The 60,948-nt window shown below is 41.5% G+C and overlaps 5 protein-coding genes, 1 long non-coding RNA gene and 1 other non-coding gene across 8 annotated transcripts; 4 read left to right on the forward strand and 3 right to left on the reverse strand.

Moving 5' to 3' along the window:
- Positions 1–22,862: 22,862 nt before the first annotated feature.
- LOC115747980 (RING-H2 finger protein ATL22-like) lies at positions 22,863–25,184 on the reverse strand. Its single transcript, XM_030684332.2, has 2 exons — positions 24,479–25,184; positions 22,863–23,287 (listed from the first exon to the last, which is right to left on the reverse strand). Exons 1-2 carry the CDS (start codon positions 25,182–25,184, stop codon positions 22,863–22,865), a joined length of 1,131 nt encoding a protein of 376 aa, XP_030540192.2.
- A 1,647-nt stretch (positions 25,185–26,831) lies between these two features.
- On the reverse strand, positions 26,832–29,704 carry LOC115748036 (putative RING-H2 finger protein ATL21B). 2 transcript variants are annotated; one of them, XM_030684404.2, is made up of 2 exons: positions 28,980–29,704; positions 26,832–27,540 (listed from the first exon to the last, which is right to left on the reverse strand). In XM_030684404.2, exons 1-2 carry the CDS (start codon positions 29,677–29,679, stop codon positions 27,059–27,061), a joined length of 1,182 nt encoding a protein of 393 aa, XP_030540264.2. In that variant the 5' UTR covers positions 29,680–29,704; the 3' UTR covers positions 26,832–27,058. The 2 variants fall into 2 exon arrangements, with proteins under 2 accessions (XP_030540264.2, XP_048132756.1); XM_048276799.1 differs by having other exon boundaries at positions 28,974–29,704.
- Positions 29,705–37,306: 7,602 nt separating this feature from the next.
- Positions 37,307–39,380, forward strand: LOC125314477. Its single transcript, XR_007197954.1, has 2 exons — positions 37,307–38,236; positions 39,169–39,380. It is a non-coding gene; the product is annotated as an uncharacterized LOC125314477 (long non-coding RNA).
- Positions 39,381–39,523: 143 nt separating this feature from the next.
- Positions 39,524–40,479, reverse strand: LOC115747953 (NAD(P)H-quinone oxidoreductase subunit S, chloroplastic). Its single transcript, XM_030684286.2, has one exon. It carries the CDS (start codon positions 40,373–40,375, stop codon positions 39,635–39,637), a length of 741 nt encoding a protein of 246 aa, XP_030540146.1. The 5' UTR covers positions 40,376–40,479; the 3' UTR covers positions 39,524–39,634.
- Positions 40,480–42,533: 2,054 nt separating this feature from the next.
- Positions 42,534–51,833, forward strand: LOC115747954 (nucleoside diphosphate kinase III, chloroplastic/mitochondrial). The gene is made up of 15 exons (XM_030684287.2): positions 42,534–42,797; positions 44,271–44,437; positions 44,541–44,652; positions 44,732–44,814; positions 45,047–45,110; positions 45,213–45,330; positions 45,887–46,038; positions 46,665–46,708; positions 48,880–48,956; positions 49,788–49,925; positions 50,475–50,512; positions 50,618–50,668; positions 50,961–51,128; positions 51,212–51,324; positions 51,492–51,833. Exons 2-15 carry the CDS (start codon positions 44,313–44,315, stop codon positions 51,613–51,615), a joined length of 1,407 nt encoding a protein of 468 aa, XP_030540147.1. The 5' UTR covers positions 42,534–42,797; positions 44,271–44,312; the 3' UTR covers positions 51,616–51,833.
- Positions 51,834–52,315: 482 nt separating this feature from the next.
- Positions 52,316–52,388, forward strand: TRNAA-CGC. The gene has a single exon. It is a non-coding gene; the product is annotated as a tRNA-Ala (tRNA).
- A 1,641-nt stretch (positions 52,389–54,029) lies between these two features.
- LOC115747951 (UDP-glucose 4-epimerase GEPI48-like) lies at positions 54,030–59,383 on the forward strand. The gene is made up of 9 exons (XM_030684285.2): positions 54,030–54,301; positions 54,666–54,715; positions 54,966–55,101; positions 55,584–55,685; positions 57,169–57,396; positions 57,730–57,808; positions 58,188–58,270; positions 58,495–58,586; positions 59,038–59,383. Exons 1-9 carry the CDS (start codon positions 54,119–54,121, stop codon positions 59,129–59,131), a joined length of 1,047 nt encoding a protein of 348 aa, XP_030540145.1. The 5' UTR covers positions 54,030–54,118; the 3' UTR covers positions 59,132–59,383.
- Positions 59,384–60,948: the final 1,565 nt, after the last annotated feature.

A 60,948-nucleotide genomic window follows, 5' to 3' on the forward strand; every position in this document is an offset into this window, starting at 1 on the left:
AAAAGGAAGGAAATCCACGTACAACTGGAAATTCGGTCAACCCAAGTATTGGAATTTAGTGGAAGTCAATTCATCTAGTTTTTCTGGGGTAAGGGTCAATTCATCTAGTTCATGTCCAAAAAAGAACAAATTTCTCTAGTTTCCTCGTTTTCTTAGGAGTAAAATTTCGTTTTCTTAATTTATCACCAAAAGTCAATCTCCTAAATTCGACAACATCCTTCGACCAAAAAAAATAAAATTTGACAACACCCAAGTCTAATATGAGCTTTCCAAATTAAGGATTAATTCCACATCCACGAAAAACATGACTAAGCTATCCGCACGCACTTTTAGACTAGACTGGTTCCCGGAGACATATTTTAACAGTTCACACGCGGAGAATACTTGTCGAAACAATGGGTAAATCTTTTCATGAGAAGAAAATCCCATAAATCTTTCGAAGAATTTGAATGTGAAATAGATAAATTTTCCCTAGTGTTATATTGACAACATCAACAATCAAACTCAATTTTTGAAATGATTCGTATCTTCAAAGTCACATTTTTCACATGTTTAATCTTTTCCCGATTTGACCCAAAAAAAAAAAATCTTTTCCCGAACTTTATTGCGCATTGCATATGAGTGCTGTAATTTGTTAGTCCAATGTGATTATATGAGTATGGGATAGATTCTACTCATTATGTCATTCCAGCCCATGACCGGTAGGGCCGCCGCTTTTCCTATTTGACAAGTACTGAGTCTTTAACCATTGGGAGTCGTCCTAGTGGCCACCTTTCCGACTAGGGAAGAGGGAGCTGGCGAGCTCGATTCCCCATCTTCTCAGAGAAGTTAGGGGTGATGACGCGTGAGCGAGGGAACCTTAGACATTATAACTCTACACAGCCTGTTGTAAAGCAAATCAATCGAGAATTTTCAACCTAAATCAAAACTTATGCCCGAAAATTGTTTTGTTGCTCTTGCCTTCTATTCCCATCGTAAGGGGTTCTATCGAGACCAAATTGTCAAATGGATCTCATGCGTCGTGGACCATGGCTCAATCGGGTAGTTATGCGCCGTTCGAACGCGGATGCGGTATTTAAAGTGTTGAAATATAACGCGCGGAAACTAACCCAGATCTTGCAAATAAATCAATGCGAAAAGCCTAGAGAAATAACGACGAACAATAAAGGACACCAGAGATTACGTGATTCGGTCCGAATATCGGTACCTACATCTACGGGAGAGCCAGCAAGAACAATCCACTATAATCGGAGAATCAGAATTACAATCGCTCAATACGCTCGTGTTTCCCACACTTAAATTATACCCAAATCCTAAGTGTTCACAAATAAATAATTCAGATGTAAACTCACGAAGCACAAAATCACCGTGTTTTCGGAATTCGTTCGTGCGAACTTCTCTTTGCGGCTTCAAGACTCAACGTGGTTTTGGCGATGTCAGAGTCTTCCTTCTCGTGCGCCGCTCGAGTCACCCTGTGCAACTTCTGCAGAAAAGAATTAAAGCACAAAACCCTTCTTTTGTTTTATTCATGGACAAAGACGTTTCTGTCCTCAAATGGGCATAAAATATTGTGCTCTCCTCCTTTTTCGTCCTTTTGTGGCAAATAAAAACTCTTTTTTTTATTTGTTCTTTCTGCCCCATAACTGATTTGCGGGCGCACAAGATATACTCCCAAAAACAGAATATACGTGTGACTTCTTTTATTCGGCCAGAGGAGTCCATGAAGCTAATCTGATCAAATCTTGCATATTTCAAAAAAAAATTTCATCTCCGTATAAATTCAAACACGAGACACAAAATAACATAAAGTCGTAGACCGTCGAACCTTTGGGCCCGCACCTGCCACCACTCCCCTAGCACCACTCGCTTCGCGAGGTGACTGTCCGGATTCTTGAGTGAAACGTATGGTTCAAGTCGGGCGACCGGAGGATCTCTTGGCTTCGGTTGTTGCGCTAGAGATGGAATCCAGGATAGCCGCAATGTTCACCTTGGATGTCCCTAATCGGAAAATACGCACAAAAGCGGACATTTTGGTTTCTTGAGAGATTGCCGGGACATACTGAAGAGATCAGTGACTGGTTGAGGGAAGGTTAATTTCTTGTTCTATGAAGTACTTTTAAATTACCATGAGAATATACACAAAAGCGAGAAATTTACAAAAGTAATACCGTGAATCCATCGTAGACTTGAATTTTAAATCTCCCTCATCTTAAGATGTAAGGTGATGATTAGAGACTAGATGCCTTGTGATTACGGCATATAGGGCAAGAAGCATTTTCCTTGAGCCACCTGTCTATGCAATGAGCATGAAAGTAGTGTGCACATGCGGGGATGGTCTTGAGTATCTCCTTGGGCTGGTATTCCGACAAGCAAATCGTGCAGATGTTGTCGTCGGGCCGGGGCACCTGTCCCGAAGCATCGATTTGAGCCTTTGGATACGATTCCAACGTGGCCAAGTCGATGCCTACATTCATGTTGTCATTACCATTGAGGCTTTGATGACGAGGTCTGTTGCGTCGAGTGGTGACGTAGCAGGCGCATGCCCAGATACAGAATAGCAAGGGTGCTGCGACGATCCACGCTATCACGAACCTTATGCCTTTCGAAAACTCTATATATATGTTGAGGTTGATGTCTTGTATTCTGTTATTCAAGAGATTATGAGGCGGTTCCGAAAGGCCCCCTGCGACCGGACAGCACGGGGGTCCCGCTCCCCGGTGAGCGGGCGGGGGTCCGAGGGGGCCGCCCCGGCAGGGGTCGCGGGGGCAGCGCCCCCGAGCCGCGAGAGGCGTTTTATATTCAGTTATAGAATGATTTCTATGGAAAAATTGAATATTTTAGGCTATGTGGGCAATTTTGTAATTTGTGCCATGTAGGGTTTCGCTATATATATGTTTAGGGCGAAACAGGTCTCTAAGATAGAGAGGGTGTGAGAAAGAGCGGCTGTACACTTTTCTACGTTATTAGTGAAACAGATCTCATCTCCCCGTGGACGTAGGTAGGCGGAACATCTCCGCTACCGAACCACGTAAATTCTTGTGTTGTGCGAATTTCCATTACTTTCTTGCATCGTTGATAGGATCGAATTTAGATATTCGACAATATAATCACAGATCATGAAATCTATCAATCAAACTTGAAGCATTAGAAAAACGTCGGCGATCGACGATCAATAGTCGGTAACTATTTCGAAAATGTATCGCAAGCACAACGTGTTCGTAGGGTTAGTGTTTAGGATCATGACGGATGGGTTTAGAAAATTGATTTACAAAATACGGTGACTAGGGAATACTCAAGCAAATGAGTCCTAGAATACATATAAGCTTGATAATCAATAGATTGCGTCTATTACAAGTAGCATACCTTGATAGTGGGCGCATCGAACTTCCAATAACGCGTCGTCCCTCTCGACCCCACATCTCCCACCCGTCGCTTCACAACGTCTACAGTCGGGCTGATCCCATTTCAACCGAACACTCTCGGTTATGTTCTCCCTCAAGCTCAGCGTCTCCGGAGCTAACATCGTCCAGGTGTAGCACCCATTATCGGAGAACAACGATTTGGCAAGAAGATCCTCCGTGGGCGCAACCACCACCACTCGGTCTGCCCCATCGAGACAATCGACGCGTGTGATCAAAGTTCCCGGCAGGTCCGTGGGCAAGTTCCACGTGCAATTGGCGAGCGTGAAGCTCTCCTGCGCCTCGGCTAAGAAGGGAGATGACCCGGAGATCAAGTCGGAGATGAAGCTCCGGGTCGCCAGTAGGCGCTTCAGAAGGCAACCTCCGGGGTCCCCGAGCGAAATCGATTGGTTCGCATAATCAATTGACCTCACGACAAGGTCGCCGGAGTGAGGTAAGTGGATGATTGCTCGGCGTTGGTCATCGCACGAGATGTCAAATCCTGGATAGCCGCAACCTTCATCCTGAAGGCACTTGATTCGGAACGAGAAGCGGATTCAGGGTCCGTTGGGATCGCAATAGATCGTCGGGCAGGGAGCGCGAGGTTTATCCGAGGCGACGAGGACTAGAAGGACGAGGAAGGAAGACGATAAGAGTGAGAAGATTTCGGAGGACGCCATGTGAAGGGAGGTGACATGGTGGAGAGTACAAGGGATTGTAAAATAGGGAAGGCGGGCTTTGTTTACTTCTCCAATTGAAGGATGCTTGGTTACATGGATGCTCTTACAAAAACAAACGTTAAAATGCGGAGACCACGGCGACATGTGGATGGTGCAAGACTTTTGGTTTTCTTCTATCGAGACTTGTCAACGAGGTCAATGAGCAAACAAAAGAACAATTATCCAAAAAGTCCCGAATCAATTGTAATTTAGACAATTCAGTTCTAAATCTTTCAACTTTGTCAATTAAGTCGTAAATCTTCTCGCATTTTGCCAATTGAGTCAATCCAATAAATTTTGGCTGGAATTTGCTAACGTGGATGCCGGTCATCCTACTTAGCACAGCCGGTACTAACATGGATAATTTTTAATATTTTAATATTTTTTTTCTTCTTTTCTTTTCCTTTCCTCTTCCTTTTGCCACCGGCCACCAACAGGTGGGCTGGCCTTGCCTGGGCATGGGTCATTGTCGCCCTCCACAGACGATGGCTCCCCTCGCAAGATCTAGCCTTGCGAGGCTAAACCTCGTCGGGGCCTGCCCTCACCTGCCTTGCCCTCACTTGTGGCACACAAGGGTGACTCTCGCCCAAGCAAGGCTAGCCCATCCGATCGGCCCACCGGCAAAAGGCGTAAGAAAGGGAAAAAAAAAGGAAAAAAGAAAAGATCATAAAAATAATAAAAAAATTCAAAAATATTATAACATTTTGTTGATTATTTCCCTTACCCTTAAAACTGTAAGGACTAAGCTATCCAAAGTTGGCCGAATGGACTCAATTGACAAAGTGTAAAAATGTTTATGACTCAATTGGAAATTTGAAAGATTTAGGACTGACTTGGTAAAAATACAATAGATGTATGACTTTTTTTTGTAAAATTTTCCCTGCAAAAAAGAGTCGCATCCTGTAAAAAGGATTCAAACTTTTATTAAATTCGAAGTTTTCTCGTTTACATTCTATTTACATTAATAAATTGACTTAATAATGTAATGTAAGTATACAATTACTAAAAAAATTGGTTAGAATTAAGAAGAATATTGTCTTAGTTTCATTTTGGAATCGTTCCTCCTTTGCATATAGCCTAATGTCGTTACATTTGGAAATTGCCGCTCCACCACCTCCGGGACGTGCACCGACCAAGTATCGATTTGGGAAATCATCCGCGAAATTGAACACGATCGTGTGTCGTTCCCCGCTGAGACAGCCCCCGCGCGTGTTCCCCAAACTCATGTGGAGAAGTCGTACGAGTGATCGGCGAACGCGAAGCTCTCGTATTGTGGCACCACGAGGAGCGACCTAGAGAACGTCGAGTTCCCGAGCGAAACGTGCTGTTACTTGTAGTTGTCGTCGATGTCATTGGCAACGATGTACCTGGAGTTGGGCAATCGGAGGACAGCTTGGCTTCGGCTGTTGCAGGAGAGATCGAATGATTCGAATCCACGATAGCCGCGAGGTTCATCTCGGACGTCTCTGATCTGAAAAGGGGAGTAGATCGGAGGTCCGCGAAGTCGACAATATTTTTATCGGGTAACCCTTTTTAGGGATAATTGCCAAAAGAGTCTTAAATCTATTGTAATTGTGCCAACTCAGTCTTAAATTTTTTTTTTGGCCAATTCAGTCTTAAACATTTTGTATTTATGCCAATTAAGTCCTTTCGGCCAATTTTGGCCAAAAATCGCTGACGTGACAAAGTCGATGTTCATGTGGAAATTTTTAATGATATTTTATATTTATTTTCAAATATTAACCATACTCTGGACATCCCATGTGGCGAGGACGACCCTCACCGGACCATGCACGAGCTGCCCTTGCCTAAGGCCAGCGACCTCCGCTAGCCATGGACAAGGCCTATAGAGGGCCGCCGAGCCTTGCTAGTCACAGTAAAAAAAAAAAAAGCAAAAGAGAAGAGGAGAAAAAAGAAAAAAAATTAATGAAAAATTGAGATAATAATAAATTTAAAAAATTGTCTAGGTCAATGTCGACCAACGTCCACGAGCAACGATTTCTCATCAAAATTGGCTGGATGGTCTCAATTGACAAGACACAAAATTGGTTTAGGACTCAATTGGTAGAAATTCAATAGGTTTAGGTCTTTTTGAACAATATTCTCCATCGACTTTTGCTCAAACTATTAAGTCAATGGGATATTGGCCAACTAAAATATATTTACTACTCCGTCCCACAACAATTCTCTTTTTTTTTTTTTGGGGGGGGGGGGGGTCAAACATAACAATTCTCTATTATGGAATGTCTTCCTAGCACAACTCGCACGTCCATCTAAATACGATGGTTTGCCCGTAACAATGAAACTTTCATATTTTGTTAGGTTAATGGAGTGCTTCATAAGCTGAAATATATCTATTTTAGGACCCCCAAAAAAAATGGCCCGTCAAAATTTGCCTAAAAGAATGACCAATGGAAGTACCATGTGCCATGGAGGTGAAGCTGAAGCATAATTTTAGAGAGACAAGCAAGTACGTAAAAGACACTAATTAAGAATGATTACATGGGGCATTCTTTCAAATCACCACCTTTCGAGGACAAAAATCTTGTTGTTACTAATATTAGCAGAGTAGTACTAATGGAACTAGAGAATGCCTCGTAACTTATAAGCTGATTGTGATGATTGTGTGATTTTATCCAGCTATGTTCATGTAATTTCATGCAATATTTACCAAATGAAAGCCATATTTTTTAAAGGATCCGGTTTAATTCTGGGATTAGGACCCTTGTCAAGGAACTGACATCTACAATTTGCTTTCTCTAGAGAGATTGCCACGACATATTGGAGAGATCCAATGATTCACATTGATGGAAGATAATTTCTTTTTCTACGAAGTCCTTACGACTTACCGTGAAAATACTCACAAAAGCAGAAAAAAGACAAAATAATACCATAATTCCGACGTACAATTTCAATTTAAATCTCCATCATCATATGCCGTGTAGATGTAGATGAAAGATTAGGAATAGACACTATGATTCCTTATGATTGCGGCATAGAGGGCAAGAAGCATTTCTCTTGAGCCACTGGTCTATGCAATGAGCATGGAAGTAGTGTGCACACTCCGGGATAGTCCTGAGCGTCTCCTTGGGCTGGTATTCTGACAAGCAAATCGCACAAACGTCATCGTTCGGCCTAGGCGCTCGTCCAAGATCATCAATTTGAGCCTTCGGATACGATTCTAACGTGGCCAAGTCTATGCCCATGGCACCATCAACGGCATGTTGAGTACCTCCCGCGGCATCGGAATGAGGTGGATACATGTTGTTGTTGCCGTCGTGGCTCCGATGACGAGGTCCGTTGGCTCGAGTGCTGAGGTAACAGATGCTTCCAAAGACACAAAAGAACAAGGGGGATAGGGCGATCGTCATTATCACCAAATTTACGGCTTTCGAAAGCCCTGTATAGAGTCACATATTGCGAATCAATCATTCGAATTTGAAATGTCAGAAAAAACATCAATTAACAATGCTCACTAAGCTAAAGAATGGGCCTACGTAAGTTGATTAAGGCTTAGGCAAAGTACATTTTACTTGTTAAGAGATTTGTCTTTTCTACCCCCAACATAAGCTAGCCAATGGGCCTTTTGGGCAAACTTTGTTGGCTTATCAATGTTCCCTCTTCCTCCGATCATGCTTCTCATTGACTAATTGCAAATTTTGAACATCACACATAGAAACTGAATTACATGTGATGTCCATATTTGCAAATTTTTTTTTTTTTTGGTCGAACATATTTACAATTCACTAGTCAGAAAGAGGCGCGGTTGGAGAAAGCCTTCCTCCTCCAATCGTCCGATCAAGGATGGAGGAAAACATAGATCATATTAAGGCTTTGTCTGTTTCGCGAAAAATGTAATATTCCTTAAAAATGTTTTATAGGAAATTATTTTCCAAGAAAATAACAATAATTCTCTAGTATTTGGCTGAAATCTGAGATGAATTAAAAAATATTTTCCACCGTTTGATATGAAAAATTGGATTTGATTTTCCTCCCTGCATTACCTTTAATATTTTTATTTTTTATTTTAACTTTTCTATTTTTTAAAAATTAGATTTTTATTTTATTTTACTCGTATCTTTTTCTTCTTTCTTACCTTTTGTTTTTCCTCCTTCCTCTACCGGGATCGGCCGGCGACGGCCAAAGGGAGCCTCAAGCTCACCGGGCCGCTTTTGAGGCTAGTTGTCGCCGAGACGCGGCAACCAGCGAAGGAAGAAAAAAGAGTAAAAGAAAGAAAAGAAGAATAAAATAAAATAATTAAAATATTAAATAAAAACTAATAAAGTATAAAAAAAAAATAGTTGCTTTTAGATAGAGAGAAAAGAGGGGAGAGATATTAGTCTCCATAGAAAATGATTTCCTCTTTTCAAAAAGAGGTAATCATTTTTCCTACTATTGAAGGTGTTTTTTCCATTAATGGAAATTGTTTTCTTTGACTCATTTGTTTTCCATGAACTAAACGCCGAAAATTCGGAAAACATTTTCCTAAAGTTGTTTTTCGCTAAACGAGCAAAGCCTAAATGCTCAACATATTGTTATGATAATTTCATTCATTAGAATAAATAAGCTTGATAATCAATAATTTTCCTTTATCTAAAGTAGCACATACCTCGTTTGTGGGCACATTGAACTTCCGATGATCCATTGTCACTCTTGAGTCCACATCTCCCACCGGTCGCTTCACAACCTCTACAATCCGGCCAATCCCATTTCAACCAAACGCCCTCGGTTACGTTCTCCGTTAAGGTCGGCCTCACGGGAACTAACATCATCCGGGTATCGCACTCCCCGGAATTGGACAATAACATTCTAGCAAGGTAATCTTCCGTGGGCGCGACCACAACCTTGTGGTCCGCCCCGTCGAGGCAGGCGACGTGTGCTATCCCAATTCCCGATAGGTCCGTGGGAAAATCCCATGTGCAATTGGCAAGTGTGAAGTTCCCGTGCGCCTCGGCTAAGAAGGGAGACGACCCGGAGGCCAGGTCGGAGCTGAAGCTCCGGGTCGCCAATAGGCGCTTCAGGAGGCAACCTTTGGGGTCCCCGAGCGAAACCAATTGTTCCACGTAATCGATCGACGTCACCACGAGGTCGCCTGAGTGAGGCAAATGGAGGATTGCTCGGCCCTGGTCGTCACATGAGATTTCGAATCCTGGATAGCCACAGCGTTCGTCCTGAAGGCCTATGATCCGGAATGGGAAGCGGATCGGGGGTCCCTTCGGATCGCAATACGACTTCCGACAGAGAGCGCCGGGTTTATCAGCGGCGACATGGAGGAGGAGGACAAGGAAGGCAGACGAGAAGAGTAAGAAGATTTCGGAGGACGCCATGCGAAGGGAGGTGACATGGCGGAGAGTACAAGGGATCGTGAAATAGGGAAGGCGGGCTTGGTTCACTTCAATTGCTGGATGGATGAGGACATGGAGGTTCTTACAAGCACACCTGTTAAAATTTGGAGACCCTGGTGATATGTACAAGACATTTTGGCTTTGCTTTAGAGAAAAGATACACACGTCGTTTTAGTACTTTAATTAACCTTAACGTCACATGGGACTCTATATAGATGAGAGAAAATAATAAGAGGGATAATGATTTTCTCTAGATTAAGCCAAATTTAACGGACTTAACATATGGACTTAATCGCATCAATTTGACAAGTTTTATGAATTAATTGTACTTTTTGAAAGTTTTAGGACTCAATTGCACTTTCATGACAAGCTTTAAAACTGCTATTATGCACTTATCCCTAGATTATTTATAAGTTTGAAGTGAATTTATTTCTTAGACAATTAAATTCATGAAATTTAATTTGTGAGATACATATGCATTATTTTAACTTATTATTTCTATTTTTTTCTATTTTCACTATCGGTATCTCATTTACTAAATTTCACGATTTTTAGCATTATTGTAGTTGCAAAAGTTACATGTCTTTGTATAAGTAGACACCTCATTTAAGCTGCTCGAGATCGACTCGATTTTTTCCGAGGTCGAGTGGCTTGTCGAGCCAAGTTCGAGCCTAAAGATATTTGGCTCGATCGACATGTTAGCCTCATTTTTCCATTACGGATATCTTTGGAGACAATGTCAGAGATAATATTACTATTGATGTGTTATTACCCTTTCACCCTCTTCAAGTACAAACGAAAAGGGTGAGTACAATTATTTCGAGCTGAGTCGAGCTCAATCAAGCTGAAAAAAATCGGGTATGTTGAATTTTATCCCGTTAATATTGATTAATTTGATGGTCTGCCAGTAACAATAAAAGTTTAATCTTTTATATGATTAAGATAGTGTTTCACAAGCTGATTGTAATTATTGGGATTTTATCTAGCCATATTTTTGTAATTTCATGCATTATCTACTAAAAGAAAATCAATGCGAATGGTCCTCTTAGAATTGTACTTCCGGGATTTGGAGAGATCCAATGATTGACATCGAGGGGAATTAATTTCTTTTTCTGTGAAGTACTTACAACGTACCATGAAAAATTACACAAAAAGCAGAAAAATTGCCAAGGTAATACCATGAATCCATCGTACATTTTAACCTTAAATCTTCCTCATCTCGTATCTTGTAGTTATAGATATGACACGATGATTGGAGACTATATGCCCTCATGCTTGCGGCATAGAGGGCATGAAGCATTTCTCTTGAGCCACTCGTCTATGCAATGAACATGAAAGTAGTGCGCACACTCCGGGATGGTCCTGAGTGCCTCCTTGGGCCGGTATTCCGACAAGCAAATCGTGCATACGTCGTCGTTCGGCCTAGGCACGTGCCCTAGATTATCAATCTGAGCCTTTGGATACGATTCTAACGTGGTCAAGTGGATGCCCATGGCACCATCGACAGCATGTTGAGTAACTCCCGTGTCATCGGAATGAAATGGATTCGTGTTGTTGTCACCGTCGTATATCTGATGTCGGGATCCGTTGGCTAAAATGCCGAGGTAACAAGCAATTCTGAAGATACTATGGAGCAAGGGCGACATGGCGAACGAGACTATCACGAACTTTGCGAGTTTTGAATTAGCGATATCGTTTCTAACGGTACATGTGCTGAGTCAGGCTTTCAATTACTTGTGCCCTCAATTTTAGTGTACCTGCGCAACCAAAGAGGAGCAAAGCAAGTACATGAACAATTGAGATCTCATTTTCTTTACTTGAAATCGAGCTGCTTGATGGACTCGATCGGAAGTTATTCTACACCGATCATAAAAGGAGAAAATAATGAGAGTAGAATTATTATTCTTACCGATGTTATGATGACAAGAACTAATCGTAATTTCAAAATTTTCAGTATCTTTTGTTGAATACCCCATTATAGGTATTCATTATAGTCATAAAAATTACCAAAAGAGTTTTAAACCTATTGCGCTTTTGTCAATTCAGTTTTAAATCTTTTAATTATTTCAAATGAGTCCTAAACCTTTCGCGTTTTGTCAATTGAGTCCTTCCGACCAATTTTGACCAGAAATCGCTAATGTAGACGCCGGCCGTCTTACATGGCACACCGGTGCTAACGTGAACATTTTGTAATATTAATTTATGGTTTTTTTTTCTTTTTAACCCTATTCCTTACTTCTTCTTCCTTTTTGTTTTTGAGTGAGGGTGCCAAGCCCTCGCCTGGCCGGAATCTGGTCATGGCTCATGCGCCCTTGCTCAGAGCTGGTGAGGGTCGCCGGTCCTCATCCAAAAACCTAAAAAAAAAAGTAAGGAAAAGGGAAAAAAAAAGGAAAAAAAATAAAAGAATGCATAAAATATTAAAATATTAATACAAAATATCCACGTCGGCATCAGCCGTGCCACATAGGACAGCGGAGATTCACGTCAAAGATTCATGCAGGCCACATTTGGCCTGATAAAATCAATTGGTAGAACGTGAAAAGGTTTAAAACTTAATTGACACAAGTAAAAGATTTAGGACTGAATTGATAAAAGTATAATAGGTTTAGGATTTTTTTGGTGATTTTATCAATTCAGTCCCTCCAAAAGGGGAAAAAAAAAGGTTACAGGGAACGGGGCCGTCGCCTCGAGTGAATGCACTTAGGGATGGCTTATGCACCATCCCTTGTAAGTTGATGCGCTAACGTTTCATAATGCACTTGATCATTTAGACTAATCAATCTCTTGAGTGGTACATTTGAGCCTCTATATCAAAATCCGAATGAAGAAAATGATGACAAAGATAAGAGGATTACAGATTACCCTTTGAAATTGCGGCATAACGGGCAAGAAGCATTCTTCCGGAGCCATCGGTCAATGCAATAAGCATGGAAGTAATGTTCGCACTCGGGAATAGTCCGGATCATCTCCTTCCGCTCATATTTTGACAAGCAAATCGCGCAAACATCGTTGTTAGGCCGAGGCAATTGTTCCAGGTCGTCGATTTGAGTCTTCGGATAAGATTCAATGGTGGGTGAGTCGATGCCCGTCATGCCAACGGCATTGCGCCGGGCCACTTCGATGCCTTCGCCATTGACATCGTTGGATGGAGCTGAACCCGGGATGCCGTTGGAGCTAACTTGATCGAGACCCCGACCAACGAAGACCCGAGCCTTTAAGAACCATACGAATCCAAAGATGCACGTCAACCATGGTAACAAGAAGAGCGAAGCCATGGCGAACCGGGCAGCCATCCATAAGCCTGAGAAAATAGGAGTTGCCATTAAATGTTAGCGAAAACTCCACAAATGAGAAGAAACCACGTATGATCAGTCTTTTTGAAGCTCAAGCTGTGTCCACGGTTCTTTCCGGTCTGAAAATAGCGTGCACCTCTGTAAAAATGATAAATTATCCGTACGATTAGTCTAATTGAAGTCTGGTTTCCATTTACTGTAATAAAAAAAAAATCAGGGGTCAGCACATGGATGGTCCCTGAATTTTTCTTTATAATTTAATATGACTCATGAACTTTGTTTTTTGGGTTCAATCCAATTCCGATATTTTTAAAAATCCACTCAATGTAGTTCTTTTGTTCTCTTTGGCCAAAAATAATGAGAGGGAGAATGTGGAAGTCACGTGTAAGTGACACGGACCGTATGTTCCGTGTCCCCATCTATGCATGCGTACGATGCGACGGACCGGAAACCACTTGCCCCAACTCCTCCTACTCTCATGTATCCTTGGGAGTGAAGTTTGATGGTGTCGTCATGAGGAGCGAGCGATGTAGCGGGAAAGAAGCAACTTGTCTGTGGAAGTAGCGTCAGGAAAGTTTGTGCTAAAAGTTACATGATAAAAGGATTACAGCTCTAAGGAGCTCTGAAGGCAGGTTGGCACTCATGTACAAACTGATCGGGAGTTGATGCCATCCCCCGATGGGGCTATGGCAGACCAAAATCAGTTGTTGTGCCTAAAGTGTTCTACTCGTCACGCTCAATGCACAGGACGCCCAAGCTAAGCTATTCATCGTACTATTCTAAGGCGTAACATCATACAGAAAGCTAGCCTAGCGTGTTCTCGGCTTGCTTAGTGTCATACGGGCTGATTCCTCGGTTGAAATCTGCTAACCCAGGATAAAATGGTATCGGAGCAAAAATCTCTCTAGTAAGTAAGTGAGTCGGAAGAAAATCTGTCGTTCACCCGGTCCTGTGAGGGCAGAGAGTGACCTACTAGGCAGCAGCTGCTCTTTATCAGCTACCAAGATAAAGATAGGGTCCGATGGTCCACCCGTTCCTACGACGGCGGAGAGTGAATAGCCGGGGCAGCCATGTTTGGATAAAGCGCTACTCTCAACGAGCTTCTGGGATGCCAATGGGGGCACGGCAAGAAATCGATTCCTCATTGAAATGGGATAACGTCCCTGGATCAAGGCGGTGAATCTCTAGATGAGTCCATTATCAGGTTTTCAGCAAGGAGAGAAACCTCCATTGATCGGCTGGATGTAAGGAGTACTTAATAGGCGAAAGAGGCCAGCAAGCGCAGCTGGCCCTAGTGCCACACTCGTCAAGAATGCAAGTGACCGAAGGAGCCTAAACAGCCATTGATCTAAAAGAGGCTACTAATGGAGAGGAGTTCATCCGTGGGGTGAGCATTTGTCAACCATGTAAGACCCCACAGATGTGTTGATGGTGCAGTGGAGCAGTGAAGCGATAGAACAGCCCATAACGGGGAGGTTGCGAATTGAGGGGGAGAGAATGACACGAACCGAATGCTTCGTGTCTCCATCCGTGCACCCATACGATGCGACGGATCGGAAACCCATGCCCCAACTCCTCCTACTCTCATGTACCATTGGGAGCAAAGCTTGATGGTGTCATCAGGAGTGAGCGATATAGCGGGGGAATAAATAACTAGTCCATGGGAGTGGCATCAAGACGTTTGTGCTATGAGTTCCAAGATAGAAGGATTATATCTCTAGGGAGCTTTAAAGGTGGAATTGGCCTCCCAGTGTACAAATTGATCGGAAGCTGATGCCGCTCTCCCGATAAGGCCATGGCAGGGCGAAATCAATTATTGTGCTTAAAGTGTTCTGCTTGTCTCACTCAATGCACAGGATGCCCGAGCTAAGCTGAGTGTGATACGACCCGATATGTGGACGCTATTCATTGTACTATTCTAAGGGGCAACGCCATACAGCAAGCTGGCCTAGCGTGTTCTCAGCCCACCAGGCACCGCACGGGCTGATTCCTCGGCTAAAATCTGTCGACCCATGATATAAGCCTAGTGAATGCTAGCATGGTAAATCTAACATCAAGCTACCAGAAATGATAGTCACATCACCTCTGCATTTTAGAATTCTTAACAAATTTAGAGAATTTGGAAAGTTTAAGCATTAGATTGAACAAGAAAAAAAATTCATGGACCATATTGAATAATGATGAAAAGTTCAACAGCCACTATGGGGAAAATTACCCAACAAATCATACACCTATTGTAATTGTGTCGTTTTAGTCTTGAACCTTTTTTTGGCCAATTGAATCATAAACCTTTTGCACTTATGTCAATTCAGTCCATTTGGTAGGTTGACACTGACGTGGATATTTTTGTATAGTATTTAAATATTTTTGAATTTTGTATTTTTCTTTGTTATCGTTTCTTTCTCTTTCTTTTTGGGTTTTACTTCCCACTGGCAAGCAAGTTGTGGCCAACGAGGGTCGCCAAAGCTCCCGGCTACTAGGCGAGACCATCGTGGCCGCGAGCAAGGCGACCGCGCCCGTGACTGGATGGACATGGCTTCCTTCTCCGGCAGCCAGCGAGGTCATGGCAAGGCCAGGTGAATGTTTGGGAAGGGAAAAAAAGAGAAAAAAATAGAAAAAATAAAAAACACATTTAAATGTTATAAAAAATTATCTTCATCGACGCTGATAGGCCAAATGAACTGAATTAACATAAATGCAAAAGGTTTATGATTCCGTTTTTTCATGAAAAATATTTTCCTACAAATAATCGCTTGTATAACTTGAAATGATTAGCAATGAAACGCATTTTCATTACCGATAATTATTTATGTCTAAAAATTTTTGTGACCAATAAAAAATTTTCTCATTTACTTATTTTAAAAGTGATTTAAGCGATCAATTTTAGAAAAATATTTTTCAAATTATTTATTTTTCCCAAAATAAACAGTACTTGAAAGTGTCGTATAAATTTGCTAAATCCTTCTAGCAGTCTTGCTGAGCGTCTTTTTAAAATTGGAAAGCACCATGTCTAGGAAGAATCTATTGTACCATCTACCAATTCATGATGCTACTGGTTTTTAAAAAAAAAATTTATCATTTGTGATGACACTAGCCACGTAAGCAACTACTGTACAATTTTCCAACACTAAAACGTGGTCGTTTCTACCACCCACCCGGGTGGCGCCGCTGGTTTGTGCACTTTTCCTCTCGCAAAAGGTCGAGTGTTCGAATCTCAGGGGCGTCGCAGGGTGACTTACCCGATGGCACGTGTGTGGTGGCTAGCACGTGTTGCCCCCGGGGTTTACCCCCCGGCTGCCGGCCGTACGGGGTTCCCCGAGTCATATAAAAAAAACGTGGTCGTTTCTGATTCCTTTTAATTGGTTTAAACATCACCTTGACCCATGTCATGTGCCGAATTTACTTGCAACAATTATTATGTGGTTAGGACTGGCTTGCAAGTTAGATTACCAAGATTAGACTTTAACAGATAAATAAAGGTAGAGATATAATACATTCCATATAAAATTACCGGGTTTCCGTACGCATATAAGCTCGGAGCCTGACTTATAATCCTTGAGTCCGCATCTCCTCTTGGCCGCTTCGCACGATGTGCAATTGGGTTGAAGCCATCTCAACCAAATGCTTTCGCTTATGTTCGTCGGATGTTGCCACCGCCAAGGGCTCGACATCGTCCACAGGGAGCACTGCTGCTCCAACATCCACGGCCCGGCCAAGTCATCGTCCGTGACCACGACCACCACCATGTTCGGCGCCAGGCTGAGGCACTCGAGCTGCGCAACGCCGCTTTCCGGCCCTATCGTGGAGGAATTCGCGGACGAGCAGTTCGCGACCCCAAAGTACTCGTAGTCCGGGGCTACGAAGGGCGAGGACGAGCCCGTGAACTGGTCCTCCAGAAGCCGTTTTGGGAGGCAATCGTTCGGGTCCTTCAGTAGAATGTATTGGTCGAAGTACTCGATGGTGTCCACGACGAAGTCCCCTGCTTCCGACAAATGGAGGATCGTTCGGCTTCGGTCGTCACACCAGACTTCGAACCCCTCGTACCCACAGCGTTCGCCATGGACTTCCCTAATTCGGAACGGGAAGCGAATATCGGGCCCGCTAGGCGAACATCTTCTGATCGGACAGACCTTAGCGCTAGTGGTCTTGCTGGTTATTACTTGGAGGATGAGAAGGAAAAATGAGGACATGGAAGAGAAGATTGGAGAGGAAGCCATGTGAGATCATTGGAGAAGATCACATCGTGATTAAGTGGAGAACACAAAGGTTTTAGTGGCGAGGTCTAGTGAGCGGTATGCTTAGTTTTCTTCCCCAGAGAAAGACGAATGGGGAAGATGGAGCTTCCTAGGAAAAGTGTATGCACCCAATGCTAAAGCTAAAGGTCAAATTTGGGCATGTGTGACGGGGACGCATTTCGTTTGGTCACCCAAAATAGAATATGTTCAGGACAATGAATAGAAGGATGTGCCGAGAAAATATCGAGATCTCCTTAATTGAGGAAAAGCAAGTTGGTTGGATATCAATTCTCTCGAGATCAAGATATAACACCCGTTCGTAAATCGTCTCATTTGTCTCGTTATCTATCAAAGTTATTTGTAACTATCTCGAAGTCTAACATTTGAGAGATATAGACATACTAGGAATGAAGTTTTAAAAAAACATCTGGAATATGTTATAAAATTCCGAATTTTATGTTCAATATAGTCATGTCACAATGATCGTTTTATTACAAAATCAACTCTCTTACGAGACCACTGGTCAGACAAGGACTCGTATTACTAGTTTACTACGTTTAAGGTGAAAAACATTAGCATCTTTTTCTTATGCAGCTGATAAATATAATCACTTTCCCAAAGAAACATTTACTCACAAATAGACGGTTTTCTTTACTTTTTCTTTTTCCTCAAAAGTTGTAGGTCCAGACAAAAAAAAAAACATATAAAAGATTTGCAATTGCAAGTCAAGCCAGCGTAAATTTTGACAAGTGTCGGTAAAAGTTCACAAAACTCTTGATAAGAAAATATCCGTTTAACCAAAATAAATTGTTAATTCACACGGAGAAAAGTTGGTAAGTTACTTAAACAAATTTTGGTAATTTACAAAATAGTTGGTAAGTTTAAGATGTAGATAGGTAAATAAAAGTTCTTAAAAATAAATGAGATTTTTGTACGAAAGGTAAAGAAATGGGTAATTTAAAAAGAGCGTAACAAACATCTAAAACTTCTTCAAATAAGAGCCAGAAATGCAAAATTAGGTAGTAAATTAGCTGAATAAAAGTTGGACTTTGCTTTAATTGAGTTGGGCAATTTCTAAAAACAGTTCATAAACTTCGCGGATTGATGAACCTTGTAAATAGAAATTGGTAACTCAATACCAAAGTTGGCAAATTTGGAAAAGAATTCAAATGAAAGTTGGTAAGAAAATGAAATGAGAATTAATAACCTAATTAGGGAAAAGTTGATGAGACACACAAATAAATGCTGGCAATTCCTATAGGAATCGGGTCGGATCGATGCAAACAATATACATATAGTCATGAACATGAATACACTCTATATAACATGAAAAAACAAAAATGATTTCTTTTTTGTGGTACGACATACATTGTCTTTGAATTTACTTAACAGGATGATGGATGCTTAAAGGATGCCGAGAAAACAATCATATCAGATTACAAAGGAGAATTAGTCGATTAAATTGTTTTCAATTTCAATATATGCAGTAAATAAATAGGTCAATCGCTACGGCAATTTGAACCTCGCACATGTTAGTATTCGGCGCACAAACCACAAACGAAGTAAGCCTAAAAAAAATAAGAAAAAAATCAAGACATAAGGTTTTGCTTCGCACAATGTCTTTGAAACCAGGGGTACATCGCCAACAAGTCGGTTCAAAGATACTATGGGAAGCGTAGGTCGGCTACGCACAAGTCGAAGCCTCTAATGATTCACTCCGGGCGTAAGACGCCGCTACACGACATACTCGGCAGTAACCATTCGAAGATGATGTGGAGTGTACCTTCCTTGTCATCACCCCCCTAAGTTGAGAGAAAATATTTTTCTTCCATTCATCCTAGGGAATACCCCCAAATTTTACGTCCCAAAATTCAGACGAAACAGTTTAAGGACTTTACTCAGGTCCAACAATCATATCAAATTACAAAGGAGAATTAGCTGATTAAATTTTTTCAATTTAAATATATGCAGTAAATAAATAGGTCGATCCTTATGGCGATTTGAACCTTGCACCTGTTAGGATTCGGCGCACAAACCACGAAATAAGCGTAAAAAAAAAAAGGAAAAAACTAATCGAGACACAAGATTCTGTTGACGTGCTCGGGCCGCGACGGTGTCGTTTATGAAGGTTGAGGCTAGTACGACGTGGTTTTGGAGTTGAGGATGAAGGTCGAGCGATGTCATTTTGGGCACTGGGCTAGCACAGGTCGTTTTGGGTCCGGGTCCGCAGTGTGAAACATCGTCGTCTCGGGCCTGTACACGAAGCAAGCGAACGACGTCGTTTTTAGGATTAAAGACCACGACGTCGTTCCTGCCTTTGCAATCGAGCGACCGAGCAGCATCGTTTTTTCAGTGGACAAGGTGGCGTCATTTTGGTGAAGGCGCTCGGGCACGGCAAGTGAAAACGTCGTTGTTTTGGGCTTCGCGGAGTGGGGAGCAAAGCGACGCCATTTTTGCTAAATTTTTGGGATTTTTTTGCGAGCCCTGCTGCGACTCCGTTTTGGGTTCTGCACAGTGAACCCGAAATGAAGCCGTTTTATATTTTATTTTTTCAAAAATTAAAAATAAAATTGTTTTAAAAATGCAAAAAAAAATTCTAAAAAAATCCTAAAAATTGAAGAAAATTTCAAAAAAATTATAAAAATGATTTTATTGCATACTTGGCCTAATTTGAATTTTTAGGCTCCCGTTTGATGATGATGATGATAGACCGATATTCAATCCGATCTGAATCTTATGTACCTGATCGTGTATTGGAGTTGTTGTTTTGAATTATTGCCAACATTGATGTGGATTACATTCCAATCCAATATTTGGCTATCTTTCCATGATTTAGTGTTAACTACAAGATCGTATTTTGATAAATTGCTTGCTAATCACTTTCCCGGACATTAGGTTAAGGGTTAAATAGGTAATTATACAAAAAAGGTAAAATCATTATGCATGATTATCTAGCACCGTCTAGATGCCTAGTAGACTTTGAATAATAAGCAGATTGTGTAATCGGTTTATGATATATTGACCGGCTAGGTATCGAAAGGGCATTAACTAGCTAATTAGAGTAAACAAGTCCCTAAACCTGGATTCTTTGGTTGCATAAGAATCGAGACTACACTCCCTATCTCAATTGGTTTCTAACAAACCTCGATGGGCTAGTGGCAACTCCTAGTAACTTTTTATATAGTTAATCAGTAACCACTAAAGCGAAATCCAACTTCACGTGAAGTAGGACTTGGGAGAGTCTGCGCCATTGACCGATGGTAATACCTCAAAACTTGCTGGATCTTTGAGAAATAGAAAAGCAAGTCGTGACAGGTTTTATCATGATTCATCCTTAAATTAGGACTATATCCAGTAGAGGATTTCATTATAATTAGCACCTTGTACCTCTCATTATATCCCTCAATTACAAGAGATATTATATAATGGCAACTATTCATGGACCCAAGACTAAACTACCAATGAAAAAGCATTGGCTCAAACTATAAATGTCCTTTAGCGTCCAAGAGATGCTGCTCCCTTGAGGCCCCAGCTGGAGTGACTCTCCCAGACCCCCGCTTGCTCATAGGGAAGCGAGATCTCTATGCTTTCCTGTGAATGAGGAATATAAGCCACACCTTAATAGCACCGAAACATCTTTAAACCACTTGGGAGCAAGTCTTGAACTAATCACTACCGCGATTCTTAAACTGAGCTTACACATCCCCAATGCCATGTATTCTATAAAAGATTTATCAAACTCTAGAAAGACTAGAAGACAGACGACCCATTCTCATTTGACGGCCTTTCTTTTTGCTTTCAGTCAGAATTGTGAATATAAATGGATCATAAAAAATTTATATGCGAATTCACAGGGCTATATTGGCAATTATGAAAGTTTCAATTTCCCCAAAAATGATGGCTTATATTACTTGAAATAATTAGTCAATAAAATTAAAAAAAAATTATGTCTCGATATTTCATGGACGATGGAAATTTTTTTGTTTATTCATTTCTTGGAGCGATATAAGCATTCATCTTTAAGAAAATATTTTCCAAATCATTCAATTTTCGCAAAATAAAGGTAGCCTAAATAAAATGTAGAAAGTGAAAATCAATTCATAATTATCAAAAGGCAAAGACCGATCCACGTACTTGTCAATTCACCTCTCTAATTTTGGTTCGCGTGCTGCTATTCGCCAAATAATCTCAATAGACATCCGATTTCACAGGTGTATATATACAAGTACAATGGAGAACTATCCAATAAATCGTAAACCTATCGTGTGGATGTCATTTCAGTCCTAAACATTGCAAATTTTGCTAATTTAGTCATAAACATTTTCATGCAAATGCAGGCTTTCTAGTCAATTTTCACCGGAAATTATTAACGTGGCGATTCGGTCATTGCCCGCAGTCCTACAGCAATTTCCTTCCAAAATCAGATGAAAGAACGCCATTGAAATTTGGCACAAAGGCTTATGGCTAAATTGGCAAAATTACAAAGTTTAGGATTGAATAGAATTGACACATGTACAATAGATTTAGAATTGGTTGGACAATTTCCGCCAAGTGTAACACATATGCTTGCTGGAAGAAAACTTTTGTTTGCGTTTTTGGCCCTTCCATTTTTCCTTTTTCTCCTGTTCAGTCCACCCTTTTCTTGTTGCCACCTTTTTTTATCCCCCTTGACCGCTTATAAATACGTCGGCCGGGTTAAAGCTCTGCAAATTGAAGTGTGCCAATTACATGCACGCCCTTGAGTGATGAAATCTTCTTCTGAAGCCGCAAGAATTAGCGATGCCACTTCTAACAATTCTTGTACGTGCTAATCGCAGGCTTTCAATTACTTGTGCCCTTGGTGTTAGTATACCTGCGCAACCAAAGAGGAACAAAGCATGTGCGTGGACGATTGAGATCTCATCTTATTTACTTGAAATCGATCTGCTTGACGGACTATATCGGAAGTTAATCTACACTGATCATAAACAAGAAAATACGGGAAGTAGAATCAGTTCATCGATGCTATGATGAAAAGAATAATTTCAGTCCCTCCCAAAGGGGGAAAAAGGTCATCGAGGACGGAGCAGCCGCCTAGTGCGAATGCATTCAGGGGACAGTTTAAGTAACGTGAGAAAACTACCCAAAAAATCCTAAATTTAGTACACTTCTGCCGATTCAGTCCTAAACATAATTGTGCTAATTGAGCCATAAACTTTTTGATTATCCGCCAATGAAATTCACCTGGTCAATGTTGCCCGGGAAATTACTAACATAGACTTCGGCCATCTTACGTGGCAAGAGCGGCATTGACGAGAATAATTTTTACAATTTTCTAGCACTTTTTTTTTATGAATTTCTTATTATTCTTTACTTTCTTTTTTCGTTCTTTTCTTTCTTTCTTTCTTTTTTTAACTCCGGGCTGGCAAGGTCGCCGACCGACCATCACCATCCCTAGGAAAGGGCCAGGAACCATCATTCGGACCGGGCAAGGGCGTCATAGCCCTCGCTGGCCAATAGGTGAGACTTGCGACCCCGTCCTAGATATCGGCGAGGGTGCGAAGGCCCATGGAGACCTCATCTATGGCCGGAGAGGGTCGGTCGGTGATTTTCCTTCAAAGTTAGATGGATAGACTATATTGGCAAGTCGTCAAGAGATTTATGATTCAACTAGCATAATTGAAAGTTTTAGATCTGAATTAGCACGAGTACAATATGTTTATGACATTTTTGGTAATTTTCTCACTGTGTCGTCCCTCATAAGTTGATGCGCTGACATTTTATGTTGTACTTGATCATCTAGACTAATCACTCTTTGTTTGAATGGTACTTCTGAGCCTTAAATATCAAAACCTTATTGACGAAAAGATGACAAAGTTGAGAGAATCATAGATTACACTTTGTAATTGCGGCACAAGGGGCAAGAAGCATTCTTCCGAAGCCACCGGTCGATGCAGTACGCGTGGAAGTAATGTTCGCAATCGGGAATAGTTCGGATCGTCTCGTTCTGCTCATATTTTGACAAGCAAATCGTACAAATATCATCGCTAGGCCGAGGCAATTGTCCTAGGTCGTCGATTTGAGCCTTCGGATAAGATTTGATGGTGGCTGAGTCGATGCCCATCACACCAATGGCATTGCGCCGGGCCACTTCCGCAGCTTCCTCGTTGACGTCATTTGGTGGAGCGAAGCTAATTTGATCAAGACCCCGACGAACGAAGACCCGAACCTTTAAGAACCATATGAATCCAAAGACGCACATGAACCATGGTAACAAGAAGAGCGAAGCCATGGCGTACCGGGCAACCATCCATAAGCCTAAGAAATAGGAGATGCCATTAAATGTTAGCAAAAACTTCACAAATGAGAAGAAATCACGAATAATCAGTCTTTTTGAGGCTCAAGCTGCTTCCACAGTTATTTCAGGTCTGAAAATGGCGTGCACCTCTGTAAGAATGATAAATTATCCGTACGATTAGTCTAATTGAAAGTTTGGTAGCATTTATTATAAACAGAAAATTCAAGGTGCATGGTACAAGTGGGCGGTTCGGTGAACAACCAGAAACGCCACCGTGAGTTGATAGGAGTTAAGAGTTGAGGGCGTGCATCGATGGGAGTCGAGGCCATGAGTCGAAAGGCGGAGACGGAGAAACCAAGGTGATGAGAGTGAGAGTTTGAGATGAGATGAGATGAGCGAATTTCAAATTAGGGATTTAAGATTTTTCATTTTTTAAAAAAATTATGAGTTAAATAATATATAATATATTATCGGTCCGGTCTGGGTGGGCGGGGCCAATCCGAATTTCAAATTAGGGATTTAAGATTTTTCATTTTTTTAAAAAATTATGAGTTAAATAATATATAATATATTATCGGTCCGGTCTGGGTGGGCGGGTCCAATCCGGGTGATTCTCGGTTCCTTTGCACACCCCTAGTCACATCACCTCTATGTTTTGGAATTTTTAACAAACTGAGAGAATTTGGAAAGTTTAACGATGAGATTGAACTAGAAAATATTTATGTTGAATAATGAATAAAAGTTCAAGAGCTACTGTGTCATTATCCCAAAAAATCTGTATAAATTGGTTGCATTTCAAACACTCGTCCTTGAAATTAATGTATCTGCTATCGAGAAGTTCCACGAAAGAAAATCTTTATTACTACTTATTGTTGCGTAATTGGGATCTCGAGGTCCTTGAATCGTCACAAGGAAAGGAAAAACTTACAATGCAGTATAAAAGTGTCATGTACTTGGAAAATCTTTCTAGAAGAATTGCATAGCTTCTTTTTTAATTTAGAAAATATTTTTATTATCGACAATAATTCTATGTCTAAACATTGAAAATATGTTTCGTTCATTTATTTTTGTAAACGATATAAGTAGTCGTTTTTTGAAAAACGTTTTTCAAATCGCTCATTTTCTGCGAAACAAACCGAGTCTTGGATTACCAAAATTAGACTCTAACGGAAAAAGAAATGAGAGAAATAATGCGCTACATATAACATTACCGGGTTTGCGTATGCATGTAAGCTCCGAGCCTGACGTAGAATCCTTGAGCCGGCATCTCCCCTTGGCCGCTTCGCACGACCGGCAATCGGGTTGAAGCCATCTCAACCAAATGCTTTCGTTTATGTTCGTCGGATGTTGCCCCCGCCAAGGGCTCGAGATATTCCACATGTGGCATTGCTGCTGCAACATCCACGGCCTGGTGAAGAAATAATCTGAGAGCACGACGACCGTGACGTTGTAAGCCAGGCTGAGGCAGTCGAGTCGCATGATGCTGCTCTCCAGCCCGATCACGGAGGAATTCTCGGATGAGCAGTTCGTGAGCACGAAGTACTTGTAGTCCAAGGCTACGAAGGGCGAGGACGAGATCTTGAACTGGTCCTTAAGAAGCCGCTTCGGGAGGCAATCGTTCGGGTCCTTCAGCAGGATGTATTGGCCAGCGTAATCAATGTTGTCCACAACGAAGTCCCCCGCTTTGGACAAACGGAGTATCGTCCGGTTTCGGTCGTCGCACGAGACTTCAAACCCCTCGTACCCGCAGCATTCGCCCTGGACTTCCCTAATTCGGAACGGGAAGCGAATGTCGGGTCCGCTCAGCGAACATCTTCCGATCGGACAGACGTTAGTGCTAGTGGTTTGGCTGGTCATTACTTGGAGGACGAGGAGGGAAAATAAGGACATGGAAGAGAAGATTGGTGAGGAAGCCATGGGAGACCATATGAGAAGATCACAAAGTAAGTGGAGAACACAAGGTTTTAGTACCGAGGACCAGGGAGCAGTATGCTTAGTTTTCTTCTCCAGCGCAAGATGGATGGGGACGATGGAGCTTCCAAGGAAAAGCGTATGCAGCCAATGCCAAGGCAGAAGCTCAAACCTGGGCCTGTGTTACGGTGACACATTTTGTTTGGTCCCCCCAAAAATAGAATATACCAAAGGCAATCGATCGGCAACAATACATTTCGATGGGCCGAGAAAACATCAAGAAAAGCAAGTTAGGTTCAATCAATTCTTTCAAAATTACAATACATTCCCTTTTCGAAGTGATTTCTAACCGTACCGGAGTCCAAATCGAATCAGATATTTGGTTGATATCAGTTCCTCGGGGGCAAAAAATAAGAGGAAAATTTCTTATACGTCGCAAAATTCCGAAGTTTATGAAAATATGTTCATGTCGCAAATTCTATAGTTTGATCATGTTATTACAGAATCTACTCTCCGTCTCTCTCAGGAGACAAGACGACCAGTCAAACATCAAGGATCGGTATTTACTACCTTCAAGGTGAGAAAAACATCAGCGCCTTTTGCTGATTTAAAAAAAAGGAAGCTATTGGTAAAGATATAACCGGTGACTTTGATCATGGTAACTTGTTGGTATCTTAGCGATATTTATGATAAAATTACCCACTTTTTTTTTGTAGTAATTTGCAACTTACCAATTTTTATACTAACTCTTTAACAGTTATTCTCATAATTTACTAAATTTTGAAATTAATTCTCTCATGTGAAATTGCCAACTCAGCCAAAAAAAAAAAATCGAATTAAATTACCAACTAGTTTTGGATTCTCAACTCTCACTTGAGTTACTTGCTGTTACTTAATTATTTTGATATTCAGCCACTTTTATGTGCCTTATTTTGCGATCCTTTGCATTTACTAACTCTTTTGAGAGATTATCAACCTGAATTTATGTAACTCACAAACATTTCTCCCACAACTTAAGTCGCTTTGAAATATTTATTCGGTTTCTGCTGTAGACCAGTTTATCTTATTGGGTTATTTGACTTGGAAAAAAAAGTTCGTCACTAACTCAATAAAATTTGTATAATTTCATATAACAGTTAGTAGATTTAAGGTATTGGTAAGAAAGGTAAATAAAAGTCGGTTGAATTTTCTCCTCTTTTATTTGTTAGAATTAAGAAATTTGGGTGATATTTAAAAAAAAACAAATAAACATCATTAACTGACTTAAATAAGAATTAATAATGCAATACTAGTTCGTAATAGGATTATGAAAATGGTTGGTGAGCAAGAAAGGCATGTAAAAGTTGGTAAGGAAAAGTTGCTAAACTAAAAAAGGTCAAATAAACATGGGTAAGTAAGTGATTAAATTGGCAACCCAAAATTAGCTGGTAGTTAGTCGAAAAAATTAATAAGCACTCAAATTAAAATTGGTGAGTTCATGTAATAGTCGGCAAGTTTAAGAAAGTGATAAGAAAGACAAACAAAATTTGATAAGAAGGTTTAAAAAAAAAAAGTTGGCAATTGGCAACGGTCGCAAAGAGTTGGGAATTTCATAAAAATATCAATAAGTTATCAACAAGTTATCGAAAAATCAAATAATTGATAATCTTTTCACATCATGTGGGCATTCTTTCGGGAACTTGGACATGCGAATCGGGTCGGATGAATGCAAACGATGTCGATACCATACACAGATCGAGAACAAGATCTATGTTCTAAGACGATTCCAAAATGAAAATCACACCAAAATCGGAAACGCGAGAGCACAATGATTGGAAGAACATGAGAACCCCCAAGCCATAGTGATGTGAAAATGAACAGACGACAGGCTCCATCGCATCCTAAGCTGATGTCGAAGACGGCGACAGCGAAGATTGCAACAGGGCTGAAGGTGTGACCGAAGTGGACCCCTCCGGCGTATTTCGGCACAATGGGCATGTGGAATGCATCGTGAGCCACTCGTCGACGCAGTCGGCATGGAAATAGTGATCGCACTTGGGTATGGTCCGTAAAGCCTCCTGAGGCTGGTACTCGCACAAGCATATCGGGCAAGTGTTGTCGGCGGGCTTAGGCAAGCGGCGGCTCGCGCCGAGCAGCGTCTTCGGGTAGGACTCGATGGTTGGTCTGTCGAGTCCCATCACGACAAACGACCGTGGGACAATCACGGTGGTGAAGTCTGTGTTAGTTTCTTCCCGTGGGTGTCGCCGCTGCCGGCCGTAAGCACTGATCAGGCCGCATACGTAGCTGCAGAGCCCGATCAGGCACAGGATGGCCGGGATGCCGAGGCCTAGGATTATGCCGTACTTGGCACTCCTTGGAAGACCTGAAAAATCCCATATGATAGTATGAAATCCTTTTGAGTTTTCTATGATGCAAGTTCAATTCGGATCATCATTTGCCTTGACTTGTTGGCTCAAAATAATCAGATTCGAAGGTGACGATGGCTACTCGCGTGGGAAGAAGTCAAACTAAGTTGAAAATGTCGAACCCATTTATAAGGAAATGTTCATTTTACGATCGCACCTTGACTTTAGAGATTAAGTACAAAAACATAGAAAAAAAATTCAAATAAAAACCCAAAATGTTCTCGTTTTCCAATCAAGAGCCTGAAATGTAGATCTTATTTCAAGTAAGGATTCAAAATAATCATAACTGTTTGATATAAGCGTCCGACCTCGCCACCCGATTAAGGGCATTTTCATCCAAAGATAATTTTAACCTGAATTTTAATCCAATTAGATTAAGGGGCATCAGCGATGGCCGGCGGGGTTGGCAATGGCCCTTGCTTGTGGCTTTCGAGGGTGGCCCCTCCCGGCCCTCTCCGAGCATCGCTGGTGGCCAACCATCGCACAAGACCGGCCATCGCGAAAAAGAAAGGCAAAACAAAACTAGAAAAGAATAAAAAAAAATAAATGACAAAAAGGATCATGAGGTCAAGTTTCACTTCATATCATTATTTGAAGTAAAGTTCAAATCATGCTCTTATTTGAAATAATCTTATTTAAAAAAAATTGGTAGCATTTGGGATCTTCATTTGAAATTTTCCCAAAACTTAAGGAATTTTCACTTTGAGGACTTGAAAATAATTATTTTGGCATCCCAGCCCCGGAAGTCTCAGTTCAAAATCGCTCACCAAGCCACAAAATCCAATTGCCACGAAAGCGCTGCGCGACGCGCATGCAAGCCGGATGGCACGGTTCGTGACAATCCCGACCTCATTTTCAAATGTTCATTTTCTCACCTTATTTTAAAACAAAACAAAACAAAAAAGGGCGTCATCCTTTGACCTCGTACTGTCCCGGCCAGCTATTTCCTTCTTCCTTCCTCATTGAATGAAGAATTCCTGTGAACATTTGACTTGAATAACAGTGATTGAATTCAGGTGAAAATTCATAAGAATGGATAAATTACGTTGATTTTTCAGATTATTAAAAAGTTTGTGGGGGGTGGACGAGAATTTGAGTAATTTAAGCACCGCTTTGATTGCGACAAGCTCTATGATGTGTTACCAACTAGAAGGAACTCTAAGAAAAATACACCCAAAGTGGTACATATGAAAAATTCGATTCTGGTGGATTCTTCCCCCAACTAACGGAATCGATTTCATTAATTTTACTCCATGCAGTGCTTAATAATTAGTCTTTTATGATCCTTACGTCAAGATTAATTTTTGTTAAATTTCGAAGATATTCGCATAAATTCAAATGACTTTAGGAGTCAAGACTAGGGAGAATGTTATCACCCCAAGATCGTCACACTTACCGGTGGTCCGGACATTTGTGCAGGCTATCTCCGAATCGGAGCCCTTCCTCAAGCCGCACGTCCCGCCGCGCGCCAAGCACGACTTGCAGGCCGGCTGTCCCCACGCGAGCCTCACGTCCTCGTGCAGATCCGACACCGACTGCCACGCCACTGGCACGGTGACAGTCCCGATCTCGTCACACGCGTGCGACCCGGGGCCGCCGTAGAACCGGCTCTCCACCGACATCACCATGTAGTCCCCGCTGCTCATGCACTGGACCTCCAGCAGCGTCGGCATCGCTGCCCTCGCCGCCAGCGTGGCGTCGCCAGAGCAGTTCACCAGGGTGAAGTTCCTGGGCAGCGGGGCCCTGAACGGCGAGCCGTCGAGGGTGAAGTTCAGGAGCCGGCTCGGGAGGCAGCTGCCGGCGTCGTTGAGCCAGACGGTCTGTGCCGCGTAGTCGATGTTCTGGACGATGAAGCCGCCGGAGAGGGGGAGGGTGAGGATGGTCTGGCGCTGGCTGTTGCAGGAGAGGTCGAACCTGGGGTAGCCGCAGCCGCTCCGGTTGAGCCGGAACGGGAACTGCACGGAGAGTTCACTCCCGCCGCACGAGGAAGGGCAGGGATCGACGGCCGTTGTCTTCTGAGCCAAACCGAACGCCAGAACAAAGACTAAGAACAAGAGTCCCGAAGCGTACATCGTGTTGCGCTTTCCGGGTATCATGATGCGAATATTATGAAACGAGGCCCAAAGCGGTGTTTGTGTACTGGAATTTGGGTTGTGATGAATGTTGATTAATAATCATAATTAGGGTGGGTGTTGGTGACGCGGCGGGTTTTGATTAAAGAGGGTGAAGAAATGATGAGGCGGGACTCGGAACACTGGATCAACGCTGAATGAATGTGCTTAAAAAGGGGCGACGGGTCTAGAAAAATTTGTTCAGTCCATGGCGCACAGGAGAGAGATTGGACAATGTCCACGGCTTAATTGCACCGTCGCTTCTAGGACGGGAAATGGGAAACGCCACGAGCAATGAATGCAGCAAGTAGGTCAAATGTCGTAAGATGAGGAGGGTGTTGGCCCGCTTGGCCGATCATTGATAGTTTTGTACTGGACCCGTGAGACAGGTGGATCATTGACCAGCTTATTATAATGCAAATCTCCTGAACATGTCCGATCCGATTCACATTACTAAAACAATCTCATATTTAAATCCAAACAACGAAAACTCGTGTCCAAACTGAAGTGAGAGTACGGCGGGAGTAGTTTCTAAAAAAGTCTTAAACCTATTGCGGTCGTGTCAATTCAGTTATAATTTTTTTTTTGTCAATTCAATCTTAAGCCTTTTGCAGTTATGTCCATTCATTCTACTTTATTGGCCGGCGGTAACGTAAACAATTTTAATATTTTACTTTTTTTTCATTTTTTTTTCTTTATACTTCTACCGTAGCCGGCGAGTTCAAGCAACCCTCGCCGACCATTGAGTGAGGTAGCCTCGCACGCAACCACGATGGCCCGGCTCAACGGCCAACGAGCTCCAGCGACCCTCGCCGGCCACAGTAGGAGTAGGAAAGAAAAAAAAAAAGAAAGAGAAAAAAATATTAAAATATTATTAAAAATTGTTTACGTAAGTGCCAGTAACGCCTCGTCGGCGTCTGGCGACAAAATGAACCGAATTCACACAATTACAAAAGGCTTGGGGCTCAAATACAAAAAAAAAAAAGTTTAAAACTAAATTAGCACACTACAATTGGTTTAAGACCTTTTTTGCTAATTTTCTCGAGTGCGGAGTGACTAAGCACGATATCGAGTGAGGGCGAGAGAAAATGAAAAGAAAATTGTAGTGGTGAGTAGCGTGGGGCTTGTAAGGGCGGGAATAGTCCTCCCACCATAACTATTTTTTTTTTAATCCGATTCTATCCTATCTTATTCAATTATACAACTCACATTGTGTACGCTATAAATTGACTATTTTATCCCAAAAAGGGAACCAAAAAAAGAAATGAAAGGTGGTACCATTTCCGGCCAGGAAAAAGTCGTGGCATGAATAATCTACTCTTGCAAGATTAAGATAATTCAGGGCTAGAAAGAAAGTCTATGAAATCTCGAAGCTTATAATATAATTCGTGCCTTTCTTCTAACAGTTCGTACGTTTAGAAAAAGAAGGAAGAAGAAGAAGATCGCCTACCCAACTTTGACAATTGTAAGTAGATGGATGAGCTTTGACACGAGCACGAAAATCCTTCGGACACGACTTATAGAGTCACAAGAACATTTTTCTTGGGTTTGATAAGCTAAACAATTCTAAGAAATTACAGGAAAGAGGTTTGTCTAACTCAACCTCCAGATAATGTGAAAGCCGTCGGGCAAAAAATACCAAAAAATCCTAATTCTATTTCATTGTACTAATTCATTCCTAAATCTTTTAATTGGGTCAATTTAGTCTTAAATATTTTTGCATTTGTCCAAATTCAGTTCATCCGGCTAATTTTGACCAAAAATCGCTGACATTGACGTCGATCGTCCTACATGGCACGACCGGCACCGACGTGGATATTTTTTAATATTTTTTCTAAATAATTTTTTTTGTTGTTTTTTTCTTTCTTTTCTTTCTGTGTTTTCCCCTTTCATTGCAGGCGAGGGTCACCTTGCGAGAGGTTGGCAAGGCCGCAAAAGCCTAGGGGGAGCGCCTTCGCGGCCACGAGTGAGGCAGCCCTCCCCAACGGCCCGAGAGGGTTGCTAGTGACCCTCGCCGACCAATGTGAAAGGAACAAAAAAAAGAATGGAAAAAATTAAAAAATATTTTGTAAAAACTATAAAGATTTAAATTTTAGAAAAGATATTTAAACATATGAGCGCCCGCGCCAGCCGCGCCACATAAGATGGACGACATTCTCATTAGCGATTTTCAGTCAAAATTGACTGAATGGACTGAATTGGGGCTAATACAAAAATGCTTAGGACTAAATTGATCCAATTAAAAGGTTTACGGCTTTTTAAAAAAATTGAGAAGCACTTATTGAATTGAGGATTTACCTAAGATGAAACTCCATTTTCATCGAATCCATGTTGCAAATGCCAAGATAAAGATCTTCTATTCTCTTACCGTTTCTTCATTGGTGTCGTTATAATCTCAATTCTGGAAAAGTGAAATCCAAGACTATATCGAGATAAATCGAGCAAGAAGAAAAAAAATTTCTAATTAAGGCAACTGATTGACACCAATCCCATAAAAAACTACCCTGGCACTATCGGACAACATTCTTTACGTATCACTTTCTAACCTTTGAATCACATTGAGATACATCACATGTAAATTCTTGGTCTATAGCCATTCTCTTACGTTAAATTAACTTTACTATATAAGAAATAGGCAACAGTCCAAAAAGATTGCTACTTGTGCCGGGTCTAGTCTAAAATTAGAAACGACAAACTTATTCTCGTGACAAGTCCATCTGTATAGGGTTAAACACAGTTTTTACCGAACAAATAATTACGAAAACAGGCTAAAACAGAAAGATTCACCATGGCTGTCACGCACCGTCGCCTCTATTGCGCGTGTAGGTGCATGAAGCCATCTTCGGCAACCGTGTGAGGCATCCGACCAGTCAAAATTCTCGTATCGACGAGACTTATCCGTCTATGTGATCAAAAAGAATTTTCACCGAACAAAAAACTCAAAAAAGGCCAAATCTGAAAAGTTCAGTTCTTGGCTGTGGCCGCTCCGATACCAAATATAAGACACGAAAATGGTACACCCCGGGAACTCCATAACCAAAATTCGAAACGCATTATGATAGAAGGAAAGGGATATGCACACCTAATTTAGAATCTATCGATCTTCATGCAGAACGGTGACGATTCGGAACTCAAACGCTTCCCCTCTATTTTCCTAACACTTGCCCAAATAAGAATACCGCTCACGAACAAGTGCGCTCTTCCTTATGTGAGATAATTTGTGCATCAGAGGGTCGGAGAATGGACTTGAGCACTATTTATAGAGTTTTCAGCCACAGACCCTCTCATCACGGGCCAATCCCAAGTCAATCCACACTAGCCAACGCCACAGTATACTAATTAAGAATCTATATATCTTACTTTAATAGATTAACCTCGTTAAACAGTAAATATCAATTTCAATTAATTTAACCAACATCAGAAAAATTCTTACGGTATCTTGCCAAAGGGCCTTAAATGTTGACACAATGGCTGAGTCAAGGCCACTGTCGCGTGGTGCTTGTAAGAGCGGGAATAGTCCTGCCACTTCATTTTTTTTTTCTTTCACCACAACTAGTTTGGAGTGCAATAAATTTGACTAACTTATCCGAAAAAAGGGAAAAATGATAATAGAAGGTGCTATCATTTTCAGCGAAATTCAGAGTCGCGGCATGAATAATCTAATCTTGCAAGATTAAGATTGATTCAGCACGAGAAAGTAAGTCCAGGAATTTTGAAGTTCGAAATATAATTTGTGCATTTCTTCCAACAGTTTATACTTTCCCAAAAAGAAAACCGCGAGGCGCGCGCCCAACTTTGACATTTATAATTAGATGACCTTCGATACGAGCACGAAAAAAGCTTCGGACACGACTTTATATTGTCACAAGAACATTTTCTGTGGCTTTGATAAGCTACACAATTCTAAGATGTTACAGAACATAAAGTTCGTCTAAGTCAACCTCCGAAAAAGTGGAGGCTCCTGGGAGGTGAGGCAGTAAAAAATTCGAGGCTTGTTTCAAAATAAAGAGCCGACATGCTACTAACTCATGAATTTTTTTTGCTATGCTAATCGCATTAGATAGGTTTAATCATCAAATATGTGAGCGCGGATTAGGCGCAAAACACGTGTTCGATTCTTCCCCACCACACATGAAGTGCAGGCCATTCCTTGTTTAACGCTAATCAACTCGGGACTTTGCGTCACATGTCATTTGTTCCACGAGAAACACTTGTTGAACCGAGGATTCACCAGAGACAAAACTCCGTTTTCGTCGAATCCATCTTGCAAATGCCAGGACAAAGATCCTCTATTCTCCTTACATTTTCTTCATTGATGCCGTTATAATCTCAGTTTTCAAAAAGTAAGACAGATTATGTCGAGATAGTTCGAGCAAGTTGACATTTTCTTCTAATTGAGGTAATCCATTGACGACGTTCTCATGAAAAACCACCCTGGCACTATTGGATAACATTCTTTATCTCACCTTTGAATTACATTTAGATACATCAGATCTAAATTCTTGGTCTTATAGCCATTCTCTTACGTTAAATTAACTTTACTATGTAAGGAAAAAGGTAACAATCCAAAAAGATTGCTACTTGTCCCGGGTCTAGTCTAAAGTTAGAAACGACATATTTATTCTCAAAAACATTAACGTAAGATGCACGTTAATCGTTACAATGTAAGACGAAGAAACTAGATATGCCCAAGAAACACCACCCAGAAAATTCCTTGGCATGGGTGACGAAATTTCTATTTATAATATAGCAATTAAAAAGAATTCAGAGAATTTGAATAAAAAATTACAAGATTTGTCTATCTCAGCTCTGGTCATGTCATGTAAGATGGCCGGCGTCCACATCATAGATTTCTGACATATTTGGCCGAAATGACTAAATTAGCAAATTATCAAAAAAATTTAGGACCAAATTGGTCACATTGAAAAGTTGACATGGAATTGGCCGTCTTACAATAAATTTAAAGTTCTTTGGATAATTCTCTAAAAATATGTATAAAAATATATGATTCTTTACACACAATAGAGATGACTTTTGATCAAAGCTTTTCAGTGTTGTCTCTCCGAGCCCTACTTAGAATTTATGCTCCATAAGTGTTGTCATGCGCGCCCTAAGCTTCTGGTCCACCAAGACCGCGCTTGTTCTCATCAGCCTCCGCTCCCCTTCATATCCATTGGAGGTTCCGACTTGAATAACCTATCGCGGACGGACTTTGCGACGACAGCAACGGCGGTGATTGAGCCGAGCAAATCGCAGGCTCACAAAACGGTTCGTGGACTGGACGAGACAATAATATAATAGTTGAATTTCATCGATCGAGTGATAACCATATCTTTCATATTGAATCAAAGTTCACATTCATTCCACGAACTTTTCCCGTCGCATCTTTTCGACAGTCTTGTACTGATGACCTTTCTTTCGGATAGACCGAGGATCGACATGGACATAGTCCGAGGAATGCGCAGCTTCTCCTGCTGAACACTGATTTGTCTGATTCTTGGTGTAGATAGAACAAGAAAAACGGCCAACTCAAGAAAATAAAAATCGTGGGGCTTGTCATCTCGTTATCATATGCACTCTTTGAATCATATAAAATCAAGAATTGGTCAATAAAAGAAAAAAATTAAACAATAATAAAAGAACGAAAACAAAATCCGTCAACATCGCTATTATTCAATAGTGGATGGCGTGCATGTACCGTTATTCAAAGTTCAAATGGGATAATCTTGTTTTTTTCCAATGGTCCAAAGACAAAATATTTCATATTTATTCGTGTGACATGCATAAATTTGCGTTCATGGGATCGGTTTTGTTTAGCCGACATCGCATGGAAAGCCAATGCGTCCCTTGTCAAAATTACCCAATCGGACATCGAGTCATGTTCATGCCCCGACTCCACCTAGACCCGACGATTGAGGGGTCCTTAGGAGGGGTCGGGCCTAGCCCGAAATTTTACACGTTGAGTGCTTCGGCCGTAAGTCGCCGGCATGGTCGAGCATCCAGGCTCGCAGATCCAAAAGTACGGGCAAGCTAAGCCCGGACACCCGGACCGCATGTAAATTATGCGACTTCAATTGTCATTCCTGAAAAGTGAGAATTCAATATCTGAAAATTAGTTGCGTAGAAACTATTAAAATAAAAATGGTTCTGAAAAATAAATTGACGAATTAAACTATACAAAAAGGGCCAAAGGGGTTTGGAAATTTTGTAAATGTTTGCTTATATAAATTTACAGGTGGGCGGGCTGGAAGTTCTGCCCAAGCCCCAAGTACGGGCCCGAAACAGAACCCAACAGATCTGCCCATTGACGTACAAGAGTTTCGGGCCGAGCCCTCTCGGCCCGTAACGATCACGTCCATTCCTTCCGTCCCCGTCGTGGGAGTTCCCGAAAGGCACGAATTTTCAGAGCGACCGAGAGAGATAGAGAGCGATGACCGGAGGCCAAGTGATGAAGCGGATCCCCAGGATCAAGTTCCCTCAGCGGCGTCCAAATCCCTCCTCCGGTAATCTCGAAATCCTCCCTTCGACTTCGTTCGGCGCGTTTTGCTTTTCTTTTGGCTTCTTCAATCCGGTTGCTTCGTGCCCGTTACTGGCTAGCGTGGCGATTTTGTTTGGTCTGCGGATTGATTCGATGAAGATAACGCGCGCGTGGATTGTGGAATTCTGTGTATAAGTATGTGACGGTAGGTGATTGATTAGATTTCCCCGACTTTGATTGGTGATGTGTGTGAGAGCATCGACTGTGGAAGCTGTGATATAGGTGGTGGAAATTAGGTTGGTCTGAGAAGCGGTAGATGCTTGATTTAAGTAGACGAGCTCCGTCATTGCTCAAATATGGTCAAACTGCTTGAGATCAGATGCAGCTGCGGTTTCCTTGATGAAATGTTTAGCTCGAAGAGTGAACCGGAAATGCTTGGATTGCCCGGGCACAAATTTAGGAACTTGTTGGAGTATGGAGAATTGCAGCTGTCTTAGGTTCTCTGATGCCGGAGGCAAGTCATTTGTTTCGTGAATAGGGGTGCTACTGAAAGTTGGGTTGTGTGGCCAACTGGTTTTTACATGGCTAGATCTTGTTGGTTCTTAGGAGGCAGCCTCTGTGTGCAAAATCTTAATTGGACAGTCACCTTTGGATACTGCCTCTCCCATAATGCCTGAGCGCTAGCCTTTTGCTCCTGAGAACGCCAAAGTTTTTTAACCTGCATGGGTCTTTCGTAAGCTGTTGTGCTTTGAGTGTATATTGCACATAAGTATTGGTCACTCCAGCATATTATGTGATATGACAATCTGGCTTGCGTCTTTACACGAAGTAATTTTTACCTAAGGGTAATAAATCACACGCTCCTGCATGTTTTTGTTTATTTACTGTGTCACTTTTTGCTGGGATAGTTTTTCTTTGATAAATTGTTCGTTGTGTCTTTTGCTTGGTCGGTATGTTCTAGTAAGTCCAGATACATGCTCCCTATCTACTACCCTTTCCAATGCTTCTTCAATCTCCCTTCTATTTTCTTGTTGGAAGCACCATGTTGACATATTTTCATCAATATTAATGCTGCCACTTGCAGCTCAATTGCTGTTGGCATTTGGCCGCTTCAATAGTCTGTAAAAATTTTCTAATCAAGTTCCTGTACTTTTAACTTGTCTAATCATGCCATGCTACTTACACGGATTTTCTAATCGAGTCCATCCTTCATCATATTGGACCAAATTCAGCTGAGGCGGCTGTAGGACGACGTGAAAGTATAACACTGATAGAATATGCATGACACGTTGTGGATAAACTTCAGCCAATATGGACCCCTATGTGGACCCACATTGGAAAACTTTTGTCCACGTCACACTATGATGTCGTCCAACAATCATGTCAGCTGAATTTGGCAATAATAAGTGTCAAAGGGACTTGATTAGTTAAATAGTGAAAGTAGAAGAACTTTGATTAGACAAATTAAAAGTGCAGAAACTTGATTAGAAAAGACTTGAAAGCATTGCTACAAAAATAGATTTTTCCTACTCCTGACGATAGTGCATCAAACTTATCAAACATTAACACGTCGGAGTTACATATCAATGTGCAACACTCCCATCTCCACCTTCAGTTCAGTCTCAGTTTCAGTTGTGTAAAGTTTATGGCTGATTTTATGGCTCAAGATGTGTTATTCCTGCATGTATAGCCTCTTATGGGGATGCTTTTAGTTTGTTTTATGACGTGGTTACGCCGTGACATCACACTTCAAATATTCCAGTCTGAATCCTTGCTGTAGCTGCCCTGCTTACCTGTGTCTTGTACATCAACAGACTTTTGGTTTCTTTTTCAATTGTAAATAATCTTAAGCATTATTCTTGGATAATGACTATAACATTATTTAATTGACCTCTAGGATTCTAATAAATTGCAGGTACTGAATCCCAGCCTAAGTCTACATCTGCTTCTCCCCCTGTTCAAACATTCTTTTCAAATTCAAAGGTTTCGGCATCTACAGGAGGAAAGGCCTCACTTCAGCCCAAACGAACAGCTGTCTCCCAGGAGGAGATCGAGGCTATTTTGGTCAGTCAAATTCTTTTTCTCGTCAGAACCTGACATTTTCGTTGCCTTTCAAGCTATCTAGCTCATCTTTAAATGCATCCATCAACATAAATGGAAAGAAACAATGACACGTTAGTTATTTGTCTTCTCTTGTGGAATCAATTCAAAATCGTAGTCAGGTACAAATTGCGGCTGATGGAAATGTTCTTCAGGTGATTGATTGTGAAAATGTACTACTAGTTCCTTTGCTGTAATCGATGAAGGGAGAAAGAAAAGTACGTACTTTTCTTTTGTAGAAGCATTTAGGAAATAGCAAAGCCTCTTGGGAAAGCCGTGTTAACATGGTGATGCTTTATACATAAAAGTTCAGTGAACGTGCTGCTTAGATGCTAAAGAAGAGAGCACATTTTGGGATGCGTTATTTATTGGTCAATCACTCATTGGTCAAATGTGAATAGTAGGATGTGTTCCATCTTCATGCTGCGACAGTGGATTGCTCTGTTTGAAGTATTTCAAATCATAATTTCTCAAGTTGAAAAATGTGTTCTTAAATTTCATAGCATCTTGTCCGCTGAGATCTGCATATAGCTATTAGTAGCTGCTCTAACAATAAAGTGGTGCCTGAAAATGACTCCCATGTTACAGTCAGAAGTTCTCGTTGACAACCTTACCAAGCCAAACAGAGTAAGCATACCCCAAAAAGAGCAAATAAAGACATTGTGTTCTCTGGATTTAAAAGAGAAGCTAACTGATTGAATTTTTGCCCTTTCGAATTTGTCATGTTAAATGCAACTCCTGTTCTCTGGTCCAACAGGAAGTGCGTTACAGTTTTCCATCATCTGCAGACCAGATTTCTCAGATCCATTTAAGAAGCAACATAATGTGATTGCTCAATTTTTTTTATCTATGATTAGATGGTTGGTAAGATGTTTGTTGGAATGCCCTTTTGGCAGTTGGGTGGCTGCCTCTGATCGCAAAACGGAGCTGCTAGAGAGCTGCTGATGTTGCTGGAATTTCATTCTTGACGATTTATGCCTTATCTTGTACTTTATATTGGTTGGTGATGTATCTTGTACTTGCATCTTCTGTTGTTTTTTTATATCTAGAACACCCACTGGCAATTCTGAATGAGGACGCAGTATAGATCACTTGAAAATTCATCTTATTTGCATCGAAATTTAGATTCGCGCATCATGCATAATGTTTGTCCTGGTCCATACAATTGGGTTCCTCCACAATCCAGGGATGTACTCGTCTGCTCATTCATGAGGTTCCTTAAAAACCATTTCTCTAAGTCTAGGCATGATGTTTGGGAACACTCGGAGACAGATATATTTCCAATTTGGAACCGCGAAGAACTACATGATATTGTCAGTAATATACAGACATAATCAAGCAGAGATGTTGAAGAACTGAAATTCAAGGTTCCTTCTGAAGTAGAGTCTCAATGATCACAGACTTAGGGTTCTTCATGGGAGGTCCTTTCTCTCTCCTCTCTAGCTCGTCCAAATTGAAAGTTATCAACCGATCCCAATTCCCTCCTTCAAACAACACTCCAGCTTTTCCATCAGTGATCCTCTGCACGATCCCGCAGTACATGTAATACGGATTGTTCGGGTTCTTCACGAGTGCAATCATTCCGGGCATCAGAAGCGGCAGCTCCGGTGCGTTCGGCTTCTTCAAGCTTGGCACTGCCGCCGCGCTTGCCTTCTCAGGAGATTTCTTCGGTGGCGGCGGATTCTTTTCGATGAAAGACTGCAGTCCCTTCTCGCCACCGGGGAATCCTCCAGTCAACCCCATGAGTTCCTTCTCGAAAGCATCTTCAGGGACGCTCTCCACCACTGATGCCGCACCTCCGGCGGGCTTTCTACCACCTGAAGACATGGACGGCTCTTCGACTCCCGCGGGCTTTTCGACGTCAGACGATGGGGTCGGTTCTCCGAGGGTTCGCTTGAGCTCTTGCTCAATGCCCTTCTCGCCATTGCAGATGCCTCGCCCGCCAAGTATCTCGGAGAGGTCGAACTTAGCGCACGGTCTCGATTGAATCGTCGACAGGCTGTGCGTCGGAAATGCGACCGATGGCTTGTTGAGGCGGGCGGCACGGCCGAGGAATCCAGACTTGAGGGAAGGAGGGTGGAGGTTGGGGAGAGTGGACGCCATTGTTGATGGCTGAGCAAGAGGCAGATGAAACAGGACAGAGATAGGCGAAAGCTTGCCTTTAAATCCTGGCCACAAGAGCGTCGCTGCGTGATTGGATGATTTTTTTTTTTTTTTGGTAGTGTATCAGAAAGCCCACCGGTACAAGAGCCCTACGAGTACAAAAGAGAAGGGTTACGTTGGATTGCGGGCCTCTTGTGCTGGTGTTTTTTGACCCGCTTCTGTTCTGTGTTGGCCCATAGGTTGGCCCAAGTGTTGACCCGCTTGTGTTGGTTAAAACGACACAATTATATTTTTTAACCACAATATTAATCAACTAAAATTAAACATTAAAAAAGGTATGTAAAATACACGTAAAAGAAATAAAAAATCAGAGGCAAGTGCGGCAGGCCCTTGCCACCGCCGCCCTGTTACCGGAAAGGGCCGGCGGTTTCTACGAGTGCCGTCCTTGCCTAGTTCCCACATATTATTTCTTTTTGCTTTTTCATGAATACCTTTTTTAATATTTTAATGTGTGTTTTATTAACATTTTCGGTTTAAAAAATTAAAATATTGGCCATGTTTTATGTTTTATCCATGTCATCGCCGCACAGGCGAAAGAAACTATTAAAAAAGTTATCTCGGCATTTTTCGATTGCGCCAATTCGACAAATTTTAAGACTTAATTGCACTTCCATGACATGCATTTCTGTTATAAGTTTTAGGAATTTCAGTGCACATATTTCAAAAATTTCTTATTGGGGTTGATTGAATTGGGCCAAATGCTTTCTAGGAAAGAAATTGGTTTTGTAGTTTGAAATGGGACTCGGTGGAGATAATTTCTAATTCGCTAACCTCCCACGTCAGCCAGAGAAATCCTTATTTCCAATAATCTTAGGTTGCGATCCGCGTGATTGTTTTTCCGTGAACTTTTTGAATTTCTGTTCTTTCTCACGATCCAAAATTTGAATTTTGTCGACCTCTGAAACCTTTCAAATCAACCATAATCATCTAAGCTAGAAATGGCCCGTGCATTGCTGAGGAGAAATTCAATTTTCTGTTTTATTTTTCAATGAATCTAGAAGCTAATATAAAATAAATTAATTGGTAAAAAAAATTTAATTTTTTTTATCGACAAGTTAATCCATTGTTTTGCTGAAGCTCTTTTATCAAACTAATTCTTTTTTTTTTGTTTATTTTTATAAAAAACGAACCAATTAGACAGGAAAAATAAAACTGATTTCTACAAAAATATGAACCTTATGTTCATATTTAGACAAAACAACAATAAAACAAAAATATTGACTAAAACTTTGTAGCGGCCCCTTCATATTGATTAGGATAAAAGATTCCTTATATCAGTTATATTATACGATGGTATTGAAGTGTGCATTTTTTCGACCAAAAAGAAAAGCGTGCGTTTTTATTATCCTAACATTTGATTTTTTGCATGATAAATAGATTCGAAAAGAACACGTGGCAAATTGCGGTGGTTGCCCCGGGCTTTCCGTTATAGGATACCGCATCGGTGTCCTCAAAACGATAAATAGATATTTGTTATTGTGCTCTTGAAAAGATTTTCCTTATCATTTCGAATCAATGTTGAAATTATCTGATAAGAAATATTTCGACTATTAAAAGTCGATCACAAAAAACCTAATATTTTCATATATTTAGTATCTGTATGTTCTGAAGAAAATCAATAATCCAAAAAATATATATTTTTCAATTTTGCTTGCTCATATGATTTTAATAAATATGTGAATATATATTATAGTGGATAATCATGGTTGGAAAATCGTTATCCCCGATGCACGGAATCCTCGGCTCCTCCGAATCTAAAACCGGAACGGAAAACGACGTGTCGTCTCGGTTTTTGGATGGGGAGGAGAAACACCCGACCAGGACCAGGGGCATGCCGGTCATTTCGCACGGGCAGGAAAGGAAGCCAAGTAAACTACCTCTGTACCGAACAGTCCATGATGTCCATCCCCGCCGCGGCTTTCATCGCATTCTCGCGTGTTAGTCAATCCACTTTCCCGGAAAATCAAACTCGCTTTCTCTCTCTCTCTCTTCGCTTTCTTTCAGCTCGCCTTTCGCTGCTGCGAAAAGGGTCTCTTTGAGCTCGTACGGCATTCCTTTTACCTCTCTCTCTCTCTCTCTAAGTTTTTTTTTTCTTTCTTTATTTCAGTTGAATTTGCTGCTTTGCGTGAAAACACTGGCTTTCGTTTCGTCCGGCTCAAAGTCTTTCTTACGGATCACGTTCTCGAGAATCGGATGATTTCGGCTCTGTTCATGTCGGCAAAGTGGTATCTTTTGATGTTTCTGTCGATCTAGGGAGTTTCGAGGTGTACTGCGATTCGATCCCGGTTGAGGAGATTGTGTGTTGGTACTGATTGATCTTGTGGGTAGTTGTGAAATTAGGGGGGGATCTGCTGATGCTCCTGTGAGTTTGTGGATCGCTCTTCTTTCGGTATCCGTTTTTCCGTCGCGATTTGCGCTTTACCTTTGTCAAGCTGTGCACTTTTTCTCATGAGCTCTGTTTGGTCTGTTAGTTGAGTTCGAGTTCCCTTTGAAGTTCATCTTTAATTACTGGCGTATTAGTTTGGTGTGTTTAACTTCGTTGAAGCGATTCGACGGATTTGGCATAGAGCGTACCTCGGTTCTGAGAACGAGGATTTCATGCTTTTCTCATTGCTCGGTTCATGAAACTCTACTCTGGTGATATGGTATTGCGTGGAATTTGCTTCGTTGTCATGCCTTGCTTAATTGTCCGATGGGAGATGACAATGTAGGATTGTGGGTCATAAAAGCAAAAGCTTGATATGGTAGATGCATGGACTGCAAAGTTCTGGTGTTTTCGATGATTTAAAAGAATTAGGTTGAATCGGCGGATGTAGAAACTCATATTGCAGATCGGGGGAGGGAGGTTAAAACTTTAGGATATCTTCATGCTTTTCTTCCCTTTTTCCCTAGCTTTCGTGGCTAGTTGAGAGGAGGAGGGGTGGGTTTGAAGCAGAGAAATAGTGCCTGACAATTTTGTGAATTGTAGAACCTAGTACTACAGGTGCGACAGCCCTGCCAGCTGCCCTTTGGATCCATCAATGAACATGATTGGTGTGATTATCTGCGAACCACACTGGATAACTTTATTAGAAAGAATTCTACATTGGAACTATCAGTGAATGTCGCTGAAGTTGCATTATAATCCGTATTGAGTCTAAGCAGATTAATCCTCAAGCTTGACTCTAGGCGATTATGCAATGCTGAATACTCGTGCTCGATCTAGCTTGATTTCTCATGCGGCTCATTTTGACTCATTTACGTACTAGGAGGGGAATGGGTGATTTTCAAAATGGTAGAACTTATAATGTGCAGAAGTCTGGTGTAATAATGTCTAACCGGTAAAAAACAGGCGCCAGTCCACAACACGTAACAGACTGGGTGTTTAAACTTAAAATGGTGTAAAAGCTTTCAAAGCTGCCAGTTTTCCAAATAGTTCTCGAGGTTTGACACAGTGAAGAACTTTGAATTGATGGGATGCGTAGATGACAGGGTTAACTTTGATAACTTCTGGTTTTCTGAGAATGTAAGTTTTAGGACATAAGTTTCTGAAGGAAGATCCTAAAGTGAGGTAATTTGCCGAGAGGTTCACGGAAATGAGACTACCTTACTAAACCTCGGGGATAAAATCTAGTTTTTGGGTACAACATGGTGCCACACATTCCAATACCTCAGTCTCTTGGAATCTGCTTTTCTGGATTCCCCATTCATCACATCCACCTTAGTGTTTTTGCTCAAGTGAAGAGTCAACAATGCGGTTTTAGTTTTTGCTATTGGCTGTGTAAAGCAAAGGAGGACGTAGCTCATGCCCTGTTAAAGGACGTCTCTCATTTTTGCATGTTATCTTCTGGTTCAGGTACTCTGGATTTTACCTTATTGTGGAAATATCTGATGCTTGATGGATGATGATATTGGGAAAATAAAAGTTATCCCAAATTATTTCCAGCCGTCAACAAGTGAAGACTCTTCTCCTCCAAACAACCCTTCAGTCAAATCACCACCAAGGACGGAAAATTGTTTGAGGTACATCTCTTTAAATTACAACAGGAAAAGAATTTGAAAAAAAAAAAAAAAGGTTATGATCTGTTTAGTTTAGTTTCAGCTTTCTTTCTCTGATTTAGCATAGGTCCGACAGCTATCTCTGGCCTAAAAAACGTTTTAGAAGTGCGGGTTTCATGTTGAACTTGTTGAATCTAAAGGGCCTGCCATGGGGATTTGGTGCAGATGGTCAGGAAAAGGTTGGTACATGAGTTCTTACCACGGTAGGCAGTTAGCAATTATGAAGAACCCGAATTTCACTGGCAACTGTATTTGCAGGTTGAGCTAACTGCTACTGAACTTGAATCACTTAGAACACAACTCGGCGATTTAGAAGAGAGGGAAGCCCACTTAAAAGCACAGTAAGGCGAACCAAACTCAGACTTTCGTCATTTCGGCGTTCTCTATGTCATGGCCATTGTCTTGTATTGTCTTCTAAATCATCATCATGCTCTTAACTTCATTCCACTAAGTCATGCATAAATGCAGGCATGAGCAGTTCATTGTGTTGCACTTCTGGAAGGTAGAAATTAGGCATTCCTCAATACTTATAATAATTTAGTCCGTGACTGAGATTTCTTCTATGTTACACAGGTTGGAACATGTAGATGAGATATTACGGTCTGCTCGTCTGTCCGGCTACCTGCACATTAGAACTGTACTAACAACTCCCAGCATATCTAGTTTTGATAAAAGCAAATACTACGTAGACCTGGTGGCAGTTAATGGCTTTTTTAATAACCCTTTTTATATCTTGCAGAGATGGAAGCCACTGCCAGGAGAACCTCCTCCTATTGATGATACAGATGTCGATGACTGGCTTCCACGCTTTGTCGTTCTCCATGGAACGTGCATCTTTTTTTATATGTTTTGTACAGGTACTGTGTTATATTCTTCTCCTGTTTAGGATATTAAGTCCATCTTCAGTGAATGGTTTTGAAAAAGTTTTCATGTTATCTTTACAAGTCACACCTATTTTTCGACAAATTCTGGGGATTCAATACATCCAGTAGATGGAGCAATCCCGTTAAAAGGCATTACTCTCGGTCCACTCATGGAATGACGCCAGTTTTTTCTTATTTAGAAATGGTAGCTGCTAGGTGCCTTTTTACTTCCTGTAGTCTAAAATGTAAATTTGTTATGTTGGAAATGTTTGAGTGAACATACTGCATAGAGATTCAAACGTTCCAAATTCTTCACTCCTACTATTGTATTAACGGGTATTTCGCTCTTCACTAGTATTCTTCTTTCTGGATTTTGTGACTTTGTGCCACATCCCACTGTGCACTTCGAATTTCAGTTCACAATAGGCTACGACATATCTTAACAATATAGAGTTGGATTTAAAGTGGAAACTAGAAGAAAGATAAACGAGTGATACAGTAGCATTTATAAATCTTGTTCTCTAACTACACGGAACAAAACTTTATGCAGATTTAAGTCCTCAGGACTCCGCTCTGCTATCTGATGTTGTTGAAGTGGGTCCCTTGCCGTGCTTCACTAGAGAAGACAATACGCAATACTCCTTCTACATATTAACTAGGCAAGGATTGAGATACGAGTGCTCAAGTGCTTCCAAAATACAGGTATTTCCAGCATTTTTCCTACAATTCCCTGAATTCGGATATCGGTGCTGTATTCATTTCAGATCCATTAGCTATTGGTGAATATGTAGTAGATAACGCCCCAATGGGCAGCATAAGAACATTTAATGCAACACACAGAAGCAGGTTGAAGTTTCTCCAATAATCTTTCTTTTCCCCTTTAGAAAAGCCTGAGTTAATATAAAGAGATTAAAAGAGCACAGCAAGTACATAAAAAATTCAAGATAGATTGAAGAAGATACCATGGTGGGTATAATTTGGATTCGGTATGGTATGATGAGCTCTCAACTAAACGAAGTATTGCATCTGCTTTCTCTAGTTATTTATATCTCCACCTCTAGATGGAGAGAAAAAGGTAGCGGTAAAGCATATTCTTTCCTCTACCTGATTAAACCGAAAGTCTCAGTAGACTATCCGATGTCCTCCGCTAGCTGTACCAAGGTTTTGGGATTGATTCATACACAAGTAAATAGGCAGGAACAGACAAAGCTTGGATTTTTTTTCATCTATGCTTTTCATTAGACTACAAGTAAAAAGCAGCTCGGTGATCAGAATTTGTTGGCATGTTTCCATAAATAGCTTGACAAGTTGTTCTTTCGTGTTATCAGGTGGACTCTTGGTTGACCGCCCTACAAGCCGACTGCAAGTCGAAGTCTGATGCAAAACTTCTCAATGGCGATCATTCGTAATGTTACTGCGCGAAGCTGTACATATAGCTCAGAATTGACAGTCGTGTATACCTTTAGTCCAATGTCTTAGACTTGTAACTTAGGAGTGTACATAAGATAGCATTCTTGTTTGCCGATTAAGCAAATTCTATAATAAGGCCCCTTGTAGAAACCAATAATATCCCACTTGGAAAGGAATTCCACCTTCAAATGCTGGACTGTTGACATAGGACTCTTTTCCCCCCTGTTTAAATGTATCTCCTTAGACATTTTATTTCGAATTATTGAAGTGCCCTCAATACAAAAGAAACAGTTGTCTCTTAGCTCCCTTTTTCAGGCCTTGTTCTCCTTGACAGAATACAAAGATGCTTCGGTGGCAGCACAACGATAAAGAGATGCCTCTTCTGTTCTACGCTAAGTCCCTGTTTTGCGACTTCTAATGAACAGCAGGACGGTTTCTTTCCGATCTGCAGCATGTCGGTTTTGTCTCATCTTGTCCTGGTTTTAGCGGCATCTTTAGACAAGTTCTGCTCTAGGAGAAGCATGAAACGCATCAGACTCGGTGACACTGTGAGAAGCAGGCTACGTAAGAATGGTTAGAAAATTTGCTGATACTATGATCGCTCCCTCTTCCAATGAAACTGCATCTATGTTAGTTGGCATCATAGGACTGTTGAGATGCATGTGTAAAGTGTGTTAAAAAATCCTCCAGTGAAAGTTGATCCAATTAGATATATTGAAGAACTCGAATTTGGGCTCGTCAAGCTGTTGCATGCTCCCAACAACTAGGACACATTACACTAAACTACCATTGATAAGGACTCATGTTTTTTTTTTTCGTCTGCTTTGTTTGTTGTTGGGGGGGGAACTTGCAGATGAATCCTACTTGTGTCGTGACTTAACATGATGCTCACGTACGTTGCTCCTCAAACACACTCGAATCAGCTCGCCTTGTCTTGGTGATCTTCTTCATCCGAGGTGGGACCCCAGCAACTGGTTGCTTTGAATACTTTTACGATGCACATGCTTTTTCATGCAACGTGTAACACGTGAGCTAGAGATTTAGCAGAAAAATCAGGACTTCGCAATCCTCAAGCTCCGGTGGAACGAGTAACCAAACAATGAAAAGTACACAAACGGAGAAATTTTATTCTAAATCTTTTAATTTTGTCCAAAAAATCCTGACTATTGCATTTTTATTAATTTCATCCTAAATTTTTTTTAATTTTACTAATTCAGTCTATCCAACCAATTTTGATCAGAAATCGTTAATGCAGACGCCTACCACCTTAAGTGATATAACAAACGCCGACGTGAATAATTTTAATGATACTTTTAATTTTCCTTTTTTTTTTTTGGGTTGGCAAGGATCACCAGCGATCCTCGCCGATAAAAAATCAAAAATAATATCACAATATTATTAAAAATTATCCACATCAATACCAATCGTGCCATGTGGGATAAGCGGTGTCTACATCAATAATTTCCGGATAAAATTGACATAATTGACTCAACTCGCAAAATGTGAAGAGGTTTAAGACTCAATTTGCAAAATTGAAAAGTTTAAGATTGAATTCGAAAAAGTAAAATAGTTTTAGGACTTTTTTTTTTGGCAATTTTCACTAGAAATCCATCAACCCCGAAGCCCAAATTGACACAAATACTTAACAATAAAATAGTTTTATTGTTGGTGATGAATTTTTTTTTTTTCATGGAAAAATTATTTTGAGCGATGCATATGATTATTTTTAGTATTTTCAAATAATTAATTTTTCGCTCAACAAATCTCGCCACAATGAAACGTTATTCTCCCAGGTTTCGACGTTCGGAGGTGAAAGGAAGGCATCCGAAACCGAACTAACTTAGACGGTTATAGCCGCCGGACAGGAGCTGAAGTTCAGGTAGTCAGTTTGGACGGACGAGATCGCATCTCCTCTTCCCAACAGATCGGTCTAGGGTTTGACTCAACCACACATAAATAAAACCCAAACCCCTCTCTCTCTCTCTCTTTACTGTGCGTCTCACTCATTTCTCTCTCCTTCATCATCACCCTCTCATTGGCTCGCTGCTGGCCGTAACGATTCTCATTTCCGCCTCCCGTAAGCTAAGCTCGCGTTCGCTCGAAATCCAATCCAAGCTCTCGAAGAAGAATGAGCTCCCAGATTTCCAGATTGGCCTCCCGAGCCGCGAGGACTCTCCTCTCGGCTTCGAAGCACTCGCGCTTCTACTCTGGTACCGATTCCCTGTCTTGACTTGCCTTGTGTCTTTTTCTCGGAGCTGAATCCGTGAATCTGCTGTATCAATATCGTAGAAAGGTGAAGTCTGACGAGCTTTTTTTTAATCATAAATTATGGGAATTCTGGCGAAATGAAGTTGCTTGAGTTACGCTTCGTCGTTTTTCTATACGCATTAAAGAGAGCCCCAGCGTGCGTGAATTCTCTCTGGTTATCCTTTCACATGGCATTGATTCGAAATTGAATGGTGTGTTTGTGGGTGTCGTCGTTGCAAGTAGTAGTTGGGTTCGAGTCAATCTGGGTTCCTGCTCTGCTGACATATGATCATTATGGAAGACTTATTGCGATGATTTTATTGCGAAGTGATGAAAGATCCAACCTTTGCGAATTTTTATGCTCTTCCATTTGTCGGGCTTTATGCGATTCACCTAACTTCTTCCAGTTTTTATTACCGAACCGACTAGCATTATTCTTTTGCTGCTTCATAGGATGAAAAAACTGAGGAATTTATTCAAACGTTTGCTCTGTTAGGTGACTGAAACGTGGCCCCCGCCGGATGGGTCCTCCTCCTTCGTTTTTTGTGTACTTGATTCTGTCAAAACTGCTAATCTGACCCCACCTTCTTAGACGTGGACACCCCAATTTTACTGGGTGTTGTTTTAAGTGCTGAAATTTGCACCCGCCTGCCCATATGTTCTAGCTCCATCTCTCCTCAAACGGGCCGGCTCGCATAATAAGCAAATTCCATGACACATTGTGCGGCTTCATGATAGCAAGATCCGTGTGATTTTTGTGCCTTGATGTTCCCTCATACTCGATTCCCTTGCAGAGGGAAGAGCAGTTGCGGCAGCTGCAGCAGTCACAATGGCTGGCAAGTCATCGATCTTATCTTCAAGTTTTGCCCGGGCTGGTTCGGCAAATGCATCTAGAGGATGGATAACCGGAGCCCTTGCACTTCCCGCTGCAGGTTTCCTAAACTGAATTCTTCCATCTACTCCCTGCTCTGTTGGCTTCTTCGCTGTTCTGTTGCTATGCAAGTCAAACAGAGTGTTCCAAGTCGCGAACTAGTGTTTAGGTATTTGAGGAAATAGGAAGAGTAGCCTTGTCTGTTGCTGGAGATTTGGCACCAGGCATCCGGAACCTCTTCCACAATAATACTGCTGTGCTCATGCATGGTAACCAGGATGACAACATTGTGTTGGGAAACTCCATGTTTTCTTAGCTTGGTGGATTTGATTTACTCCTGACATTTATCCGAAATCCGTATTGCCATCACTCATTTCATAATCATGTTGGATTAGTTGCATTATGTAATTGACTCGTTACATGCATTTTGTGATAATAGGGTGGGCTTTTTATTCTTGGGGGTAATGTATGGGCATGAGTATCCATGTGCACAGCATTAATTGCTGTCAACTGTTGAATGGCTGTGTTGTGACTATAGAATCCCTTGATGCCAAAGTAAATGAAAAAGGAGGAACTGCATCTCACTTGTAATTCTTCCTATTTTTTGTAGTTTACATGCTCCAGGAGCAGGAGGCTCATGCTGCTGAGGTATGTAATAACTATCTGATCATATCTCTGATTTCTATTTGGTAGCATCTTTAATCTCTTTCTTCCTTCATTATTCCTGAGATAAATCTCCCAATTTGGACACAGCTGGAGCGCTCTTTCATTGCTATCAAACCTGACGGAGTGCAGAGGGGGCTGGTAATATATCCACTTCACCAGTTACCGTTCCTATGAGCTATTATTGTTTCAGCAGAACTCTTCAAACATGAGCCGTATTGAACAATTCTTAAAAGCTGTATTTATGTTGATACGTTAACACCCCAGTGAGTTTTTCAGTTTAAAATCCATTTACAGGCTCAGCAATTTTACATAGTTCCATCTCTATATGCTGGGTTCTGTGTTCACAATCTCTTCTATATGGAATGCATCTTTTCGCTTGTGAGGACAATTCAGCAGTTGTGTCCAATGCAAATTATTCTCTTTGTTCCAGATTTCAGAGATCATCTCACGTTTTGAAAGGAAAGGATTTAAGCTAGTTGCCATCAAAATCGTTGTGCCCTCAAAGGACTTTGCACAGAAGCACTATCATGATCTCAAAGAAAGGCCATTCTTCAATGGGCTTTGCGAGTTCCTCAGCTCCGGCCCTGTTGTTGCTATGGTTAGACAAATGCTCTCAGCTTACTGACCCAGTTGTTCGTCATCTTGTTTATTATTTTCCGATTCCATCTCGTGTCTGTGCAGGTCTGGGAAGGTGAGGGAGTGATAAAGTATGGGAGGAAACTTATCGGGGCAACTGATCCCCAGAAATCAGAACCAGGCACAATCAGAGGGGATCTTGCAGTAGTAGTTGGAAGGTATGGGCGTGAATTTGGCAGACTTTGCTGACATACCCGCTACGTGCCCATGTGCCACTACAGAGAAATATCGTTACCTTTTCTCTCTTTGAAACTTGTGTCTGGATAGTGTCGGCGCGTTGTTTCTTTGCTGGAAAAATCACTTTGTTTGCGGCCTTCAAACGCAGGAATATCATCCATGGAAGCGATGGCCCGGAGACAGCCAAGGACGAGATCAACTTGTGGTTCAAGCCAGAGGAATTGGTTAATTACACTAGCAACGCGGAGAAGTGGATCTATGGAGTTAACTAGTCAGATTTTTTCCTTCTATTGTTTCCCGGGTATTTAGATCCCACACGAAGAGGGGGATAGAATTATATGAGCGAGAATAAAAGTAATAATTCTGTTGAGGCAGAGTACCCACATGAATCTCCATGAACGATCGACATTGACTGGAGCTCTCTAGCAATAATGTTATGTCAGCAGATTTTCAAATTGATTCAATTGATGAAGTCTTGAGGTTTCGTGTATTCCCTCCTTTGCAAGCTTGTCCGTGTCTTGGTTTTGTCTACTCTTTTCAGGTATGTAGCCCTCCTCCTCGCCGGTGGCAAACGAGATTATTATCTTGCTGCATCGACCGATCCATTGCATCATGCGTGCAATGGATCCTAGATTGTGAGCGATGACCCGCTTGTACATCTTGGATCCTAGATTGCGAGCTCGAGCGTCGGTCTCATGCTGTGCGTTAGTGTGTAGGCTAACACGGTCGGTTACAATAGAGCACATTAATTTTCTGTGCCGAGCGGACCGGGTCAGTCTCTTGTCGAGCTTCATTCGCCAGGCTGCTCTCTCCTCCTCTTCTTCCAGCTTAACAAGGTTGAATTGCTGGTAGGTGAGGAGTCGCTGTTCTTGCCCACGCAATGTCCGATGTTGTCTTTTTGCAATTCTTATGCGAGGTGGTGTTTCACCAAATTTTACGTTATGTAGAAACAAAACCGAAGAAAGCCAGCGGGGGGGTGTAGCTCATATGGTAGAGCGCTCGCTTCGCATGCGAGAGGCACGGGGTTCGATTCCCCGCACCTCCATTCCCCCTCCTTTTTCTTTTTCACTTTACATCTTTTCTCAGGATGATGGAAACCGTTACGCGTGTAACTTGGTCATTCTTCCAGATGGGGAACAAAACCATTCGATCCGGAGATCGAAATCTCGACAATTTTTATCATCAAGATTGTCGGGAACCGGCTCGATTCTGTCATGACGACACGGTGCGGAAGCGAAAACGAAAGGGTATCGGACGGATTGGGATCGGGGTCGGACGGGTATTGGGAGAAAAAGGTGAGGGAATCCGATCCAAGTAAAGCCAGCCTCACCCACTTTGCTTTATCATGGGTTTGTCCCATGCCAAAAACAAAAAAAAAAGAGTACGGACTTTGGAACAAAGAAAGAAGATAACGTTTACGACTTTGGAGGGGCACTTACGTAGCAGAATGAAAGTGCGCAACTTTTTTTTTATTTTTTTACTCCCTCTTTCCAGGTCACTTTATCCCAATCAAAAAGGCTAGAACTTTTACTAAAATTCCAAGTACAAACCAAAATGTAACTCCTCTTGCAGATAAGAAACGAAGAGAATAAAAAAAAGGAACAAAACAGGTGTCCACGCGACAACCTCCACTTGCACTTTCGCCCCTACGAGAATAAAGGGTGTACAGAAGGATGAGAAGGACAATACATGTGAAGGATCCCAAATCCGTCGTCCTTCGCGAACTAATTAAGATCCCTTTGAGATTTGAGCACGAAACGAAGTTCGAACATGTGATTTTCGGGCTCGCCGGAAAAGTTCGATTTAAGTCGGACTGGTGTTTCAGGGCCGTGCTAGCTTCCGAGGCAAAAGCGAGGGAAGCCCATGGCCCGGAAAACTCTGGCTAAGCCTAGTTTAGGAGGGAAGGACAAGACATGCGAAGAAATACAGAACCCCATCTTTGAATCCGGGTTGGATTTGCGACAAAAAAATAATAATAATACACTTATCTCGAAAATACAATCAATTCCTAAATTTTTAGAAAAATATAATTAAATCTTAAATCTTGTAAGAAAAGTGCAATGAAATCCTAAAACTTTCGGGAAATGTGATCAAGTCTCAAAACTTATCGAGTTGGTCTAATTAAGTCATTCTGTTGATTGCGCTTTTTGAAAGATTTAGAATTCGATTACACTTTTGTGGTAAGATTTAGGAATTTCAGGGCACTTGTTCTTGGACCGCGGAAAAATAAGTGACGTCACTATTTACAAACCAAAGAAAGGAAAGGGTCTGGATATAACCACGGAAAAACGAAAAAGGTTGAATTGGATTTGTCGTCTATCGTTTTTTAATTATTTGTGAATGGGGACACCAATTTTGTAAATTCCCACGCTCACCTCCGTCGAGAATCGTCAACGTGGAAATCAATGTGATCCATCCACCGCCCCCCACCTCCCCCTCCCCTAAGAACGAGGGGGTAGAGTTGGTGACCCGACCCGACCGACCGCACCGCGAGAGAATCGTCGCGTTCCCTTCCTGGGCCCCGCCACCTCGAGCCCAGACAAAAAGAGCCCCCCACTCCAGTCCACGTGGCTATCCCGTCGTCCTCTCCCGCTCTCTGTCTCTCTCCTCTCTCTCTCTAGAGAAACGCGAGAACGCCTTTTTCCTTTCTTACGGTTTTTCTCTTTGGATTTATTTCGCTCCTCGAACTCCTCCCCCTCTTCCTCCCTTCCGTTAACGCCACTCCAACACACCCCCCGGCAAGTTTGACCCTTCTCTCTCTCTTTCTCTACTCGCATGGCGAAGAACGTGCTCGTGACGGGCGGCGCCGGCTACATAGGCAGCCACACTGTGCTCCAGCTCCTGCTCGGCGGGTTCCGGGTCGTCGTCGTCGACAACCTCGACAACTCCTCCCGGACCGCCCTCGACAGGGTCAGGGAGCTCGCCGGGGAGCACGGCCCCAATCTCTCCTTCCACGAGGTTCGACACGTACGCCGCCACCTTTTTTCTCTGTTTTTGTTTCCGATGGTCTTTGCGAGTCTAGGACTTCGGTCGCTGGTTTAATTTGGGAAAGCGTAGAGTGGGCTTCTTCGTCGTGTCGTCTTTTCCGGTCTTTCATTGCGATTTTGTGAGATTTATTTTTTATTTTTTTTAATTTCGCGGTTCAGTATCTTGCGACCTGCGACTGTGAGTGCGACTGGTATTGGAACACTTCACTGCGAGAGTCCGTGTCATTCGATCGTTGATTATGCTGGGGAACTCGTTGGCGACGTGCTTTCGTGCGCGCGATGGTTGTTGTATTTATGGTAGCAAATTGACTCTCTGACTTTATTGTCATTCGCAGTTTGACCTCCGAGACAAACCGGCGCTGGAGAAATTGTTCGCCTCCACAAAGTACGGTCCTTAGATAACATTGCGCTCATTCCTCATTTGGTCCCGTTTTCAGAACCTCCGCACCATGTGCATAATATGTGGTTTCATCGGTCCCTTGGAATTCAACGGAGGGCATTCTTCAAATTTGGATCTTTGATAAGGACTATATCAATTGATTCAGGAGATATGAAATAATGGAGAACTGGATAGGCGGCTTCTTTCTTCCTCCTTAATGTTGCTTATGTTGACTGTCGGCTCCTATTTTGTCCAGATTTGATGCTGTCATACACTTTGCTGGATTAAAAGCAGTAGGTGAAAGCGTGCAGAAGCCATTGCTTTATTATAATAATAACCTCATTGGGACCATCACCTTGCTAGAAGTCATGGATGCTCATGGATGTAAGAAGGTATGGTACTTCGATTATCTTAACTGTGCATCATTTCGTTGGTTTTTTTTTTTTTTTTTTTGGGGGGGGACGGGGTGTGTGGTTTAAGTTGTATGCCTCATCTTGTACCATGGTTCATGAGATCGGGTTGTTAGACTATTGTTATTTTGGTTGAAAACTTTTGAAAGGCAAGTAATTTCATGTTAATGTGCAAACTGAAGGGGCTGCCTTCTATGGTGTTTGATATGTTTGACTAGTAAATTTCTACAATTGATACATTCGGTATGCTGGCTACGGTGTGGAGAGAAGTACTGTAGGTGTTCATGTGTGGTCGTCACTTAATCTGCAGTTTTTGTCCACGTTTCCTTTGCTCTCTTCTTTGTCTTTCTGTCTTTCCTGCATCTCTGCACACTTGAAGTGCATGATCTGTGAGTTTAAAGATTCACACCTGCATGATCTCTCGCTTTGATTAACCAAATTGCGATTTTTGTGAAACATTGCAGCTTGTGTTTTCCTCGTCTGCTACTGTTTATGGTTGGCCAAAGGAGGTCCCATGTACAGAGGACTTCCCTGTTTGTGCAATGAATCCATATGGACGAACCAAGGTGAGTGAAAGATACTATTTCATCTAAATAGCACGATTATGCAACGCCACACGAACAAAAAGGCGGATGAATTAGCGGAGTACTGAGTTTTTTTGGTGGTTTTTTGCACTGTAGGCGAAGAACTTAAACGTAGTTTTGGGTTTAGCATTGTAAATATTCTAGAATCTTCTAAAGAGAGAGAGAGAAAATACTCAAAGGCCATACCCTTACTAGATGACTTGATAGAGGTGTACATGGATGACTTATTTATAAAGCATAATAGACGCCCAAGAACCTTAGATACCTTATAATCACCTCTTGACTATTGACCAATATTTTTGATGCACTACAAACTCTCAAGCTGGAGGATCCAGCTTGCACTTGACGGGATGTGAACTAAGTGCCGTGTAAGTCAAACTTCGCACTAAGTAATGGATGTGGATATCAAAGTTGAGACAACCAGGAAAGTCGGACCTTACACGACAAACTGAATGTAACCCACATCAACTTGGATTTGACAAAAGAGCTGAGAAGCCAAATTGAGACCAGAAAGTTGACACCTTTCTTCTCCTTGTACGACAAAGATAAAATCATGGGAGATTGTGATTCCATGAATGGCAGCAAACTGAAATGCATCACCTTATGTTGCTTGACTTTGATTGCTCGATGAAGGTGTGCTGGACTCCGTAGTAGGCCTGTTGAGAATTTAGAGGACCAAAATTTTAGGTAGGTTCTGAAGTTGAGGTACTGCAGATTGGAGCACTACGAGCCCCTTAAAAGTGGTGTTTTTTCTTCTTCTTTGGGGTTCAAGAAGAATAGACAACAAGAAAAAGAAAACTAAGACTAAGACCAACAAAATAACGAGGGCAGTAGCTATGACAGAGAAGCGGAAACAATGACCACCAATTGAGAAGGATGCGCAGCGGAATGAAGCTAGAGAACAGAGCGGCTCGACTTGTGGTAGGCTTCACTAGCGCAAGGATGTCGGTGACAAGATTGATGACGCCACAGCGAATGATGACATTTGCCCCTGACAACGGGTAGAGAAGTGACTCTCGAGATGGTATTGCTCTCTGAGACAAACAGAGCAGATCTGAGACTGCGACAAGCAAAGGATGATGATGCTGCTCTTGAAGACAACCAGTTCTTGGGAGCTTTGATACCATATAAGTATTTTAGAATCTTTAAGAGAGAGGGGAAGAGACAATACTCAAAGGTTACAATTTTACTAAATCACTTGATGAAAGAGTATATTGATGGCTCTAGTTATAGAGTTTGAGAGACACCCAAAAACCGTAGTTACTTTATTTATGACCACCTATTAACTTAACCAATATTTATGTTCAACAACCATCTGGGGAAGGATGTATATTGTGTCCCTTACTGACATAAAAAAAAGAACAAATAAGGATGGTTTCTTTACTATTGGGGAACTATTCCAACTTCTTTTTGGTTGCCTGATTTCTCTTGTATCTTACACAAACAAACTTGCCCGTTCTTCCAGCTTTTTATTGAAGAAATATGCCGTGATGTTTACCGGGCAGATCCTGAATGGAAGATAATGCTGTTAAGATACTTCAATCCAGTTGGTGCACATCCCAGCGGCTGCATTGGTGAGGATCCCAGGGGGATCCCAAACAATCTAATGCCATTTGTGCAGCAAGTTGCTGTCGGAAGGCGACCTGCTTTGACAGTTTATGGAACAGACTATTCAACGAAGGATGGTACTGGGGTATGGTATTAACTGTTTCTCATTACTTTAATGTAGTCTTTTCACACCACGACTTGGTATCTTGTGTTAGTATGAATATTGAGGCCTAAAATGAGTTGTATTTTTTGTTCATATGCCTCGCTAATGATGGGAGCAATCTCACTATATACGTAGACAGATATACACAATTGATCTTTGTCGTGCTCAAGGTATCAATTCAGAGTCTGCCTGACTTAATTGTTTATTGTTCTTTGAGTTTGATGATGTCATCTACAGTAAGTGACAGCAAATACTTTATGCTTGTTGCGTCATGTGTTCTACATTCTGAACCCAAGTCGGGGCATGTCGTCTCAGGTTCGCGATTACATCCATGTTGTCGATCTAGCCGATGGACATATTGCTGCATTGCAAAAGCTTGATGAACCCGGCATAGGTATGTGAACTAGTGCTTTTTTTATTTATTTGAACTACTGCTTCATTCAGTAGCTGGTCGCTCGAACTTTATTGTGCTTGTGTCTGCATGACCATTCTTTGTCACCTCCACACTAATAGGGCGTTTTTAACCTCCCTCCATACAAACCAGATGCAAAACCGTGCATAAAAAAATTGTATGTTGTGACTTGCATGCGTTTCTGTGAATATGAAGTCTTTTAGCAACCTGAACATCTCATGTAAGGGTCCTAAACAAGAGGTGCACAAATTTTTCACCACACAATTTACCTCATGTGCTAATTTAATTCTTTTAAGATTCTGGGCTATGATTTGAATAGTCAATTGACTAATCTTTTCTCCTGATCACATTTGGTTGTCAGGGTGTGAGGTGTATAATCTGGGAACCGGGAAGGGAACTTCAGTCTTGGAGATGGTTGCTGCATTTGAAAAGGCATCTGGGAAGGTATGTTTCAGTTGATTGGGACAATGCAACAGAACACATATGGATTTCTGTATATTTACATCTTCATAATTGGTAACACTCTCAATCATCCAATCTGATTGTGAGTCTGATCCCCTTCTCAGTGTCCACTTTCATCATATAATCCTTCTTCATGAAATCCCTTTTGAGATGACTTAATTTCCCCATTGACCTGTTTACTGCATTGATGTTTTCTCCTGTTCCAGAAAATTCCACTTGTTATGGCCGGGCGCCGACCAGGTGATGCTGAAATTGTTTATGCATCAACAGAAAATGCTGAACGGGAATTGAACTGGAAGTAAGTATTGGGCCATATAATGGTCGCATGAAGAAATTGTTAGTTAATATTGCTATGCATAGCTTATAGGTTGGCTTTGCTAAAGTCCACCTTTACTTGCGAATCCCACAATACAGAGGAGCTACGTAGAGTAGTATTCAATGGGCTGGCTTGGATTGGGCTTTGTGCCTCAAGTCTGACTTTGGAAAAGAATGCCATTCAGTGGATTATTATTGGTCTAATGAATGTACTTGGTGATCTACTATATTACTGGCTAGCGAGGAAGTATTATGTCTACTCTATTACTTGTTGAATGAGTTGCATCTTGCTGCTTGCCGGTCATTCTACCTATCCTGTTAATTTGAAGTGGCTTGTCAATCTTTACTTTGAAATAAACTTATACACGACTTCTGTGAAAGATAACTTACCGTTACAACCTCTATCTCATACATTGGTTTGACTGTCATTGTAGGACCAAATATGGCATTGAGGAGATGTGCCGAGATCAATGGAACTGGGCCAGCAAGAACCCATATGGCTATGGATCCCCCGACTCGACTGACTGATTCTGATAGCTGAGGATTTTGGGCGTCCTCGAATTAGGTATTGCTGAATTTAGTCGTCAATGTATAGAAAAGGTCACCAACTACCGAGTCTTAGAACGGGGACAAAATTAAGGTGAAAATGCAAGAAATAAAGCCCTTAAATTAGTCAATTATTGCCCTAGCTTCCGCTTAACGTATTATGTCCTGTTGGTGACCTGATGTATAATTCCAGATACGACATGCAATAAGAAAAATCTTCTAGTGATTATGCTACAGAGGAAATCTCCTCCATCTTGTGTTCATTGTGATCAGCTGGCCGACATGCATTTGCTAACAGCTTTTTGTCATCGGGCATATGATTCCTACGATGCCGAGTGATGTTTGCGTGATGACTAAGACGATCAGAGCGATGGGTGTTGTGTCACGACACGGGACACAAGACACGACACGTGATTTTTCAAAAAATAGGGGATTTCGACACGCTGGGACACGTTATATGTTAAATGTATATTTTATATATATGATAAATTATTATTTTTATGATTTTACAGATAAATAAATAATAAAAAAAGAGCCTTAGAATGAATTTACATTAAAAATAATAATCCACAATTTGTTATTATCAACATCTCGAATTGAAAAATTCAACTATATTTTATGCCAATAATTTGTAAAACTTGGAGACAAGAAAAACAAGCAATTCACATTCCACCGAGATAAATTTAAGGGTGGTCGTGGAAAGCTTTGCTGAAAAATCCTTTTACTTAGTGTAATAGACAAACTTCAATTAGTTAATCATGTATAAGGATTGCTTGAACATAGACATGTGAGCATTAGTATAATTTCTGGTGTAACCAATTCAAAGGTCAAGACAGTGGCAGAGGGAAAGAAACCATCATTTATAATTCATTTTGCATTTGCTATGTTCATATTTGTAAGGTAGATTATTTAACTGAGATTAGTTAATTTAATTCAATTTAGTAAGCTATAAAGACAACTAATTCGTCCTAATAATTCTGAAATTAGTTTCCAAGAAAAAGGATAAGAGTTTTGACCCAAAAAAAAAAAAAAAGGATAAGAGCAACTCTACAGAGGCCTTTTCTTCCTCCCGAACAAAAATGGTGGGTTGCGTGCCTAATTGTGTCGTTTCACTGATACCGATAGGACATGACACAAAGTTGCACCAAAGGCCAACCAAGCAACTTTTCATGTTTTATTCCCCTTCTTTATTCCCATCTTACCCCGGGGTCCCTCGCACGTCCGTTGGGTTGACCACATGTCGACACCCGGACACGTGTTGACTGCGTATCCGGCCGTGTCCGGGGTATGTCCGGACGTGTCGGACACCAACACGTGTTGGCCACGCAAAAATTTCCTCTAAAGACATGTCCATGCTACATAGATTATAGCTCACTCTCAATGAACTCCTGGCGGCCTGATACAAACGCCCTAAGGCGACGATGGAAATTTTTTGCCTAAAATGTAATGATAAGACGAAGAGATGCTCCGCATTGTCCCGGTGGTCGGGTTTTGCGAGGGACGAGATGTCGAATGCTAGGAATGTAGGATGAACTCCGGCTTTTAGCACTTTGTTCAGACTTGTGAATGCAATAGCAACCATTACTGTGAATGCGATCCTTGCCTTGTCATATTGGACTTGTCCTTCGTGATCCGGTGATTCCATTTGGAAAAAGGAAAAATAAGAACGTTATAATCAAAGAATCGGACGCGGCTTTCATATCGGAATTACCGGATGATCGATTGCTGATGTCTCATTCCTCGGAGCTTAACCGAGTCAACCACCCGTACGGACAACAAGACGATCCTTAACCGAGTCG

Source organism: Rhodamnia argentea, chromosome 3 (genome assembly GCF_020921035.1).
Source record: "Rhodamnia argentea isolate NSW1041297 chromosome 3, ASM2092103v1, whole genome shotgun sequence".
In the NCBI taxonomy this organism is placed as follows: domain Eukaryota; kingdom Viridiplantae; phylum Streptophyta; class Magnoliopsida; order Myrtales; family Myrtaceae; genus Rhodamnia; species Rhodamnia argentea.

Bases quoted from the DNA above. Each gene is read 5' to 3' on its own strand.
- LOC115747980 (XM_030684332.2), bottom strand. From the start codon at position 25,184: ATGGCTTCCTCACCAATCTTCTCTTCCATGTCCTTATTTTCCCTCCTC. The intron at 23,288-24,478 runs GTAATGTTATAT...CCTATTTCTTAG, and splicing joins TACATGCATACGCAAACCCG to GCTTATGGATGGTTGCCCGG.
- LOC115748036 (XM_048276799.1), bottom strand. From the start codon at position 29,679: ATGATACCCGGAAAGCGCAACACGATGTACGCTTCGGGACTCTTGTTC. The intron at 27,541-28,973 runs GTGACGATCTTG...GGGATTTTTCAG, and splicing joins TGTCCGGACCACCGGTAAGT to GTCTTCCAAGGAGTGCCAAG.
- LOC115747953 (XM_030684286.2), bottom strand. From the start codon at position 40,375: ATGGCGTCCACTCTCCCCAACCTCCACCCTCCTTCCCTCAAGTCTGGA.
- LOC115747954 (XM_030684287.2), top strand. From the start codon at position 44,313: ATGGATGATGATATTGGGAAAATAAAAGTTATCCCAAATTATTTCCAG. The intron at 44,653-44,731 runs GTTGGTACATGA...CTGTATTTGCAG, and splicing joins GTGCAGATGGTCAGGAAAAG to GTTGAGCTAACTGCTACTGA. The intron at 46,039-46,664 runs GTATTTCCAGCA...TCGTGTTATCAG, and splicing joins CAAGTGCTTCCAAAATACAG to GTGGACTCTTGGTTGACCGC.
- LOC115747951 (XM_030684285.2), top strand. From the start codon at position 54,119: ATGGCGAAGAACGTGCTCGTGACGGGCGGCGCCGGCTACATAGGCAGC. The intron at 55,102-55,583 runs GTATGGTACTTC...GAAACATTGCAG, and splicing joins ATGCTCATGGATGTAAGAAG to CTTGTGTTTTCCTCGTCTGC. The intron at 57,397-57,729 runs GTATGGTATTAA...ATGTCGTCTCAG, and splicing joins CAACGAAGGATGGTACTGGG to GTTCGCGATTACATCCATGT.